General features: G+C 48.5%; 1 protein-coding gene across 5 annotated transcripts; it reads left to right on the top strand.

The window, feature by feature from the left end:
* The first annotated feature begins 30435 nt into the window (after positions 1 to 30435).
* Positions 30436 to 67033, top strand: LOC133362426 (signal-regulatory protein beta-2-like). Of its 5 annotated transcripts, none has more exons than XM_061581368.1 (9): positions 30436 to 30526; positions 31299 to 31362; positions 41181 to 41350; positions 41759 to 41957; positions 42996 to 43138; positions 45975 to 46173; positions 59752 to 59929; positions 61776 to 61843; positions 66191 to 67033. In XM_061581368.1, the coding sequence occupies exons 2-9, from the start codon at positions 31323 to 31325 to the stop codon at positions 66271 to 66273; spliced, it is 1080 nt and encodes a 359-aa protein (XP_061437352.1). In that variant the 5' UTR covers positions 30436 to 30526; positions 31299 to 31322; the 3' UTR covers positions 66274 to 67033. The 5 variants fall into 5 exon arrangements, with proteins under 5 accessions (XP_061437352.1, XP_061437353.1, XP_061437350.1 ...); XM_061581369.1 differs by having other exon boundaries at positions 31296 to 31362; positions 66194 to 67033; XM_061581366.1 differs by having other exon boundaries at positions 31296 to 31362.
* Positions 67034 to 67842: the final 809 nt, after the last annotated feature.

The raw sequence follows: 67842 nt of genomic DNA, 5'->3' as shown, positions 1-67842 counted from the left end.
TACCACCACAGTCAGTTTGCACTGCTGTTATCATACGCCACAGCACCACCACAGTCAGTTTTGCACTGCGTTATCATAGCAGGAACCACCACAGTCAGTTTCCACTGCTGTAATCATAGCAGGCACCACCATAGTTGGTATGCACCGCTGTAGTGGAAGCAGGTACCGCCACGGTCAGTATGCACTGCTGTAGAGAAAGCAGCTTCCACCACAGGAGGTATGCACTGCTGTAGTGAAAGCAGGTAACACCACAGTCGGTATGCACTGCTGTTATCACAGCAGGTGCCACCACAGTCAGTATCCACTGCTGTAATCATAGCAGGCACCACCATAGTTGGTATGCACCACTGTAGTGGAAGCAGGTACCGCCACGGTCAGTATGCACTGCTGTAGAGAAAGCAGCTTCCACCACAGGAGGTATGCACTGCTGTAGTGAAAGCAGGTACCACCACAGTATGCACTGCTGTAATCATAGCAGGTACCACCACAGTCAGTTGCACTGCTGTTATCATAGCAGGAACCACCACAGTCGGTATCCACTGCTGTAATCATAGCAGGCTCCACCACAGTCATTTGGCATTGCTGTAATCATAGCAGGTACCACCACAATTGGTATGCACTGCTGTGGTGATAGCAGGTATCACAACAGTCGGTATGCACGGCTGTAGTGATAGCAGGTACCACCATAGTCGTAATGCACTGCTGTAGTGAAAGCAGGTACCACCACAGTTGGTATGCACTGCTGTAGTGAAAGCAGGTAGCACCACAGTCCTGTATGCTCTGCTGTAGTTATAGCAGGTACCACCACAGTCAGTATGCGCTACTGTAGTGATAGCAGGTACCACCACAGTCGGTATGTCCTGCTATAGTTTAACCAGGTACCACCACAGTCGGTATGCGCTATTGTAGTGAAAGCCGGTAACACCACAGTCAGTATGCACTGCTGTAGTAATAGCAGGTACCACCAATGTCGGTATGCACTGCTGTAGTGATCGCAGGATCCACCACAGTCGTTATGCAATGCTGTAGTTAAAGCACATACCACCACAGTCGGTATGCACTGCTATAGTATAACAGGATACTACCACAGTCAGTATGCACTGCTGGAGTGGGCCCCGGGGGATCCCAGGACACCCTACAGCCCCCTCCTTCTCCGGGGCTAGGGATATTGCGACTGCCCCTGCTGGACTGTGTCAGCCCCTACAGGTAAGTGTACACAGTCCGTCTACGACTCTACGTCGCTACACACACCCCATACATGCCCTTACACATGTGTAGTACCCCAGTAATTACCCTGCAATCAGGTAATTTGTATGGGGTAAGGTTAAAGGGTAGGTTAAAGGTAGGCTCGTTGTTTTTACCTTTTACCTTAACTTGCCGAGGCCTACACGGGAACATTGGAATGCAGTGCACTACCCGCTGGCGCCCACCACGTAGCTCCATAGCAGCCTATAGCAATATGTTTATGCGTGACTAGCTGTACTACCCGGCTTCGCCCGGGACTTGTATCTACCACGGCCGGCCGCCTTTGTCTCCCCAGTGGCGATGTTAATACGCTACAGCAGTTACTCGTTTGAGGCAGAGTCGACCTAGGGGAGGTTCAAATAATCGTCACCGGTGGTGGCCGTGAGCGGGAATCGAACTGGGTTTGCCGTGTTGGTAGCGCAGCGTAGCGTTAAGCACTACACCCACCGCTCCTCACACACCACACACGCACACACACAGACACACACAGACACACACACAGACACACACACACAGACACAGGCAGCACGCTAAGCACTACACTACCGTTCCCCCTACACAACACACGCGCGCGCGTCCATAGGTACACATACACGCGCTTGCTGCAGACACACACGACTTTCAGGGTGCGTACGGCAGTAAACGACTGAAATAATAAAGCGGCAATGCTGTGTAAGGAACGCCTTAGACCCGCATTACACATTTGTGTAATGCGAGCGTAAACACACAAACACACACGAACACATACACAATACACACACACATACATGCAGACACACAGACAGACACATAACACACATACATACACACACATACAAACACAGAAACACATACACACATACATAGACACACACATACACATCCACAGACGTACATACACCATACATACAGGCACGCAGACATACACAAAACACATACAAAAAAACCCACATACATACACACACATACATACACACAAACACATGCACACACATACATACACACATGCATACAGACACACAGACATACACATAAACACATACACACATACACATGACCCGGCTTCGCCCGGGACTTGGATCCACCACGCCCGGCCGCCTTTGTCCCCAGTGCCGATGTTAATACGCAACACCAGTTACTCGTTTGAGGCTGAGTCGACCTAGGGGAGGTTCAAATAATCGTCACCGGTGGTGGCCGTGAGCGGGAATCGAACTCGGTTCGCCGGGTTGGTAGCGCAGCGTAGCGTTAAGCACTACACCCACCGCTCCTCACACACCACACACGCACAGACACACACACAGACACACGCAGACACACACAGACAGACACAGACAGACACACACACACACAGACACACAGACAGCACGCTAAGCACTACACTACCGCTCCCCACACACCACACACGCACACACACACAGACACACACACAGACACACGCAGACACACACAGACAGACACACACACAGACACAGACAGCACGCTAAGCACTACACTACCGTTCCCCCTACACAACACACGCGCGCGCGTCCATAGGTACACATACACGCGCTTGCTGCAGACACACACGACTTTCAGGGTGCGTAAGGCAGTAAACGACTGAAAAATAAAGCGGCAATGCTGTGCGAGGAACGCCTTAGACCAGCAACACATTTGTGTAATGCGAGCGTAAACACACAAACACATACAAACACATACACACACATACACACAAACACATACACACATACACACACATACATACACACCATACACATACACACAAACACACACATACATGCACACAAACACATACACAATACACACACACATACATGCAGACACAGACAGACACATACACACATACATACACACATACATACACAAAAACACATACACACATACATAGACACACACATACATACACACAAACACATGCACACACGTACATACACACATACATAGAGACACGCAGACATACACATAAAGACATAAAAAAACCCACATACATACACACACACATACACACAAACACATACATACACACATACATAGAGACACACAGACATACACATAAACACAAACACACATACACATGACCCGGCTTCGCCCGGGACTTGGATCCACGATGCCCCGCCGCCTTTGTCTCCCCAGTGACGATGTTCACACACGACAGCAGTTACGCTTTTGAGGCTGAGTGGACCTAGGGGAGGGCCAGGTCCGTTTCAAATAATCGTCAGCGGTGGTGGGCGTGAGTTGGAATCGAACTGGGGTCGCTCAAGCAGCTTAATGACTGTTTGTACAAAGAACATATAAAGAATCGATTATAATAACCAGGCTACAGTCCACATTATAGACTGCCAGTACACGCAGTCAGCTTCATAAGCAGGCTAGAGTGTACATGATAGAGTGGCAGTACGCTCACCGAGCTTAATAAGCAGGCTACAGTGTACATGATAGACTGGCAGTACGCTCAGCCAGCTTAATGAGTATTTGTACAGTGAACATTAAAGTAATCGATTGTTGGCGCGTTGGGTTTAAAAGTAATATTAATAGCACACATTGTGGTGGGGGTGTAGTGAAGAGTAGGAAAAACTTTGATGAATTTACCTCAGAGTGGCGTGGTGGGTGTCGAGGCCTAGTAGCGTGCAAAGCCTGCGGCCTCGCCTAAAATTGTCGGCTTGGAAGAGGCAGGGTACGGGTGGCGTTCCTTCCCCCCCCCCTAGCGCTCCAACAATACTGTGTAATGGCTATTATTTAATTAAATACGGAGCTTATGAAAGTGGCGAAGGCGTGGCTAGCCGTTGGCAGGGGCAACCGCCGTCCAATGAAACTGCAGCCCTTGGCGAAGGCGTGGCTAGCCGTTGCCAGGTCCAATGAAAGCGGCGAAGGCGTGGCTAGCCGTTGCCAGGGGCAACCGCCGTCCAATGAAAGTGCGTATGGGCCGAAATACACACACACACACACAGACAGACAGACATGAACGATTTTATATATATAGATGGTAGTCACGATGCAAGCTGAATTTTTCCTATCTTCCGAGATCTGACGAGATTCTGGGGCATTTAAGGCGATTTGGTCATCGGCTGTGTGCCATATGCTGTATGCAAAATATACTGTTCTGTAAAAAAAACACTGATAATTGCTCACTCACCCGTGTTTATATCTGACCGGGCAAGCTCTGACTCACATTTGGCACGGATCCCAGTAAGTCGATAATCACGGTCAGGGTCGACTCAGTTCAATCAACACCATGAGCATCACCAACATAATCGTCATCACAACCATCATCATCGTCATCACAACCATCATCACAATCATCGCCATCATCTTATCATATTCAGAGCAGCACCACTTCCTCGGGACACATGTTCCCGGCATAGGCAGGTGGAATTTTTGTACAAGCTCAGGACAGTGGGAAATCAGCATCGCCCACACTCTTTTTGGAAAAAACTAACAGTCTCTTATATCAAACAATAAAGTAATAATCTAGAGCCATTTGTCAATCATCTTCTGTATGAAGGCCTCCCCGTGCCGTGTCGGTCATTGGGTTATTTGTCCTTATCTAACCACGCTGTTAAGTGCGGTCCCCAATGTAGTTGCCTAATATCATAATCGTTCCATTCATTGTTCGCTCCCCTCATCTGCCAGATGGAGTTGGGGAGCACTGCCTTTGCTTTTTCCTTATGACCATCATCAGTCACGATCTACCCACTGCTGAATGAAGGTCTCCCCATGCTGTCGACATCCCTCACGGTCTCACGGCATCGCGATGCAACAATCCATCGACCTCCGCAGTGGCCTCCCTCTTCGGCGCATTCTCTGCTTTGGCTGCAACTTCATCGTTAGTCTCGACCATCGGCCATCCCAGCGAACGTGCAAAGTTAACAGTGTGAGTCTCAGTGTGTACCTGCTCGTGCTTCTTTGCGCACTTCTCAGCTGATGTTCTAATGTCTTCGTGTTAGTCTCCACGTTTCTGATCCGTGTGCGTAGTGGGCGAGTACACTGATGTAACACTCTCTCCTTAATGCGCAACAAAAAACTCCTTCCTATTATCGTTAGTCTATTAAAAAATGTTGATCCCGATCCACCTTCAATAAACGCCTGCGTTTTCTAGTACTGGCCCTCCAGCAGCGTACGTGACATCTACATCAGCTTTTATTTAACAAATGAATATTAAAGTACATTCATTATCCCCTAGCCATTGTAGACAATGAAAAGCCGTTCGATTAAATGGAATTTTAATTCCAAGAATGCACCTCTCCGAGTCCCTTGGCGTATTTTGCCCATCCTCACGTGGGCGCTCAACGCCTCACGCAAATTTATCACGGGCTCAGTCAGCCCAGACACCGTCAAATCTCGATTCACTGTGCACCCACACGTCTGGAGAAGTCCCTGTGTTAAAACATCCGTCATTACCATTGCCTTACGGAAGCCAAACATTTGGAATGCGTCAGATATCGTAAAACAATCGGAAGCTAAGCAGAATTGGAGCCTGGACTATGCTTGGATGCAGTATAACAACGACAATAACAACCGATGTTTACCACGAAGTGGTAGTGACGTCACTACGGCGCTCGTGTCAGGCTAGGTGCAATATAAGCAGGCAGAATTAGCAGCAATAACACCACCCTCACTGACAGCAGCATGACCACCAACGCCAACAGCTGTGCCATAAGCACTATCAGCACCAGCAGTAGGAACAGTAGCAACAGCACCATCACTACCAGAGCAGCATAACTACTAACACCACAGCCACCACCACCAAAAGCAGCAGAGCAATAACCATCAGCAGCATCAACATCATCAGCACCATCAACATCATCAGCATCATCCTCAGCAGCAGCAGAAGCAGCAGCATCATCATCAGCATCATCAGCATCAACATAATCAGCATCATCATCAGAACCATCAACAGCATCAACATTATCAGCAGCACCATCATCAGCAGCAGCATCATCCGCAGCATCAACATCATCAACATCATTATCAGCCACATCATCAGCATCATCAGCAGCAGCAGTATCAACATCATTATCATCAGCAGCAGAATCGTCAGCAGCATCGTCAGCAGCAGCATCAGCAGCATCATCAACAGCAGCAGCATCAGCTCCATCATCAGCAGCAGCATGCCCCCTTCCCTCGGCCCCCCCCCTTCCCTCGGCCCCCCGTGCCGCTGCTCCGACTCGGGTTCTACTCCCCGCCCCTCAGCGCTCCCCTCCTCCCTCCTTGCCTCTCTCCCTTGCCTCTTTCATGCCTCCCCTGCCTCTCTGACTTGCGTCTTCCCCCCCCCGCGCCTTTGCCTCTCTCCCTTGCCTCTACCCCTTGCATCTCCCCCCTTTCCTCTAACCCGTGCCTCTCCCCCGCTATATAAAGGGATGGACTCCTCTCCACTCAGCGCTCCTGCTTGGGCTCAGCGTGTCTCAGAGCTTCTCTCGGTGTCCACCCTCGCTGCCGTGTTTGTGTTTCCCTCTTGGAGTTGTTAATTTTTTTCCAACAATTTCCACTGCCTGGTCGGGCCCCACAATCACCACCACCACAACAACCACCGCCACCACCACCAATGACTCCGGGAGCTGTAGAATCGTTGAGAGGGTGGCTGGTATTAGGGACGATCGTCTTGCTCCATGTGTTGTCCCACAACTCCTCACAAGGTAAGATGGGCGCCGCGGTGGCGAGATGTTAACTGCCTCGCCTGGTATACAGGAGGTCGTGGGGTTCGATCCCGACCTGACGCCTCTGTGTTTGGAGTTTGCGCGTCTCTCTCCCCATGGTCACGTGGATTTTTCTCTGGGTTTTCCCCTCCACATTTAGAATAAAGATGCGTTTTCGAGTATTTGGCTGATCTAGATTTTCACATGATAAGCCACTTCTGAAAAAGAGCTATAGTGCTCAGTGAGCCTTACCTGGTAAAATATTTTTTTAAGTTCATGAAAGTTAACAGCGACAAAGCGGAGGAAATTCATATGAGTCGAAGAATGCATCCCACCCCCTATGTGCACCACATTGCAATTAATACGTACACGTGTGCGTGTGTGCTAAGTAGTGGTGGTAGTAGTTGTTGCTAATCCGATTACGACGGATTAAAAGCCATGAGAGTATATGTGAGTGCGACAGCACTTGTGCACACACGGTTATTGCGATGGATTGGCATTGAATGTACAGCATGCAGTTTGCTTGCAGGCGTTAAAAAAAGCCTTCGAGGAGTAAATCTGGCTGTAGAACTCTGAAATAAAAAAGAAGTGTCTGGGTAAAATAATGTAATTCTTTTTCTCTCATGCTCCGTAGCCACCTTAGTGGACCGCTGTGATGAGTGGATAGCTGTGTATGACTTGCTGTGGAAATTCAGCACATATTTCCTCTTGACTTCCTAAAATAACAATGAGCCTAACATTTAATTGGGTAATGCTTTTCATAATTCACCCAAGACATGGTTAACATTGACAGCGGTGGAAAATTACATGCTTGTAAAGTTAACTATATTTTACGAATACTTTTAAACATTTGCGTTGCTACATTTTCAGTTATGTTCTCCACATTATTTGTTTACATCCGAAGTTGGATGGGTTCTCGCCTGATTGTAAACTTTCTCTATGTATCTGTGTCATTTATAGCTGGTGGCTTAAATTATTATAATTATGTTTTATTCAATCGCTTTTGCCGTCTTACTCCGTTCCTCGTTCAATCAATGGTGCAGTGGATAGAACATGCCTAATCTTGAGCACACCAATTTCTATTCGCGATGTTGTTTTATAATATAAACTCTTGTTGCCTTTTGATTATTCGCTCAATCAACCCCATCATCTATTTTGGGTAAGATAAAATGATGACCACCTTGTAGGCAGTCAGCAGTGGTTTATCACATTCATAGACCTGTCATCATAATGTGAAATTTCCACTCCTGGTTCAAGAAACAAGCAACGTCCTAAATTAATTGAACCACCGAAACGATAACTTTTATGAACTGTATAAGTCTAGGGATAAACAGTTGTAGTCCGACGGACAGACACTTGCCCACAATGGGAATGTGGAATTTCCACTACGAGCTCAGGGCGCCAGGGGAGAGTGGCACACGCTGCCTTAGATCACACATTAGCTGTGGGTGAGAGCTGTTTTCCATGCTATGTTTTATGGAGACTATAAGTTAGCTGTGTATGCGAGGGCTGTTTACACGCTGTGTGTGATAGAGGCTGTAAGCGGGCTATGTGAGGACTATGTGAGCACTGTGTGTGTGATGGGGGCTATGAGAGCTCACTCAGCCCACCTCCTTCCCCTACCCCTCCCTCTCCCCCCCCTTGCTCCTCCCCCCTTTCTTACCTATGTAATGCGAGCGTAAATGGGGTTGTTGCTGGGCTCTGGTCCAATCACACGACCCGGGGTATTGGGGGGCGGAGCCTGGTCTGCGGGGCGTGTGGGAGGGTCCACCGTTCACCTCAGCTCCAATGGGAGGCGAGGTGAATGGGGGCGGAGCCAGCGGGGTAGTATGGGAAGGCCGGATATGACGATCCGGAAGGGGAGGAGTCAGGGTCATGTGGGGGGAATGTATATAAGTGGGAGCCCGGAAGAGATCGGGGCAGTCGGGGAAGTTAAGAGGCTGAGCCACGTTGGGTGGTGAGGAAAGATCCGCGCCATGGGCCACGTGGCCGAAGGACCTCAGCACGCCGTTGGCCAGCGGTGTGCGGAGTGCGGGAATAGAGGAGCTAACGGAGGAGCGTGCGGGGCACGCGAGAGAGAGCATGCATAGCACGCGAGAGAGAGAGCATGCGTAGCACGCGAGAGAGAGCGTGTGTGGCACGCGGGAGAGAGCGTGCGCGGGGCGCGCGCGAGACGACACTGGTCCAAGAGGAGGCCAGTGGGGTGCGGAGAAGAACCTGAATAAAAGACAAACGGAGACCAGCATCGCCTGACGGAGTCAGGCGATGCTGGTGTCAGAAGTGGAACGAGATGTCAAAACATCTCAAGAAAAAGAATATACCTGCACCATCTTCAGAAGACGAAGAGGACCTTCCTCCGGCGGTGGCGGTCCCGACCATGGAAGGCGTGGGCGAAGTAGCGGCGAGCGACACGACAGGAGTACAAGATGTCGTCGGGGCGGCCGGGCCGTCTGCGTCGACGGGCGCCGAGGACGGCTGGCGACACGTGGCAGTCAGCTTGATTCGCTGCGGGCCGTTCTGCTGGATTTAGTCACCCTGGTCGTGCCAGCGACGATGCCAGATCGGCCACGCGGCGGGCCTTCAAGCGGGGAGCCTTCGGGTGGGGCCGAGCCGTCCACCATTGGGGCCTCTGCGACGCTTCCCACCCTCTCCGACACACGGCAGGACGCCGCGATCTTGGGTGTGGTCGCGGACGAACGGCGGGAAGCCGCCATCTTGTCGCCGCCGCAGCAGGAAGCCGCCATCTTGTCGCTGCCACGGCAGGAAGATGCCATCTTGTCGCCGCTGCAGGGGACGCCTGCATCGGAAGACAGCAGCTCGGGGACTCGCAGCCATCGCCTGACGACGATTAAAGAATTCTCAATTGGAGGAGATTGGAGCGCATTTGCGTGGCGTTTTGAGTCGGCCGTCCGATCCGCCAAGTGGACAGATGCGGAGGCCTTGGAAGTTCTGCCGATGCTCCTAGACGACAAGTCTTTGAAATTCTTCCGCTCCATCAAGGCCGCGAAGAAGGCGACGCTGAAAGGGGAGTTCGACGAAATGGCGGAAGCGAACGAGCCTCCGGACGACGCACACCGCAGATTCGTCCAGAGGCAATGGGCACCCGAGGAATCGCCTGTGGCTTTTCGGGGCGCTGTGCTTGAGCTGGCCATGGCTGCGTATCCAGAGACGGAGCCCGACTTGTTGGAGCCCTTGATACTGGGTAAGATGTTGGAGCTGTCCAAGGACTTGGGCATTCCGATGCCGATATGCGGCCATGAGCTGCAGACCTCACGGTTGGCAGCCAAGTGCCTCGACGCGCAGTTCAACTTGTGCCGTTGGGCACAGGTGACCGCCTGGACGGGGAGCCCGACCATGGAGGGAGGCGCCGCTGGGTGGACTCCGTCAAAGGCCGTCTTCGTGCCGGACGAGAGGGGGCCTGGCGATCTCTCTGCAGCGGCGGCCCAGTGGGTTCCTCGAGGGGGAGCGGAGTCGCGCTCCAGCCCACCGCTTAGGGATCGTCGAGACGGGGGGGGGGGGGGGGGGGGGGTGGTGAGCCGGGCGGTGGACCGACTCGTCGTGTTACCGCTGCGGGCGTCTTGGACACTTCGAGCGGGACTGTCGGAGTCGCCCTCGCCCGTCTCTTCAGCTGGAGTCCCCGGCCAAGGACGCGACATCAACGCCGGAGAGTCAACCATGTCAGGCAAGTCAGTACGCATCAGACACCCGGCAAGGCCTGTCATCTCATGCATCACCGTCGGTATGCGTTCCGGGGGCCTGTTCTAACGGGGGGAATCTAAGGGATCCGCGTCGCTCGCTGACACAGTGGCGGAAATTGGCGCGGAGGGTGGTCGCAGCCACTACTGGGTTGTCGACTGTGCCGGGTTCGATACAAGGGGTCGACGTGCGGATTTTGGTAGATTCGGGCACGTCCGCAACTATCATCTCGGACGTGATATTCCATCTCCTGTCCATTCCACCGTCGCGGGTACGACCGGTTTACGATTCATGTGTTGCGGCGAACGGAGGGAGTATGGGCATCGTTGGTCAGGTGGAGGCGCGTATTTCGGTTGGGGTGTGTCGGCTTCGGGGACGGTGTTAATCTCCAGGTCCCTCGCTGTGCCGTGTTTGTTGGGGCAAAGATGCCCATTCAGATAAGGGTTGATCAGAATTGTATTGAGTTACTGGCGGGCCAGAAGATTTTCTTTTTGCCGTCGCCGTGGGGACAGTCCGCTCCGGACCGTCAGGTGCAGGCGCTATCCGATGTTTCGGTCGACATTCCACCTGGCTCGCATATGCTTATCCCCCTGCGTTATCGGAAGCCCGTGCCTGGGGTCGAGGGGGCGGCGGGGGTGTTGTTGTCGCCGTCCAACGCGGTTACGGATGGCCTGGCACTGGTCGCGGCACGAATGATTGTTCGGCCGGGTCAGCCTCCGTTTTTACAAGTATTGAATGGAGGCGCGGACAATGTCGTCGTGCCGGCCGGAACGGTTTTGGCACATGCTACGACCCGCCTTCACGGCCCATGACGATCCGGCCCACCGGGGCCTCGTAGGGGGCGTTTAGGCCTCGACGGTGCAGGACGATCGATGGATCACCGGGTTGTGCCAAGAAAATGCGTCCTTGACTACGGAGCAGCGGGTCCGCACTTCGCGCGCTGTTGGAGAAATATCCTGATGCCTTTAGTAAAGACGATTTCGATCTGGGACGCACCAGGTTGCTCTCCCACCATATTGATACCGGGGATGCTGCTCCCATTCAGATGAATCCACATCGGTTGAGCCCGGCGGAGAGGGATCATGTACACGGCGCGGTGGATGATATGCTAGCCGCTGACATTATCTTTCCATCCAACAGCCCATGGGGCGCTCCGGTGGTCCTGATAAAGAAAAAAGGATGGTAATTACGGTTTTGTGTCGATTTTCGGAAGTTAAACAAGGTGTCGGTTGCGGACGCTTACCCCCTGCCGCGTATGGATGATTCCCTCAATGCCTTGTCTGGGGAGAATTTTTTTTCCACTCTTGACCTCTCTTCGGGGTTCTGGCAGCTCCCCCTGGACGAGTCCTCGAGGGAAAAGATGCCACCCCTGCTAGGTTCCAGAGGTTGATGAAACTCGTGTTGACCGGTCTGCAGTGGGACATGTGCTTGATATATTTGGATGATGTTATTGTGTTAGCCGTACGTTTGAGGAGCATCTTCAGAGATTGGATGCTGTTTTTGCTAGGGTGCGTTCCGCCAATTTGAAATTTAAGCCCAAGAAGTGTCACCTTTTGCAATGATCCGTGCGCTATTTGGGCCACATAGTCAGCTCTGACAGTGTGGCCACGGACCCGGAGTAAACGGCGTTTGTCCGGGACTGGACGATTCCGGCTACGGTGGGTGACGTGCATCGTTTTGTCGGGTTCGCTTCCTATTATCGCAGGTTCGTTCCAAAATTTGCCACGATCGCTAGGCCATTGCACCTCCTTACGGCAAAGAACCGGAGGTTCAGCTGGGGGCCGGCGGAGGAGGCGGCGTTTCATGGCCTACGCGATCGCTTGGCGTCAGCGCCGACGCAGGACTACCCTGATTTCAATCTGCTTTTTATTCTGGATACCGACGCTAGTGACACGGGGATTGGGGCCGTCCTATCGCAGTTTAAGGGTGGCGTCGAGCGTGTGGTGGCTTACGGGAGCTGCGTTTTATCTCCGGCGGAGACCCGCTACTGCGTTACCCGCCGGGAACTGTTGGCTATAGTGCATTTTGTCCGTCAATACCGACCGTATTTGTATGGTCGCAAATTTATTGTGCGCACTGACCACGCGGCTCTACAATATTCCCTGAAAGTTGACCAACCGTCTGGCCAATTGGTGCGATGGTTGGAAACTTTGCAGGAATTTTAGTTTGAGATTCAATATTGTAAGAGGTCGCATCACGCAAATGCGGACGCGCTCTCCCGATTGCCGCAGGGATCCCCCTGCGCCTGTGCCTCTGGCACGAATAGGTGCACGCGGGTTCCACATCTCCCGCATCCTGTCGTGTCTGCTGTGGAGATGCCCGGGGCTTCCACGTGTCCGGAACCGGCCGACGGGGTTTTGAATTTGCCGCGTTCCGTGTGGATTCGAGAGCAATTGCTCGATGATTCGCTGGGGGCCTTACGGAGTTGGGCTGCAAAGGAGAGGGGATATCCGTCGTCCGATGGGACGCGGGGAGCGGCTCTCTGTGACGGCTTGTTGATGTGGAGGGAAGGCTTGCACGATCGCTCGCGTCTTGTTGTGCCGTCGTCGTTGCGATATGAGTTGATTCGGATTCTGCACGCTGAGAAGTTGTTACATCTCAGGGTGCAGAAAACCTTGTTGACATTACAGCGGGATTATTTTTGGCATGGCATGACGACTGATGTCGTCGGGCATATTCGGGCGTGCTCCGACTGTGCCCGGCAGAAGCCGCCTAAGCAACCGTATGTTCCCCCAGTGCAGTCGATACAAGTGTCACGGGTTAACGAGTTGGTGGCGTTGGATATTCTGGGGCCCTTTCCCCCCGTCCGCTCGGGGGAACAAATTTTTGTTGGTCAGGGTTGAATATATTCCCGCTGGCCGATGGCCTGGCCCTTGCCCGACCAGTCGGCGGCATCTATCACGGAGGCATTTCTGTTTGGATATGTGATGGACAAGGGGGCGCCGGAAAGGTTGCTTACAGACCAAGGGCGAAGTTTTTCTTCCAACCTATTGTGGGATGTGTGCGACGCACTGGGGACTAAGAAGGTTCGGGACGTTTCCCCACCATCCACAAACTGATGGGATGGTTGAATGGTTGAACCAGACCCTGTCGGCCAGCTCTGTCATACGGTTAGCGAGAAGCAGGCCGATTGGGATTTGCATATCCCTGGGGTGCTCTCCACTTACCGGATGGCGCCGCATGCGTCAACAGGGTACTCACCCTTCTTTTTGATGTACGGCCGTGAGAATGTGCCGCCAGCGGAAGTGCAACTTGGCACGCGGGCGAGGGGTCCTGTTAAGCCCCTCCCCGAGTATATTCGTGACGCCGCTCGATGCGTGGCGGAGGTGCGGGAGGCGGCCCGATTGGCTACGGCCAGGACCCAGGCCCGGAACGAACGTTGCGCCCGGCGCTCTCATTGTGGGTCCCCCTGGCGAGTGGGGGACATGGCCTGGCTCCACTGCCCACAGGTACCGGTGGGGACCTCCCCTAAGTTGCACAAATCCTGGCAGGGGCCGGTTGTGCTTATTGAGGTCCCTAGCCCGCAGTCCACGCGCGTTCGGGTCGGATCGCGGCGTTGGTACGTTCACACGTCCCGATTGAAACCCTACGTGGCCCCGCGAGTGGATGCGTCATCTCCTAACGTTGCCTTGCCGGTGTCTGTCACGTCCAATGCGCCACTGACTTTGCCTGTTCAACCTGCAAGCGCGCCTGTCATGCCTCCTGTAGACGGGCCCGCTCTGATCCTGCCAGACAAAGGGATTCCTGCACCGGGTGGGCCTACCATGGCAACAGGGACATTTGGCCCTGCTGCCCCTCCAACCCCGCCGCGGTTGCAGTTGCAGGGGGCCCTGACTATGGACCTCTCTTGGGAACGGGGTGCTGGGACGGACAGGCCTCCACCAGCGGCGGATGGTTCCGCTCCTAAAACCCTGTCGGGACTGTGACCTTTGAGGGCGCCGCCTCTCGTGAAGGACAGGCCGGCGACCCGCACTCGTTCCAAATCCCTTCCTTTTCGTTAATTGTGTTGTTGTTATACTCTCCGTTGTGTCTGGTGATTCCTGATTGTGATGCTGTCGCTCGCATTATTTTGTCCTATTGCAGCCGGGATGGCTGGCTTTTCATCGGGGGGGGGGGGGGGGGGGGTCATGTAATGCGAGCGTAAATGGGGTTGTTGCTGGGCTCTGGTCCAATCACATGGCCCGGGGTATTGGGGGGGCGGAGCCTGGTCTGCGGGGCGTGGGGAATGGGCCACCGTTCACCTCGGCTCCAATGGGAGGCGAGGTGAATGGGGGCGGAGCCAGCGGGGTAGTATGGGAAGGCCGGATCTGAGATCCGGAAGGGGAGGAGTCAGGGTCACATGGGGGGAATGTATATAAGTGGGAGCCCAGAAGAGATCGGGGCAGTCGGGGAAGTTAAGAGGCTGAGCCACGTTGGGTGGTGAGGAAAGATCCGCGCCATCGGCCACGTGGCCGAAGGACCTCAGCACGCCGTCGGCCAGCGTGTGCGGAGTGCGGGAATAGAGGAGCTAACGGAGGAGCGTGCGGGGCACGCGAGAGAGAAAGTGCGTAGCACGCGAGAGAGAGAGCGTGCGTGTCACGCGAAAGGGAGCGTGCGCGGGGTGCGCGCGAGACGACACTGGTCCGAGAGGAGGCCAGTGGGGGTGCGGAGAAGAAACTGAATAAAAGACAATCGGAGACCAGCATCGCCTGACGGAGGTCTTTTATTACACCTATATAACCTCTTGCTACGGCAGCTCTCTCGCCCACTTCAGCATTTGTTCTTGCTGTGGTGTTCCCACCTGATGAGGATTGCTTGTGTTGCGATCGAAACGTCGTGATTTGTTTTATTTTATTCTACCTACGTGACTTTACCGAAAGAACCAAGGAGTATAATTATTTTTTCACAAAGCCGCGTGGACCACCAGCTGAGTGCTGGATTCATCATTGCGCCCCCTCGCCCACACCATGGGAAAACTGCATGAGTAGACGACCCTGCAGTGGGGAGGAGCATTAACACAATAGCACTTGATAAAAAAAGGTGTCAGTTTTGTTGCCAGATAAAAGGGTAAAAAAACAATTATCATATTTTTTACTGGCAAATGAGGTTCCAATGGTACAATAGCACTTAACACGTGCACTCAACACATTCTTCAATCACACTGCCAACAGTTGTGTTGTCCTTCCCCCGCACCTCCGATTAATAGGGTTGGCTATGTACAGTTCACCATACATACGTATAATTGGCGACGTTTCGGGCAATGGCCCTAACCTTCTTCATAGCACATTCAGGCAACAATGTTATCGGCGAATGTTATTGTTGTTATTGGTGCTTGTGCACCACTGCCAACGCGTCAGCAGCACCGCCAACATAATTTGTACAATCTCATATTCAGTACAGGATGGTCCAGATGTCTTGCGACTCCTAATTCATTGATCCCTAATATTTTTATTTTATACTAGCGGGAAGTACCCGGCGTTGCCCGGGTCTTAAAAATATTTCAAAACTACTCTTAAAAATCTAACAGCAGTGCGTACTGACTGTGGGGGTACCTGCTATGATTCAAATAGTGCATACTGTGGTGGTACCTGCTATGATTACAGCAGTGCATACTGACTGTGGTGGTACCTGCTATGATTAGAGCAGTGCATACCGACTGTTGGTACCTGCTATCACTACAGTAGTACATGCTGACTCTATTGCAGTATTTATCGACTCTATAGCACAAAGTACTCACCTGACAGTGGCGTGGTGAGGCCTAGTCCCGTGCAGAGCCTCCGGCCTCGCCTAGATTGTCCAGCCGACCGAGGTGGCACCATAGCAGGCTGGGGCTGGGCTGCTACCCCTGACACCCCCCCCCCCCCAGGCACGATGTCCCCGGCCGTTCTGCAGTAATATCTACGGCCTATAGTGGTAGCATCTACCGACTGTATAGTAGTAATAACTGCACGCATCGGGGTGGGGTGGACATGAGAGCATTTAGTGAAATTTTTATAGGATTTTTAACGCGAAAGAAAATGTCCCCCTCACTTCCCACTGAAGGCGTGCGACTTGGCATGGGCTGGCCCCCCACCAAAGGCGCGTGAGTTGGTATGGTCGTGCAAGCGTCATAAATAAAAGGGAATCGCACAAAAATAGCACTAAATCGCTAATTAATCTAATTTAAAGTTGACGGATGTAAAAAGGAATAGCGCTTGCTCACCGCGGGGCTTACGGCGTGGTACCTCGCTATTTTTTTTCACGTAAACTCCACCGTTGGATAGCCAAGCGCGCAACCACACACAAACCCCGCCACAAACAAACCCCACCACAAACCCACACACAACCCCGCCACAAACCCACACACAACTTTTTACTTTTATATATATAGATTGCTTACATTACATACCCATTGGTGTACAAATATTAAAATTTAGAGAATTAAATGTGGGTCACAAGACATGTGACCACCCTGGACTTAGCGCCCCCCAGTGGTCGTAGCGAGGGTTGGGGCCCAGTGGGGGCGAGACGGGGTGGAGGCGGCCACCACAGGTGCTCCGTCATTATCGGTGTCCGAAGTATTTTGACTGGAGGCGGGAAGGAGGAAGGGGGGATGGCACCCTAGGTACCAATGTGTCTGGTTCCTCTCCAAGAGGTAATGAAATCGTGACCCACGCAGAAAGGTAACGTTTAATTTGTTTTGTATTAATGACATTAATACAACAAAATACATTCTGGATTTAGGATTCATATAGCGTCTAAAATCAATCGCACTGCACAGGAATGGTAGGGCAGGCATCATGATAGTCGTGGAGGGCAGCAGATGTTAGGCTTTGTTTTTGTTTTTGAATGTAATCATCATCTACATCGAATGGTATTCATTAATGCACCAATGGGTTTTCTGATGCAACGTGAATCCCGGTTGGGTTTTATTTACAAAGCAAGGAATAACAAAAGCAATGGGCTGGGTTGACTTTGTTGACCCACATCAACGGTGATTGGCCTTTTCCCACCGACGCCATTACTGCCTATTTATTTATAGCATTGTGTTCCAGCCGAGAGAGGCAGTCTATTCAGTGATGGACTACTCAGTGTTTCCCAAGGGGGTTCTTATTTCAAATACGCACGCGCATGGCACCGTTCGGAATAGAACTTGCATTGGTTTTTTTCCTGGAAGTTGGGAATTCTATCTCGAGTCATAATGAAAACGCACACACTCAGCGCGCACACACAGTACCCGCCGTCATCTCGCCGGCGCTATTTTTAACGGGGGTGACCCCCGCAGAGACGCTCGCATTTGATGAGCGACTGGCACATCTCAGGCTCCGATCCAGATGAACGGTGCCCAAAATAATTAGTTGGGGCAAGCGACCTTGTTTGGCACCAATGGCCAACAGCCGCCCATACCAACAAGCCTATGCCCCTCGTCCTGCCCTGGTCAAATCACCTAGCATGCCCTTGTGGCTAGCAGACCTGGACATTGGCATTCATCACCCCATATACGCAAGGATAGAATAGAACGTGGCACGTCCCCTATCTTATCAGGTTCTCGGAAGCTTAAGCAGAGTTGAACCTGGATGATGCTTTGATTGGCGACCACTGCACAACAGGTTAATGTGGAGCGGCAGGACTTCGTGGTCGCGGAAGAAGGCAGTACAGCAATATACACGTTGTAATTATTTCTATACATCTACGTTACATGCTACTTGCCTTCATGGACTCCCTCTACCTAGCGTGGTTAATTAAATGTTTTCAAATCATTCCCATGATCCGTACAGGCCTCCGGAAGCCCTCATCTCCTGCAGTGTGTTGACAAACAGAGCTGTCTCTCTGCTAGTCTCTAGGGGGACGGTGACAAGTTGGGAAGAAGTGGTGGAAATTTCATATTGCTATGGCACAAAGTGGTACCTGGCCATTTTATTCACATATACCCCACCGTTGGAGAGCCAAGTGCGCGATCACACACAAACCCACACACAAACCCCGCCACAAACCCACACATACATTTTAACTTTTATATATAGAATAAGGCTACCACCACGCTGAGTACAACTGCTGAATTTCTTATATTCACTCGCTGACAGTCCATTGTCAATCAACTGCTTGATTAAGGCCTCCCCACGTCTAAGTTCTAGGGGTTGGTAGTGAGCGACCTAGTATGAGCTCAGATATCCCTTGCCACTAATGTTAGCCATGGCTGGGAATCAAACTCAGGTCGCCCGGTTCATAGTGCAGTGCGCTCACAGCTGCGCCACCGCCCACCCCAAATTATAGAATTAGTGCTAAGAAATTAAAGCGAAATAATGTATATTTTGTATAAGTGAGCCAGTGGAATAAATTCCACATTACTATGGTCGAGAGCTAATACATCCAGAGCATAAGCGGCACTGAGATTAAAGTGATAAACGTCAGCGTCTGGTTTCGATAGGCAAGTATTTTTGGAATTACCACAGTCTCTGGATTATAAGATGCAATCTTGCCCCTTATAATTTAAAGGACATTTGGGGTGCATTTTATCGTCTAGTCGGGTGCGTGTGAGACCAGATGCATATCATAACTTTTATTGACACGGCGCAAAAGTTTTAGGGTTTGCTTACTTTCCGGGGCGTCTTATAATCCAGAGAGAACGACAGTAATCCTGGACATGGGTGTACAAAGTTTTATGGGCTGATGCCTTGAGATGTAGAACACTAATAAGTGAGTCTGTGATTCTAGCCGTGGTTATATAAAATTCCAGTCTGCATTTCAGAATCATATCCATTCACATGCAAATTAAATTCATTACACGTTCCATGTCTCAATTATTGGCAAAAGTGAAAAGCCTGTATCGGGGGGGGGGGGGGGGTGGGGGGGCTTTGAATACTGCACAAAAAATCTCTGCACTGTATGACCTGAATTTCTTATGGCAAAATAGGCAAATCTGGAACAAATAATAATTTACATCAGAGAGGCCTTATTGAATCTCAACTCTTCTTTAAGAATTAAACAATTGTGTGATGCTGCTGGCGTTGGCAGTTGATGCACAAGCATAATTAACCAACAACAACAAACTCAACACATTTATCAATAACACTGCGGCCTAAAAAGTTAAAAATGTGTAAAAGGCGACATTTTGGAAAATGTGCCTTCTTCATGGCACATACATTCGAGAGGTCAGAGTTGAAGAGTGCACTCCTTAAGACATTCAACCTCATGAGATTTTCAGATACTGTATATATTTGTAATGTTTTTTGATGACCAGTTTTTTTAATTGGCACGTGAATATTTACTAATAATAGCTCTTGGGTAACAAACCCTCAGCATCTCCTTTTGTGTGATGGGAAAGGGCTGTAATGGGACGTCTAGTTTTGGCGATCGACCCAGTAGCTTAACGAGATGCTATGTGGAGAAATAAAGTTCCTTCCCCAACAGATGTCATTAGGCAGATCACACAAAAGGGAATAAAACTCAAATATCCACACATACTGATTCACAAAACCGTTGGTGTACCCTTTTAACTCCCGGCCACTGTGCAGTGAACGACTGATTTGGATATTCACAAATCTCTGAGAACCAACAACCCGTTGCCTCCAAGCGTTAGATTTTGAGAAGTTTGGCCGTTACTATTTTTACACCAAAACATCCGGTAAATACATCGCAAACAGAGGGGGGTATTTTCGTGTCAAAATGAAAATTCCATAAATTCACAAATACCAAATCAGCATGGAGACGTTAATTATAGATATTCTTCTGAGAACAGGTAAGATGAACAATGGCTTAGATACAGTGACTATTAAACTAAGTCGATGGACACATGTCATGGCTAAAAGTGAGAATGCAGTGGACCAATCCGGTGGACATGAGTTGAATATCTTTGGTGCATTTTGTGTGAACGTGGGGACCCACTGAGTGTGTGCGCGTGTGTGATGCCGTGTGTCATTGTCTTTGATGTTGTGGAGTGTGCTACGAATTCGGCGACCCGGGTTCGATTCCTGCTCATGGTCAACACCAGTGACGATTATCTGAACCGGTCCTGAGCCTCCTCTAGGTTGACTCGGCCTCAAATGAGTACCTGGTGCGGTGTGAACATCGCCACTGGGGATACAAAGGCGGCCCGGCTTGGTGCTGGCCACACACTCCCTCGTGTGCCGTGCCGGCCTTCATAGGTGCTCCTTGCTAACAGCACTTGCCCCAACAATCTGTTTAGGCTAAACGGGGAATATTTGTCTTTTATGTGTGTGACGCTGCGTGTGTGTGACGCGTGAGTGACGCCCCGTGTGTGTGTGACGACGCGTGTGTGTGGCGCGTGAGTGACGCTGCGTGTGTGTGACGACGCGTGTGTGTGGCGCTTGTATGGCGCGTGAGTGACGCTGCGTGTGTGTGTGTAACGTCGTGCAGCAGGTAACTGCTGGCTGCAGCAGACACGCGCCGGGCGGTGCAAGGAGCTGTTGCGTGCGGGCGTGTCGCGGGACGAGTGTTGCCGCGCTAGCGGGCCCGGCGCCGGCTTCACGGCGGGCGACCCCTCCTCGGCCACGCTCTTCCGCTGGCTCGCGCTCACCGGCGGGGCGCCCAACTGCACGCCCTGCAGAGGTGGGGCGAGGGTGGGGGGGCTGCAGCGACGGGCAGTGTCTGAATCACACGCGTGTTTCTCATGTGTAATTTCACCGTGTAGTCGGTAATTGGTTGTCTTCAATTACGTAGCAAAAATTAATTTGAAATGTTGTACTGTGTCTGCATCACACTGAGGTTAGTAATTTGTAATTTACATGCAATTTGGTAGTGGAAGGTGGCAGCCTTGGTAGGAATGCGTCCAGGGATGTACCTCTCCCTGTGGCCGTGGCTTCTGAACACTCCGGCCTTCGAGCGACCTGGAAAATGTTAAGTGACGAATTAATGTGGGAATACCACTCCCTGCCCGCGCGGCCTCTGCCTCGTTAATGGAAGACGCGACCAAAATAAACAATTGCTCTTACCCAGTCGGTGCCCAATCAAACAGCCCTTGCAGCTGCATGCCTAGGCCGTGCAACCCAGGCTGCCTGACATGAGTTCGAAGCTCTGGTAAATAGACAAAGGTCATTAAAAGTTATGAGCGCGGTATTATGGGAATCTCGTGACGTTACTCAGTCCCTCCAGAAAAACGCGGAGTTTTTTGGTGATTGTTGCGGGCAAAAATCGTTGATTATGCGGCACGTTTTCTTAAAAAATGCGATGGAATATGCGGGATATTTATGCAATTTTTTGCGATTAAATTGCGGGAACTTGCAAAAACTGCGGTTTGATGAAAAAGAGAAAAAAAAGTGATTCCCCCAACACCCTATTCACTAGGCTACTACTTTAATGTAAAGAGTCATTTCTTATTACTTCCTATGATAAGCAAGCATACTACATCACAGAAAGTGCTGGGAATATTTAAGTTCTCATCTTGTTTTATTTCAGACCTTAACAAACAGATGGCTCAAACTTACAAAACATTGAGTCGAACAAGTTCTGTAGCTTTACAAAATGAATATGCTACAACTTCTGTAAAAATGAATAAATAAAATATTAAAAAATAAAATGTATGCTTCCTGTTTTACAGAGGTAGCTATACAAAACAGACATCTTCTGTTAAAATAAGTGTTTTCAGTGCACAGTAACGTAAGCAATACAGTAACAGTACAGTCTTACAGTAATGTAAATTTACATACTACTAACAAAAAAGTGCAATCTTACAACTGTAAAGTTGCATAAACTCCTGAATAAAAATAACTACGTAGCATCTAACACTGGCCAATCATTCACCATCCTCATCCTCCATCCCCTCTCCCTCAGTGTCCATCTCCTCCCCCTCCACCATCTCCTCCCTCTCAAATGCTCCACTGCGGACTCGTTGGTTATGGTAAAGGAAGACCAAGGCTTTGAGGTGTTGGTTGGTAGTTGATCTTCTTCGGTTAGACAACACTAGTTTGTAGATGCTGTTGCTGCGTTCAGCATCAGCTGAGTTTGAGACAGCATCTTTGTACCGCTTGGCCAAGGAACTCAGCACAGGAAGTCTCTCCTGTAGGCCATCCCAAAACACATCCAAATCCACCACGCCGAATGGTGCAGCTCTGAGTGCTGCTGGACCAAGAGTCTTGAAGTAAGAATCAAATTCATCACCCTGCACTTCAGTGAAACCTGGAATGGCCTTGTAGCTTGCTACGGAGTCATCTAGGAATGCAATGTGGCGAGGGTCAAACACCCTAACCTCCTGGAGAAACTCAATGGCCGGCTGCCCATGTGACATGTACTTGGTGAGCTTTTCTTCAGCGTTTTCATTTGCCTGACCAACTGTGCAGAGGATCTGTGTCTTTGTGGTGTAAGGTAAGTTAAACCCTTCAAAGTATTCGGCACACGCCTCATACTGCAGCTCTTTGTTGGCAGCAAAGACCACCTGCAGATCCTGCAGATAAGTGAAGATCTTTGTGGTCACAGGACGTCTGCTCTGGAAGATATCGAGAAGACTTAGGAAGCGTTTGCACTTGTCAGCCATGATGTTGATCTGGACATTCAGGGACTGAGCTAGGTCTTGGTCTTGAAGCATCTCGTGGAGTCTCTCCACAGACTGTGGAGCACTTCTGCTACACACCTATAAAAACACAAATAGAAAGAAAGGAATTAGGTCAAACATACAATATGTTCAATGCAATAAATTTTTTTACTTTGATCTTACTAAACTATTCATGTTTGTATGTGCAAAGGGGGTTAACTGATGAAGAAAAGGAAGTGTTAATTGTATTGAGGAATTATGTGAAGGAAGTTTTTACCTCGATTTCCATATCTATGAACTCCTTGTACAGTCCAAAGTGCTGTGCGTGGTACTGCACTGCAGAGAACCAGGAGTTCCAGCGTGTTGCACAGGGGTTTGGAGGCATGACCGCCTTTTTTCTAGGCAGCTTGTTTGACAAGAAGCAGAGGTATCTTCTCTTACGTGATCCAGCATTGAAGAACATCTGGGAGAAACTTAGCATGAAGCTGTTCAACTGAACAAAAGGTTTGCAGAAGGCATTGCCAATGAGATTCATTATGTGTGCCATGCATGTGATGTGTATCGAGTTGGGGAACAACAACTGCAGAGCTGCTGTGAATGCCTTCTTCATGTAGGCTGCATTATCAGTGTCGAACACAATCACATCCTCGTTGTTAATGCTGTATTCTTGAAGGCACCTTACGACAGACATGGATACAGTGGAATGATTGCATTGCTCAAGGAAAACAGTATCTGCAAGGTAGGCCAAGATCCTCCCAGAATGATCTTTCTCAAGTGGTGCAAGGAGGATATTCAGGACACATCTCCCCTCGACATCTGGAGTCTCATCAAATATCACAGCAAGAGGTTTTCTGGCAAGAAGTGTCTTCAGCTCCTCTTTTTCCTTCTCATATACTGCTCCCAAGTACATATCTTGAAGCTGGTGAAACCCTGGAATGGCGCCGCCATTGATGACTTTCTCATTCAGAAATTTCCTCAGTGCAGGGTGGTCAGTCTTAGACAGTGGTATGTTGATGGCAGTGCAGGTGGCAACCCAGGTTTCACAAATCTACAAACAGAAAAATACTTTTTTATCATTGGGCTGTATTACACACACACACACAAAGTCCAGTGTAACCTACAGAAAACTGCTGTATAAAACTGAATCATTTACAGTAAGCCTTTCACAGAACAGTAGTGTTTCTGCAAATAAAACATAATTCTTTCATGCCAAAATCAATCATCTTGCATGGGAAATTACATAACTGTTAGTCTATCTAACCCTAACGTTAACTTACATCCACACACAACATACTTGGAAATCTCATTCACACACACCTCTCTCTGTTTCAATTTAACTATCAGCCTTTTCATAATTTTACAAGCTTTAATCTAATAGGCTACTGACCTTGATTCTTTCAGCCCTAGAACCTGTTTTGGAAGTTGACGCCTCGGTGTAGGTGAGCTGCTTCATCTTGGCTGATTCCGCTGCTGCTTTAACCATCCTCGAATGTTTGTCGGTTGCAAAGTGACTGTCCAGCGTCGACTTCCGCCTGTGGTCCAACACGCAGTTGCACGGAGTGCAAAATAATTTGCCCCCACTGTCATGTAACACACTGGGAAACTGCTTTGCGCAGTCTTTTGCGCTTATGTTTGTTGGCAAATGAGAAAGATTTGCGGGCTTCATCATGGTTTCATTGGCATCGCGGGGTTTGCAGCTTTTCAATGATGCGCGTAATGAGTGACGTCACTTCATAACGTTCCCATGGCAACAGGGGAAATGGCTGCGCTTGTGTGAAGTAAACGCAACATTTTTCAACTTTCTGCTAAGATATATGTGACTTTTTGCAACGAAAATGCGGGGATTATGAAATCATGCAAGCCCGCATATTTTGCGCGCGAAAATCTTCAATTTATGCGGCGAAAGTGCGGCGTATTTGAAAAAACGCGCCCCCCGCATAAATATGCGGACTTTGGCTGATTTTGCATGGAATCATGCGATCGCATAATCGCGTTTTTCTGGAGGGACTGTATGGTGCAGTGTGAGTCTGTGGGCAGTGTAAGTCTATGGGCAGTGTGAGTCTATGGGCGGTGTTGAGTCTATGGTGCAGTGTGAGTCTGTGGGCAGTGTGAGTCTATGGGCAGTGTGAGTCTATGGGCAGTGTGAGTCTATGGTGCAGTGTGAGTCTATGGGCAGTGTGAGTCTGTGGGCAGTGTGAGTCTATGGTGCAGTGTGAGTCTATGGGCAGTGTGAGTCTATGGGCAGTGTGAGTCTATGGTGCAGTGTGAGTCTATGGTGCAGTGTGAGTCTATGGGCAGTGTGAGTCTGTGGGCAGTGTGAGTCTATGGTGCAGTGTGAGTCTATGGTGCAGTGTGAGTCTATGGGCAGTGTGAGTCTATGGGCAGTGTGAATCTATGGTGCAGTGTGAGTCTATGGTGCAGTGTGAGTCTATGGGCAGTGTGAGTCTATGGGCAGTGTGAGTCTGTGGGCAGTGTGAGTCTATGGGCAGTGTGAGTCTATGGGCGGTGTTGAGTCTATGGTGCAGTGTGAGTCTGTGGGCAGTGTGAGTCTATGGGCAGTGTGAGTCTATGGGCAGTGTGAGTCTATGGTGCAGTGTGAGTCTATGGGCAGTGTGAGTCTGTGGGCAGTGTGAGTCTATGGTGCAGTGTGAGTCTATGGTGCAGTGTGAGTCTATGGGCAGTGTGAGTCTATGGGCAGTGTGAGTCTATGGTGCAGTGTGAGTCTATGGTGCAGTGTGAGTCTATGGGCAGTGTGAGTCTGTGGGCAGTGTGAGTCTATGGTGCAGTGTGAGTCTATGGTGCAGTGTGAGTCTATGGGCAGTGTGAGTCTATGGGCAGTGTGAGTCTATGGGCGGTGTTGAGTCTATGGTGCAGTGTGAGTCTGTGGGCAGTGTGAGTCTATGGGCAGTGTGAGTCTATGGGCAGTGTGAGTCTATGGTGCAGTGTGAGTCTATGGGCAGTGTGAGTCTGTGGGCAGTGTGAGTCTATGGTGCAGTGTGAGTCTATGGGCAGTGTGAGTCTATGGGCAGTGTGAGTCTATGGTGCAGTGTGAGTCTATGGTGCAGTGTGAGTCTATGGGCAGTGTGAGTCTGTGGGCAGTGTGAGTCTATGGTGCAGTGTGAGTCTATGGTGCAGTGTGAGTCTATGGGCAGTGTGAGTCTATGGGCAGTGTGAATCTATGGTGCAGTGTGAGTCTATGGTGCAGTGTGAGTCTATGGGCAGTGTGAGTCTATGGGCAGTGTGAGTCTGTGGGCAGTGTGAGTCTATGGGCAGTGTGAGTCTATGGGCGGTGTTGAGTCTATGGTGCAGTGTGAGTCTGTGGGCAGTGTGAGTCTATGGGCAGTGTGAGTCTATGGGCAGTGTGAGTCTATGGTGCAGTGTGAGTCTATGGGCAGTGTGAGTCTGTGGGCAGTGTGAGTCTATGGTGCAGTGTGAGTCTATGGTGCAGTGTGAGTCTATGGGCAGTGTGAGTCTATGGGCAGTGTGAGTCTATGGTGCAGTGTGAGTCTATGGTGCAGTGTGAGTCTATGGGCAGTGTGAGTCTGTGGGCAGTGTGAGTCTATGGTGCAGTGTGAGTCTATGGTGCAGTGTGAGTCTATGGGCAGTGTGAGTCTATGGGCAGTGTGAATCTATGGTGCAGTGTGAGTCTATGGTGCAGTGTGAGTCTATGGGCAGTGTGAGTCTATGGGCAGTGTGAGTCTATGGGCAGTGTGAATCTATGGGCAGTGTGAATCTATGGTGCAGTGTTGAGTCTATGGGCAGTGTGAGTCTATGGGCAGTGTGAGTCTATGGGCAGTGTGAGTCTATGGTGCAGTGTGAGTCTATGGGCAGTGTGAGTCTATGGGCAGTGTGAGTCTATGGGCAGTGTGAGTCTGTGGGCAGCGCTAGTCAATGGGCAGCGTTAGTCTATGGGCAGCGTTAGTCTATGGGCAGCGTTGAGTCTATGGGCAGCGTTAGTCAATGGGCAGCGTTAGTCAATGGGCAGCGTTGAGTCAATGGGCAGCGCTGAGTCAATGGGCAGCGTTGAGTCAATGGGCAGCGTTGAGTCTATGGGCAGCGTTGAGTCTATGGGCAGCGTTGAGTCTATGGGCAGCGCTAGTCTATGGGCAGCGCTAGTCTATGGGCAGCGCTAGTCTATGGGCAGTACGTATGTACGTTGAACTTCTTTCTCACCATACGTAGCCAATAGGCGGCTCAAGCCGCGCTGTGGTGATGGGTTCGTGGTCCTTCATAGCGCTGCGAACCCCTGACGACCCGAGTTCGATTCCTGGCTCACGGCCACTGAACCGGTCCTGGGACCCTCCCCTAGGTCGGCTCGGCCTCAAGTGAGTCACCTTGTGTAGTCGTGTGTCGTAAGACAAAGGCGGCCGGGCGTGGTTGCTGAACTACCTCGCTGTGTGCCGTTCTGGCCTTCATAGAGACTTGCGACTAGCAGCCACTAATCCTTGCCCCAACGATCTGTTGAGGCTACACGGGAGATACTCTTAGATTTTTCGGTAAAGTCACGTAGGTAAACAATGAAATTTAAATTAATATAAACATATTTTATTTTAATTAATTTAATTTTTTCACCTACGTGACTTTACCGAAAAAACTAAGGGTATGAATCATTGCAGTCACGAAAGCTTCAAATCTAGAATACACGGGAGATCTTGCACCTGTGGTTCTTGATGCCGGTCGTGAGCGTTTGCACTCAGTGCCCGATCATCTTGGGAGCAACAGCCGCATTTGCTACGGGCCCCACGCTAAAGGCGTTCAAGCCACCAATTCCGGCTCAGTGAATCTGCACTTGCTCCATTACTAGAGTACTATACCGCCTTCGACTTTTATGAACGGCTGGGTGTTTAGGGTCAGCGATTTGTTGTATTATCCGGCTGTATAGCAAATTTTTTTTTTTACTTTACTGTGCAAGTTAAACATGTATGTGTTTTTTTATATTTACGTGTTTTTTTATTTATTTAGGGCCCCTTTATAACATACGCTTCAGGCCCCGCACTAGCTTCATCCCGCACGGTCTACATTAGATTGTTGTTGTCACTACTTTATCACTAAAGTAGTAATACGTCTTTCTCGGGGCGCACGCCGCGCGGCTTACAGTTTCAATCCACTGCTGGATGGAGCTCGCTCCCCCCCCCCCCAAGCTCAGTGCACTTGTCCCATCAGCCTGTGAGTTGGCTCTCACGGGGGCGCCTTTGTGAAAATTCGGTCACAGTTCCTATGATCACTGTTTCATTGCTTTCATGGCTTTATTTTGGTGATTTCGAAAAGTGTATTGGTTTAGCCATGTTTGTTTGTTGTAGTACAGAGTTAGACTGATGGCCTTAATCTAAGTTGTCTTGTGGTTGTTGTTGTTGTTTGACTTGCATCCCACTGGGATTTTTGCACACAGCGTTGGTGTACGGTTTTTTTCTGCAACATTTTGCTGTCTTTTCTTGGATTTTCTGTTTGCACTTAGTCACATATTCACTTTAAGATGTTTTTTGTTCATGTTTTTGTTTTTTGTTTGTTGCGGATGCACCCGATTCAAGAGCCGAATGCCTCACAGGGCTATAGCTAATAAATGAACTTGAACTTGTGAGTGGTGGCACAGTGGTTAGCGCGCACTGCTGCTGCTGCTGCTACGAACCCCGGGGCAACCGAAGTTTGATTCCCGCTAATGGCCAATGCAGGTGTCGAATTAATCTATGTGTGTGTTTCTCTGGCTCCCACATTATTTAACATCTATTTTGACCACGTAGTTCGTGAAGCCTTCAATAGCTGTACCAGAGGAATTTACATCTGGTACAGATATAATGGGAGGCTGATCGATGCCCAGGTGCGGTCAAGGGATGGCTCCCTATTGGTCAACCATGTTATGTATGCCGATGATCTGGTAATTGCTGCTCACTCAGATGAGGAGTTGGAGGCGCTATTGCTGAACCTGGAGCTTGTTACAAAGAGGTGGGGCCTTACCATCAACCCCACCAAAACTAAGCACCTGCCTGGGTATTTTGTACCATCAGACACTCCACCTCCACAACTCCCAATTGGTGATAGGGAAGTTGTGGAGAGAGTGGAGAGTTTTTCATACCTGGGCAGTGTGCTCATGACCGGCTCCGGTTTAATAGCAGAGGTCTCACTCCGAATCAGTCGAGTGGCATTATCTTTTCATCGGTTGCATAACGCTGTGTGGAAGCTACCTGGTCTGTCGCTCCGCTTGCGAAACGTAGATCCCCTAATGGAACATCTTCGCCAGTTAGAAACATTTAGGCTGGCCTGGTTTAACCAGACTGAATTGTGTGAGGAGCTCACAAATCCTTGAAAGATCTGGACAAAGTCCAATCGGTGAGCTCCTCTGGCAGGCAATGGTCCATTGACTGGGTCATGTAGCCCGCATGCCCAGCCACTGCATGCCTCTAAACAGCTTTTGTTCGGCCGGATCGAGGGGTCTAAATGGGCGCGGTACGGGCGAGAAAAGAGATGGAGTGATGTGCTACAGGAGGAGTGGACTTGCCAATGACTGTTACCAGCGGTGTCAAGATCGGCCTCTGTGGAGGATGCTCGTGAAGGACGCTAATGGGCAGTTGGAGGCATTTGCCCTCCAACAACAACGGAGGGCGGAGGAGCGACGCTCACAACAACGAGCGGAGTGCCGGGTGGCTAAAGAACAGCAAGTTGGCACAGTAGGGGGCACAGGTGGTGCATCAGCCAGTCATCTCAGTCAGTCGACCCGTGGCACCTGGATCTGCCCCATGACCTCCTGCCAGCGGGTGTTCAACACTTCGTGGCCTCATCGTGCACATGGCCTGGCACAAGCATTGTGGTGACGTCACGGCCACTTAGTGGCGAATGGCGGTTGTTGTTGTGTGTATGTGTGTGTTTGTTTGTGTGTGTATGTGTGGGGAGCGGTAGTGTAGCGGTTAGCGCGCTGCGCTATGAACCCGGCGACCTGGGTTCGATTCCCGCTCACGGTCGACACCGGTGACGATTATCTGAACCTGTCCCGGGTCTCCCCTAGGTCGACTCAGCCTCAAAGGAGTACCTGGTGTGGTGTGTAAACATCGCCACTGGGGAGACAAAGGCGGCTGGGCGTGGTGTTGGCCACCCACCCCCTCGTGTACCGTTCCGGCCTTCATAGGTGCTCGCTAACAGCACTTGCCCCTACAGTCTGTTAAGGCTATTTGGGGGATATTTGTCTTTGTGTGTGTGTGTGTACGTTTATTTTTTTGCACCATTCTTAGCTAAACCGTGTTAATCCGTGGGTCTTTGTAGTGCCTCTGGGTGTGTCTATGGGCCTGGGTGTCTATGGGTCTCTGCGTATTTGTGTAGGTATGTTGAATTTCTTTGGCACCGTACGTAGCCAACCGGGCTAACCTGTGGGTCTCTATGGGTGTCTCTAAGTGTCTCTGTGGGTCTCTGTATATGTATGTACGCATGTTGAACTTCTTTCACACCTTTCTTAGGCAAACCGTGCGTGCTAATGGGAGGTGCGGGGGAAGGACAACAAACTCAACACAAGAAGTCGTTCTAAAGAAATGAGTTTGCAATCGAGGTAATTTAAAAGTGCACAGCTCCAGCGGCTTCCTAATGTCAGAAGGAAGAGCGTTCCAGACGACTGCAGAAGCGCGGTGCAGTGACCATCTTTGTTCGATGGTTAGCCAAAAGCCGCTGCTGCCAGGATGACCGGAGTTTACGTGGTGATGGTTTATGCTCTTTAACGAGCTCACCACGGTTTTGTTGTTCATTTGTGGCGAGCACTTTGTGTGTGTAATGAGTGCGACTTCAATGTATTCGTTTGGTACCCAGAAGCCAATGCAGCTTGGCGAGTACTGACTGGACACGGTATTGGATCTTCTGCGGGAACTAAACAAATATTGGTTGTCACTGTCACACGACGAACATCACTCCCAATATAGACCACTGAGGGGGGAGATAATTGCTGCCCTCCACGATGGGAGACAGAGAGAGCTCATTGCAAAACATTCCTGTGGTAACTCTGTGGTCTCCGCTTCCGCAGGTCCATTCTAGAATAATAATAACGCCACGAAGGGCCTGGAGGCACTGCCTCTGTGAGAGTTCCCCAATAGATTCTGCCTCTCATGCTGCGATGGTGATTTAGCACAACATGGAGAGAGAAAATGTAAACATTGGCAGGAAAATAAAAGACATGACTACGAACCTACAATGGGTAGCATGGCCATAGGAAACATTTAAATTAAGGACGTCTCAATGTTATCAAGGAAAATGTAAACCTCAACGTGGTGTGACCTGGTAAGAAGAAAGGTGCATTTTACTGACACATTTCGTCTTGTTTCTCACAGCAGCAGCAACATCGTCAGTTGTCTACGATGGTTACGAATCGGTCTCCACTGGTGGCAGTATTTGTAGGTAAGTACTGGACAACTCTTCAGCATCATAATATTTATTTACATTTATTGGAGGAATCCGATAAGCTATGAAGCTCCTTTTCACAGATAGTCCAGTAAGGGCACGGGGACAGAACGTTACAACAACAGACACTAAACAAAAACACGATAGGAGTGCAAAATATAGGAAAGGTAAACAAATCAATTAAAACTAAAAAACATCATTATTTTAATTTACCAGGCAAAGGCCACTGAGCTATGTGGCTCTTTTTCAGAAGCGACTTGGCTATCACAAATGACAGCTCTAACGAAGTGGCTTATCACGTGGACATTTATAGCAGCCAAATACTCTAAACGCGTGACGTTGATTCTAAATGTGGAGGGAAAAAGCAGATGACCCCGAGAAAAATCCACGCGACACCATGGGGATAGAGAGACATGCAACAGCAGCATGCTTCGGGGTCGCGATCGAACTCACGATCTCCTATATTACCAGGCGAGGCAGTTAACTTCTTCCCACCACTGCGCCCCCAACTGCTATCTTCACATCAACCCCACAGTTATTCATGGAATGGCTCAACGACAACTTCAACAATGCTGATTTGAGCCTTCGTGACTGCAGGAATCCATACTCTTTGGTTCTTTCGGTAAAGTCACGTGGGTAGAAAATAAAATAAATCTCGACGTTTTGGGCGCAACACAAGCGTCCATCATCAGTTGGGAAAGCACGTGGTCTGCTGCTGAGGCAGACTGCTTTAAAAGGTTTGAAATGGGTGTAGCTCAAGGGTTATAAAGAAGTGGCCGGGGTTAGTGATGTTAATGTGAGAAATTAGCATGTAACTGTAAGATAGGAGGAGAGCGGCCTCCTAAACGAAGGCACGGAAGTGGCTATGTTAATGTGAGGGATTAGCATGATGTTAATGTGAGAGATTAGAGGGCACGGAAGTGGCTATGTGAATGTGAGAGATTAGCATGATGTTAATGTGAGAAATCAGAGGGCACGGAAGTGGCTATGTTAATGTGAGAGATTAGCATGATGTTAATGTGAGAGATTAGAGGGCACGGAAGTGGCTATGTTAATGTGAGAGATTAGCATGATGTTAATGTGAGGGATTAGCATGATGTTAATGTGAGAGATTAGCATGATGTTAATGTGAGAAGTTAGAGGGCACGGAAGTGGCTATGTTAATGTGAGGGATTAGCATGATGTTAATGTGAGAGATTAGCATGATGTTAATGTGAGAGATTAGCATGATGTTAATGTGAGAAATCAGAGGGCACGGAAGTGAGAAGAATAGCGGCCTCCTCGACGAGGGAGTGCAACCCAACGGGTGCAATGCAACGGCCATGTGAGCATGAGAGATCTAAGAGAGAGGCATAGAGAGAGACACACAGAGAGTCGAAATAACAGCTGACATATGCAGGTTGGATGGAAACATCACAGTCAGTTAATACTTTACCTGGTTAATAGCGTCCTTCCAATGATTGCTCAGTTTGTACCCATCTTCTCGGTTGTGTTTATATATCTGGATGGCTTCATGAACACATCTCTGAAGGTAGCCGGTAGGTTTGCAGAGTACCTCCGTCTTGGAAAATCTATTTCGTGTGAGCCCAAAGCGTTAAAACAATGATCGGCAACGGCAGAGGTATTGGTCCTACCGTGTTTCAAATCCACCTTGTGTTCACGGACGCGGTCCGACACATGTCAACGAGAGAGATACACATGGAGAGAGAGAGACACACACAGAGAGAGACACAGAGAGAGACACATACACAGAGGGACAACCCACAGAGAGAGCCACACAGAGAGAGACACAGAGAGAGAGACACACAAAGAGACACACACAGAGAGACACACACACAGAGAGAGACACATACACACAGAGACACAAAAAGAGAGAGAACACACATAGAGGCACACACAGAGAGACACAAACACAGAGAGAGACACATACACACAGAGACACAAAAAGAGAGAGAAACACACATAGAGACACACACACAGAGACACAAACAACAACAACCGCCATTCGCCACTAAGTGGCGGTGACGTCACCACGACGCTTGTGCCAGGCCATGTGCACCTTGAGGCCACGTGAAGTGTCGAACGTCCGCTGGCAGGTGGTCACGGGGCAGACCCAGCAGGTGCTACGGGTCGACTGACCGAGATGACCGAGATGACTGGCTGATGCACCACCTGTGCCCCCTACTGTGCCAACTTGCTCTGCTTTAGCCACCCGGCGCTCCGCTCATTGTTGTGAGCGTCGCTCCTCCGCCCTCCGTTGTTGCTGGAGGGCGACTGCCTCCAACTGCCCAGTAGCGTCCTTCACGAGCCTCCTCCACAGAGGCCGATCTTGACACCGCTGGTACCAGTCATCGGCAAGTCCACTCAGCTCCACGTCCTCCTGTACCACATCACTCCATCTCTTCTCTAGCCCGTGCCGCGCCCGCTTAGTCCCCTCGATCCGGCCCAACAAAAGCTATTTCGGCATGCGGTGGCTGGGCATGTGGGCTACATGACCCAGCCAACACAGCCTTGCCTGCCGAAGGAGCTCACCAATGGGACTTTGCCCAGATCTTTCAGGGATTTGTGAGCTCCTCACACAATCCAGCCTGGTTAAACCCAGGATGGATCGTAGGCAGGCCAGCCTAAATGTTTCCAACTGGTGAAGATGCTCCACTAGGGGGGTCCACGTTTCGCAAGCGTAGAGAAGGGAGGGAATGACTGTGGCACATAGAGAGAGAGACATACACCCAGAGAGACATGCATAGAGAGAGACACACAGATAGATAGAGAGAGACACACAGAGACACAACACAGAGGGACACACACTTCACCATTCCACGTGAAGTAAGTGTCATCAAAGTTGCAACATCAGGATTCAGTCCATGTTGGACCAAGTCTTCAATGATTGTAATGGTGTCAAGTGCAGGTATCTTGGTGAACAGAGAGACTACATCGAAACTGACAAGCAAATCATCTGGAGACAGTGAGATGTCCTTGATTAGAGAAAGCAAGTGAGCTGAGTTAAGTACAGCTGAGGTGGTCTTGCCAGTGAATGGAAGCAGGGTCTCACATAGACATCGTGCCAGTTTGTAGGTGTGTGAGTTAAGGGTGGAAACGATGGGACAGAGCGGGGTACCTTCTTTGTGGATTTTTGGAAGGCCCTAAAATCTGGGTGGTCTAGCAGCAGAAGGTTTTAGAGAGAGCAGATTGGTTGGTTTGCTAAAAGAAGTCGAGTTAGTGATGGTGTTGTTGGTTTTCGTAACCAGTCGGTTGGTAGGATCTCTATTGATTTTGGTATAGCTACCATCCTTAAGAAGTTCCTGAATTTTATTCTTGTATGTGGCTTTATCTATGATGACAGTGGCATTGCCCTTGTTGGCTGAGAGGATGGCAATATTATCTCTCGATTTAAAGCTTTCGTGACTGCAGGGATTCGTCTTCTTGGTTCTTTCGGTAAAGTCACGTAGAATGGAAAGAATAAAAAAAAAGCCATCAGATTCACCATGGAAGTCGAAAAAGATGGCAAGCTACCCTTACTTACTAACAGTAAGTAACTTTTGTTGCCAGATAAAAAGATAAAAAAATAATTATCATATTCTTGACTGGCAAATGAGGTTCCAATGGTGTAAATGCTTACCCCGAGCTCTCATACTCTGATGGTGCATTGTCTTTGAGTTGTGCGCCTTTTGGCGTCATCTGGTCCAACCCATGTGAGACTAGGCTCTAAGGAAAGCTGTCTCGGGTGTGGACCAATCAACTTCAAGGACAGTGCACATACATTATCAGAGTTATGTGTTTTGTTTGCATTATGACTGCAGGTATTGTGGTCTATGTAAACATGACTCCTTGTAAAAAAGGTGTCAGTTTTGTTGCCAGATAGAAGGGTACAAAAACAATTATAATATTATCTCTCTTTTTTAATTGAGCGAGTTCAAAACGCTCGTCCTTGCTGATTTTGCAAACAGGTTTCTTAGCGTTTTTGAGGATAGCAGCGATTTCAGATCTTGCTACGTTTGCCGGGATGTGTCCTAAGCCTTTGAGGGCGACATCGACCTGGGCAATGAAATCATCCACTGGGATGTGTTTGGGGGTGACTGCGAAATTCAACCCTTTCGCTAATACCTATTTTAGGCTGTCGGAAAATTGGCTGTTACTCTGATTGATAACAATCTTGTCAACATCTAATTTTGTGGATCTGGCTTCTTAGGAAGTTGAATTTAGCAATCAAGTTAACTTTACATTTGGTTGACATTGAAGCGGCAGAATACACTATCATGTTATCTACACGGTCCCAATTAGATGTGGACATTTTTATGTCAATGCCAAGTAAGATTGTAAGAGAGTCTTATCTAAATTATCAAGTTCAAATCGGAGCAGTCTTCTCTGAGATTAGGGCTAGGCTAGCCCTGAACAAGATCTGTTCAGCATTAGAAGTGACAGCTGTAAATGTGAGTGTAAAGGCGATCGGTATTACCTGTTCAGAAAGGTGAGAGACTGGATCAGGTGAGCCTTCTTGTCGCGCAGTTTGTTAACAGCTCTAACAGTTGTGAGGAAACCCTCCCCGTAGAGACGGTTCAATCTTGATTTGAAGCTTTTGTGGCTGCAGGAATCCATACTCTTTGGTTCTCTGTGTTGAGTCTCTGTGTGTGTCTCTGTGTGTGGCTCTGATTGTGTCTCTCTATGTGTGTTTCTCTCTCTCTCTGTGTCTCTGTGTTTGTGTGTCTCTCTCTGTGGGGGTTGTCTTTCTGTGTGTGTTTCTGTGTGTGTCTCTGTGTGTGTCTTTGCGTGTGGGGAGCGGTAGTGTAGCGGTTAGGGGGCTGCGCTATGAACCTGGCGACACGGGTTCGATTCCCGCTCACGGCCAACACCAGTGACGATTATCTGAACCGGTCCTGGGCCTCCCCTAGGTCAACTCAGCCTGAAATTATGCTGGCCACCCACCCCCTTCGTGTACCGTTCCGGCCTTCATAGGTGCTCGCTAACAGCACTTGCCCCTACAGTCTGTTAAGGCTATACGGGGGATCTTTGTCTTTGTGTGTCTCCCTCTATGTGGATGTCTCTCTCTGTTTGTGGGATGTGCCTTTCTGTGTGTGTCTCTCTCTCTCTGTGTCTCTCTCTGTCTCTCTCTGTGTCTCTCTCTCTCCATGTGTATCTCTCTCGTTGACATCCTGGTCTCTCCTCGTAGTTGCTCTTGCGGGTTTTTGTTCCTGTTGCCCGGCTCTCTGACATTGACATGCTAATCTTCTCATTGGCACTGCCCCCCGGTTGCTGGAGCCGTCTCACATTGACATGCTAATCTCCTACATTTACATACAAATTACATCTCTAGCTCCGCCCACTTACCCTTGGGTTGAGCCCACCTAAAGCCGATATAACCTCTTGTTGTAGCAGTTATTTATCCTGCCTCAGCAGTTCTCCTGCTGTGCTTGTCTCACCTGATGACAGTTGCTTGTGTTGCAATTGAAACGTTGTGATCTATTAATTTTCTATCTACGTGACTTTACCGAAAGAACCAGAGAGTATAGTAATACACAGTTTTCCTACCTAGTACAGAGTTTGCCTAGCAGTTGTGTAGCTACTACACATTGTGCATAGCTAGTACACTGTGTGTCTAGCTACTAGTGCACAGTTTGTCACATAACCCATAAAAAAAAGTAATTACCCATCGCCATAATTTGTGCTGATGTGTTTTCAAAATGCCCTGGCCGATTTTTAGTTCATTAACTCCGATTAACCCTCTTGGGGCAGTAGTTCTCAAAAGTTGTGGTCCCAAGAGCTACCATCACCAAGTGGTAAGCGGCTCTTACTCCAGGAGGTCCGTAGGGGCTGCCATGCAAATGTAGAATCAGAATGAGAATATTTAATTATATTGAAAGAGGAATCTGATGCGCTGTTAAGCTCTTTTTGATTACAGTCCGAGTAAAGGTCACAGATCAAGGTGGGGGAGATTGCCTATCAAGGTGGGGGAGATTGCCTATTAAGGTGAGGGAGATTGCCTATCAAGGTGAGGGAGATTGCCTATCAAGGTGAGGGAGATTGCCTATCAAGGTGAGGGAGATTGCCTATCAAGGTGGGGGAGATTGCCTATCAAGGTGGGGGAGATTGCCTATCAAGGTGGGGGAGATTGCCTATCAAGGTGAGGGAGATTGCCTATCAAGGTGGGGGAGATTGCCTATCAAGGTGGGGGAGATTGCCTATCAAGGTGGGGGAGATTGCCTATCAAGGTGGGGGAGATTGCCTATCAAGGTGGGGGAGATTGCCTATCAAGGTGGGGGAGATTGCCTATCAAGGTGGGGGAGATTGCCTATCAAGGTGAGGGAGATTGCCTATCAAGGTGGGGGAGATTGCCTATCAAGGTGGGGGAGATTGCCTATCAAGGTGGGGGAGATTGCCTATCAAGGCGGAGGAGATTGTGCAAGCCAAATGAGTTAGAAAGAGGGGTGGGGGGGGGGACTCCATAGAAGCTGAAGTCTCCAGCTTCCATGGAGTCCATAAACTAGTTTAGTTCCAAGAACTAGGGCTGATGCACACGCGGATCCCGTTATTACCTCATGCTGCTCCTCCCTGCCCATTTAGTTGCCCCCCGTGTCCTTGAAGTGAGTAGGTACTGCTCTGCAGAGCGTAGTGTATACTTGCTAGTCATATGAGAGATCAGTCAGGTCCGCAGGTACATTGGTCCAAGATCATTCAGAGCGTTATAGACCAGAATGGCTAACATATACTGGATGTGATAGCCTACTGGAAGCCAGTGCAGATCGTGGACAGTGGGAGTAATATGCTCAAAGTGGGCTTCATGCCTCAATTCTGCCGCTGTATTTTGCACTAACTGAAGCCGCCTTAACAAGACACATAGTAGCCCTGCATAAAGGACATTACCCTAATCAAGACGAGTTAATATGAATGCATGAGTTAACAACACAAGGTCATGCGCTGACAGGAAAGGGCGCAAACCTCAGAGCCGCCACCTGTGGATGCATGTTTAGGCTGAGGTCAAATAAAACTCTTAGGTTGCGTACCTTGGGCAAGGCACTAAGCTGAACCCGATCAATAAGCGAAAGTTCAATCTCGCACTGGGCCAGCCTGAATCGACCATCAGAAGCAATGATTATTAGCTCGGTCTTGTCATGATTTAACTGTAGCCAATTTTGTTCCAGTCATGTTGCTACCTCGGACAGACATTCAGAGAGTGCTGAGACACGCAACCCAGATTTGTCAGTAAGCGAGACATAGATCTGTGTGTCATCAGCATACTGGTGGCAACATAGGTCATGCCTCCAGATAATATCCCCCAGCGCCTGAACATACAAGTTGAAAAGCAGTGGGGACAGAATAGACCTCTGCTGGACTCCAAAATGGATGGGCCCTTCAAGTGACATAATGGGACCCATGGACATTCTGGGATCTACCTGAGAAGAAAGAGGCAATCCACTTTAAGGCAGTTCCACCAATTCCTGCCATGGTTCTCAGGTGCTGTAGTAGAACTGCATGGACAATTGTGTCGAAAGTTGCTGAGAGATCAAGCTCGACAAGGGCAGATATCTGTCCCCTATCCATTGACTGAAGAAGGTCATCACCCACACAACCGAGGGCCATATTTGTGCTGTGACTTAAAAGCCAGACTGAGCAATAATAAAACTAAAACTACCAGACTCAAGGCATTGTTCCAACTGGGGTTAGATCACCCTCTCAAACATCTTTTTTAAGAAATGTGATGTTGAAAATTGGGCTTTGTTTTGCAAATACATCAACATCCAGTCCCGGCTTCTTCAGAAGTGGTCGCATGAGGGCCTATTTAAGGAACACAAGGACTTTTCGATTTAAAGCTTTCGTGACTGCAGGGATTCATCTTCTTGGTTCTTTCGGTAAAGTCACGTAGAAGGAAAATAATAAAATTATAAAAATAAAACATAATAAAATAATTCTCACGACGTTTCAACATATTTCGTTGCTTCCTCTTATTTTCCTTCTACGTGACTACTGAAAGAACCAAGAAGATGAATACAAGGACCTCGCCGTTCGAAAGGGAGGAATTGACCATTGATGTATGCATTGAGGCTGCTGTCTCCAATGACTCCCTTAGGAGCCACTAAGGGCAGGGATTTAAATCACAGGTGGGTCAATTCAACCCGGAAGCAAGTTGCAAGAAAAATCCGTGATCTGGTCCCGTCTGTAAAAGATGTGGTTCCAGACATGCAGTACCCTGGCGTCTACAAACTAAGTTGCCTCTGTGGTAGAAGTTACATTAGAGAAACCAAACGACATGTCTCGGACCGCATCCATGAACATAAAGCAGACTTGAAACACGGTAGAACGAACACCTCACCCGTGGCAGATCACTGTTACAATTCAGTGGGCTCACATGACATTGACTTCTCCAAGACAGAGGTTCTCTGCAAGCCATCTGGCTATCATGAGAGATTCGTTCATGAGGCGATCCACATATACAAACACAGAGACAATTTCAACCGAGAAGATGGACTCTGGCTCAGCAATCATTGGAAGGACGTGATAAACCATTTTGGGTCTTATCTGATTATGTTCACGTTTACGGTGACTTTCAGACCGCAGTCCACTCACTGGCATTGACTATATATCTTGTATTCTTCTCAGGGAATGGAGTCTTTGCTCCGCTGCAAGTCTCCTACCACCACTCTGCCATTGACATATTTCGTTGCTTCCTCTTAGTACCTTTAACGCGACGGTCAATGGTAGAGTGTATAGCAGATTGTATAATAATAAATAGTATAAAAGTGTAATGTTTAATATAATGTATAAGGTCATATATAGTATCGTAATTGTATAGTGAATATACAGCAGTGTGGTATACAGTAGGGTGTGTAGAATAATACATAGTGTAATATTACAATGTATAGTCTAGTGTGTATAGTGTATAGTAACGCAGTGTATAATTCAATGTTGGGTTTGTCTATGGCAGTGTATAGTACGGGGTATATCCGTGTGATGTAAGAAAAAAGTTTAGCTGGAGGCATATTATATTTTTTGCGACATAGAAGTGTAATGTATGACTTACTGTTAGTAGCTCAGCTTATTGGAGGGTATATTGAGTATATTGATGATATTGGATGTAGTTTATGTTTTAGTTTTTTTACGTGGTGGTTTGGCTGCTGCAGCTCATTACTATTAAAATATCCCTCCCTTTATTACTGCTAATCCTACTTCCTCCCTTTATAACTGTTAATCCTCCATAATACACAAGCATAATATGACTTTGAGACCTCCCCATCACCTACACATTCCACAAGTAGTGACTAATCCCATATCTGCATTTTCCATAAATATGCTAAATTCCTCTGTTGATATGTAAATTCATTTGTCAAGGCGCTCTCCTCTTCTAACCCAGCTTATATATACGCTGTTAAGCTTGGTGGTGTTCATTCGGGACGCTGTCTTTCCGACAGACCTGTTCTTAACCTGAGGAGGCTGCTTGCGTTGTGCCCGAAACGTCGTGAGAATTTCATTTTATTATGTTTTAATTTTATTATTTTATTATTTCCCTTCTATGTGACTTTACCGAAAGAACAAAGAAGATGAATCCCTGCAGTCACGAAAGCTTGAAATAGTAGAAGTATAGTAGTATAGTGTATAGGAGTTCATAGTGTAGTGTATAATAGTGCCGTGTATAGTGTAGTGTGTTGAACGTATTTCGCACTGTGCGTAGCCACCCGTGCTAATCAGAGGTGCGGGGGAAGGGCAACAAATGAAACAAAAGAACAAGAAGCAGTTTTAAAGAAATCAGTTTTCAATCTGGAATCTGTCGCTAACCTCGGAACAATTCTCATTGTCTCTTTTTCACTCGTTGCTTGCGTTTTCAGTGTCTGTGTTCACAGGACCTGCCCACTTTGCCGCTCTGAACGTGAGGACGGATTCCGAGGTTCAAATCACAGAGGGATCCGTGGCCCTGCTCTTCTGCTCCTTTGACTGCAGCCCCAACAGTGACAAGGCCACGACTGTAGAGTGGTCTCGAGTGTCTGACGGCTCAAAGGTGATGGGGTTTCCTTTCCTTAAATGTAAACTTAAACTATAAAAAATATCTATATTTTACCGCTGAGTTTGCAGAAGTGACTTGGCCACAAATGATAGCTCAATGACGCGGCTTATCATCACGTGACAATTTAAAGCAGGCAAATACTCTAAATATTGGGGAGAGATAGAACACACAACCTCCAAGATCAAACCGGAGGGAGGTAAAGGAGAGGGACTGCTTAATGTACAGGGGCAGTGTTGAGTCCACGAGATGCAGTGGTGTGTCTATGGGGCAGTTCTGCTTAATGTGTTGATTCCAGTGGAGGGGTGCACTACTCATCCTTTTAGTGAACGATCATCTTTCAAACATAAGTCACTTATAACAACGTGTGCACACGCATTGCGGATGATCCCCTAAACCTCGCAGATCTTGGTTAAGAATGGCAACTACTTCAAACCTCACCCGCGGATGGAGTGGGCTGGTGATGAGTCCAACTGCGATGCCACCATTCGCATCAATGACGCGGAGACCAGGGACTCCGACAGCTACCGGTGCAAGGTGATTCGCCAGCCCTCCAACGACCAGGGCTTCAGTGTGGTCAGACTGAGAGTCTCCGAGACTAGAGGTGAGACAGGCGGATGGACGCACCCGCAATGGCTCGAGTTGTTTGGTCTTTTCGTTTGAACGTGGCCGTTGGATTTGTTGTATGAGCAGCAAATAGAATGGACACCGGTGCTGTTTGGAGACATACACACGTATGTAGAAAGGATGGACAACGGGTAAATTTTAAGTGGGGTGGTGTTGTTGTTCAGAAAAATGGAAAGAACCGGTGAGAAAGGAGGACTCTTAACAGAGAATGGCTTAAACTTGATCTGGAGCTTTCGTGACTGCAGGAATAACTTTTTGGTTCTTTCGGTAAGGGCACGTATTATTTAATTGACTTCCTTTCTATGTGACTTTACCGAAAGAACCAAAAAGTAGAGAATGGCTTAACGACGACATTCGGAGATTGGTGCCAGGAAGATGTGGCCACTACTTGAGCCATATTGGCACTACAAAACAGAGGAAAGTAGAAACAAATGACTAAATGTGCAATGAACACACACCTACTACGGGCTATCTGCCCATGGCTCCTATGGTGTTTCTCTCCACATTTAGAATCAACGTTACCAGTTTTAGAGTATTTGGCTGCTATGCATTTATGCGTGATAGTCAAAGTCACTTCTGAAAAATACCTACATAGCTCAGTGGGGCCTTAAACCTCATAAAATGTAAATACAATTTTTACTAAACTTTCGTGACTGCAGGAATTCATATTCTTTGGTTCTTTTGGTAAAGTCACGTAGATAGAAAATAAATATAAAAACATTAAAAAACACATCGCAACACAAGCGGTCATCATCACGCGGAAAGAAAAGGGGGGAAGGGTAAGCCTCTAAATGCAACTGTTTATTTTAATTTTATGTTATATCTACGTGACTTTACCAAAAGAACCAAATAATAAAAATGTTAATTTTTGGTTTGCATTAGTGGATTCATAAAGGCCGTGTCACAATACTCAGGCAATGCCACCGGGCACCTGGGTTCGAATCCAGGTTTCATCCTTGCCTGGACCATGCAATGAGTGTGTGGTTGTTTCAATTTTCATCAAATTTATCCATAGATCTGGTAGTCCGTGCCCCTGGGGAAGTTACGGCGGTGCAAGGAGACACTGCCTTCCTGCCATGCTCCTACTTCTGTGGCGTCAAGGGCAATAACGACACGCTGGTGGAGTGGTACAAGACCATAAACGGAGAAAAGAAAAAGGTCAGTGTTGGCGAGTGGTGCATTGCAAGCAGCGCGTTCCTCCCGTTCCCCCCACGGGTGAAGACATCTCTCTGGAGGCATGGCTGGATTCCTTTATTGTAACGAGGTTATCTTCTGTGCTGCTTGAAGCGAGTAGTCCCTCCGCCATGCAAGAGCAATCACCTACGATTAGATATGGTTGGCTACATACAGCATGAAAGAAGTTCACTACAAGACAAAGGTACCCGTATAGTCTTAATTAGCAGCGAGCGATCGAGCGACTCGCAAGTGGTGATAAACAAAACAATTAAAAACTCAGAAAGGTGGAGGGAAAGCATGTAGGTTATTTTCTGTTTTTATTCCTTCCCTCCCCCTTCCTCCCACCATCTGCCCTTTCTCCAATTTCCTTCACCCCTTGCTGACCATAATTTTCCTCATGAGGTTGGGGTTTTACTTCCACCTCAACCTACCTCAGCCATGATAACCTCGACTATCACTCCCTGTGTAATGAGTTCTTGGAGAAGCTCGTAGAGGCAACGCGTTTATTTATAACGCACAACAGTAACACTCCTCTTATACAGCCTAGGAACACAGCCTCCGACTAGCGTGCCTAACATCGGCTACGCTCTCAGGTCCACTGGCTATGATTTACCTAGGCGAGGCTATCTGACCCAACCTAGCCAAGGTACGGGTCCCAACCGCTGGCTTCCTCAGACCCGGCCCTTACAAGGACATCAGGCCGGGAGTCCCAAGGTCTCACCACTGGCCCACACAAAGCCCCGGCCCTTACAAGGACAGCTGAGACCGTACAATGTGTAATGCGAGCGTATGTGAGGTTTCGCCGCCCCAGCCCCTAAGCCAACCAGGCGCCACGAACCATCGGGGGCAGGGTCTAAGTGCGGAGCCCGCGGGCGTTAAGGGAGGGGTATTATCTGGAAAGTTCTTAAGGGGTGTGGCGAAGGGCGGAGTCTGGGTGACGTGGGAAGGGGATATAAGGGGGAGCCGGAAGGGGCTCGGGGTCAGTTGGTGAGAGCTGGAAGCTGGGCCACGTCAGGAGTCTCCGCGAGTCATCGGCCACGTGGCGACGCGGAGACGGCTCCCAGCGCGCCGTCTGCCAGCGGTGCGCGGGAGCGGGGGAAGTGCGAGAGCGGCGCGGGAGCGGGACGTCAGTTCTGCGACACAGGCGCTTGTCGTCGACCCGTTTTTATTACGAATGTGTAATAAAAGACTCCGTCAGGCACTGCTGGTCTCCGTTGGTCTTTTATTTAGGTTCTTTCTCCGCACCCCGCTGGTCTCCTCCGCAGACCAGCGTCGTCTCGCGCGCCCCCCGCACGCGCTCCCTCGTCAGCTCCTCCACTCTTCCTCACACCCCGCTGGTCCTGACAAGGGACCAGCGTCTCCTCTCGCGTGCCGCGCACGCTCCTCCGTTAGCTCCTCCACTCCCGCACTCCGCACACCGCCGGCCGACGGCGTGCTGAAGGTCCTTCGGCCATGTGGCCGATGGCGCGGATCTCCTCTCACCACCCAACGTGGCTCAGCCTCTTTACTCCGCAACTCCCCCGATTTCTTCCGAGCTCCCACCTATATCCTCTCCCCCACGTGACCCTGACTCCTCCCCTTCCGGATCGTCAGATCTGGCCTTCCCATACTGCCCTGCTGGCTCCGCCCCCATTCACCTCGCCTCCCATTGGAGCCGAGGTGAACGGTGGCCCCTCCCACACGCCCCGCAGACCAGGCTCCGCCCCCCAATACCCCGGGCCGTGTGATTGGACCAGAGCCCAGCAACAACCCCATTTACGCTCGCATTACAAATGTATGATGACGTCAAAGCCCCAATCCACAAATACGAGAGAAACATCAAAGCAATATTCTACACTCCTCCTGACGCAGTTATCTTGCTTCACCACCCAAATGTGATATTTTAGTTGCTTTGTATCTATATCAGCCATCCGAAAGAATAAGATTTAAATACATTAAAAAATATTTAAAAAGATAAATATGAACCTGTTACTTCGAGTAATAACCAAAATAATGTACAAATATCTTTCAATACGTGATTAGTAGCACGATTCATGTACAGTTTACCATCGATTATCTGGTGCGTCATTATCCGGCTTCCAACATTATCAGGCGATCCCGGACCGATCCGACGAAATCGGCAAAACTGCTGCAAAGGTGCGGCAATCGGCACGTGTGCGTGACGAAAAATAAAAGTAGCTATTCTTGATTTCAGTGTCAAATATTATGTACAGTACATTGTACACTCCATCCAACTTAATGAAAATACTGCACGTATATATATACAGTATTCACGACTAATAACTACAGTAATTAAACCATAAAACGCACACGGTGCTATCTGGGAAAAAATTGCTGTGTAATTCGTCGTTCGCCGGAGCACCCAGTCTAAAGGCTGCATCAGTCGGGCGATTGTCAAAAACATGGTTGTGATGAAACAAGAGCGTAGCACTACGTACATCATCTCATGCAGAGTCGTCGAGATTGCAGTGGTAAGTACAGTACAGCAACTACAGTAACTTTCTTTTCCAGAATTTGTTTTTCCCTATTTCTATATATTTACTTTTCCCAATTTCTTATAATAAACACTTTTAAAACACTTAAAAATATACACAACACCTAATACATAATATTTACAATAAAGTGCAAAAATAAGCTCTATAAAATAAACTTATTTGGTCATTATCCGGTGTTTTTGAAATTCCAGCACCCCCTTCCCCCCCTGAATCTACCAGATAATCTACCGTATTGTCATTTTTTTTGTCGTGACTGATTTAAATTATCGTTGACGCGTGATGGTTAACTAAGACATTGTTGCTCTATGCTTTTGTGCTTCCAGATATATAAGATCGAACTCCGGAGCTTGAATGAACCGCGGGTGATGTGGATGGGAGACGAGTCCAAGTGTGACGCGTCCATCTTTATGCGCAACATCCAGAACGACGACTCTGGTCCCTACCGCTGTGAGGTGACACTTCTCTCCTATTTCAAACAAGGCAGCAAGACTCTACAGCTGAGAGTACAAGAAGCAGCACCGGGTCTGTATCGCATCCTCCAACATAATATTTGAACGTATTGGCAGTTACACCGTTAGTGTGCGGTAAAAAAAAAATTCACAATAAAAATGTTTTTCCCGCGATTCGCAACCACAGTCAGAAAATCTTCCTGGGTGGTGGTGTGAGTCGAAATCAGTTTCTCGTGATTTTGAAGCGGTCAGAAGATGAGTGTTTATGAGCAGGCTGTACAAGAAGCTTATTCACAGTCTGTTGTGATATAGCAGCAACCCAGCATGATGACGACTGGCTGGCTCCATGTTCTAAAGGCAGCAGTCTGATTCTGTCACCTGAAGACGGTCGCTTGTTGTTGCGATCGAAACGTCGTGATCTGTTATTTTTTCTACCTACGTGACTTTACCGAAAGAACCAAAGAGTATGCGAATGAATTTTTTTAGCAATTGTGTGCGTTGTTAGGGGCAACTCCTGTCAGCGTTTCGCGTATGCGCAATTGTGTGCTGTCCCACGCCGGGCGGCAAAACTATATAAATAAATAAAAACACATCGCACTAAATTGTTAATTAAACTACTTTAAAGTTTACGGACGGGAAAACGGCATAGCGTTGGCTCACCACGGGGCTTACGGCGTGGTACCTGGCAAATTATTTTTTAACGTGAACCCCACCATTTCAGAGCCAAATCCCTCGCAAGCGCGTGAACACAATCAGACAAAAAATGCCTTTTATAGGTTAGAGCAGGGGTCAGGAACCTTTTTGACTGGGAGAGCCATAAAAGCCAAATATTTATAAATATATTTCATTGAGAGCGATATAGTATTTTTAACGTATAATAAATTAAATATGTCTTACTTTTAATGCGACGTCTGGTGCTGCATGGTTTTGCTGATGGCCTTGTAGTCTGGTTCATACGTGATGAGGTTGAGCTTCATGCAGGCGTGACCCGTGAAATTTATCTTCAAAACTAATTTCTGTTCACTTTAAAATGACACAGTATTATTAAACAATATCACAAGTATTTTAGAAACAGTTCCAAACAGATTTTTTAAAATTATTTTTTCAACTCAAAATTGTCTGGGAGCCATATGCCGTCACTGGAAGAGCCATATATGGCTCGCGAGCCATAGGTTCCCGACCGCTGGGTTAGAAGATGTGTTGTCAATCCCGCCACCACCAGACACAGACAATTAGTGAGAGTCTATCATGGAACCTTTTTTGCCAGTATCAAAGTATGAAAAATAAGAAAATGTTTTCCCATTTTTGGCAGTAATAAAACAGGAGGTGTTAAAATGTTCAACCACCGACTTGATACCTTTTTCAAGGAATGAAGTTACTGCATTCATCACGCACAGTACTTGTGGTGAACATGCAAACAAACATGGCTCTGATGATATATGCATTGTCTTTGAAACTGATTGTCCTACACCATAGACAGCCTTCGTCATGGCACGAGATAGAGGTGCCACGGTGGCTAGGAGATGGTAACTTCCTCGCCTGGTATACAGGAGATCGTTGGTTCGATCCCGACCGTAAAGCCTGCTGTAATTTTGAAGTTTGTGTATCTCTGTCCATGGTTGCGTGGATTTTTCTCTGGGTCCACCAGTTTTTCCCTCCACATTTAGAATCAAAACGAGTTTAGAGAATTAGCTTGCTATAAATGTCCTCATTATAACCCACTTTGTTGAGCTTTCCTTTGTGGCCAGGTTGCTTCTGAAATAGAGCTAAATGGCTCAGTGAGCCTTACCTGGTAAAATATAAACAAAAAGTCCAGTTTCGTTTTAGAAATGACGCTTGACATGAAACTGCAAAAATCATCTTCAGGGCGAAATTCAGGAAGTATTTTTTTTCAACAGCAATCAACATGCTGAATGCTAGTATATGTTACAATTTAATGTATTTGGCTATAGCAGGTGACAAGAGTCTGACAACACAAATATTCATAGATCATTACGTGGCCACAACCCAAAAATCAATAATGAATCTCACAAACATTTTTTACATGTCAATGATCAGATTTGTTAGCGTATGTCTGTATGTATTTTTTACTTAATTTTCACCGTACGGAGCCAACCATGCTAATCAGATGTGCAGGGAAGGATGACAAATTGAACACAACAACGAGCAGTTTTGGCAGCATTCATGATGTGGCTTGAAATACCAAAACCAGGGCTGGGAGCACGGGAGCAAAACTACCAAGAGGTCAGCAACTACGGAATTCAATTTGCGACTCTCAGCAACAAGGCGTTACCAGTTATTGTGAATATTATTGCCTAAACTGTAAAGGGCCCAAACCATAAGTATACTCTTTGTTTCTTTCGGTAAAGTCACGTAAGTATAAAATAAAATAAATTTAATCACGACGTTTCAATTGCATCACAAGCAATCATCATCAGGTGGGAAAACCACAGCAAGAACATTTTTTGCTGAAGTGGGAGAGAGTTGCCGTGGTAAGAGGTAATATAGGTAAGAAAGGGGGAGGAGCAAGGGGGGAGAGGGAGGGGTGGGGGTGTGGGGTAGGGGGAGGGAGAGTGCTGCGTGGTGTAGTAGTACTCGGCAGGTATGATGGACGACAACCAATACAAAGCAGTTAGGGTTTTACCTGGTTAATAACATCCTTCCAATGATTGCTCAATTTGTATCCATCTTATCGGTTGAAGTTACGTCTATGTTTATATATCTGGATAGCTTAATGAACAAACCTTTGATAGTTGCCCGAAGGTTTGCAAAGTACATTGATCTCGGAAAAAAAAACAATATAATGCGAGCCCACAGCGTTATAACTATCGTCAGCCATGGCAGAGGTATTGGTTCTGCCGTGTTTCAGATCTGCCTTGTTCTTGCGAACATGGTCCAAGACATGTCATTTCGTTTGCCCAATGTAACTGCTACCGCAGGTACAACTCAGTTTGTAGACTCCAGGATATTGCATGTCAGGAATGACATCCTTCACAGATGGGATTAGATCATGGATTTTGTGTGCTGTATTGAATCAGACCTGGATCTTGTGTTTGTGTAAGATTTTGGAAATCTTTTTGGTAACACCTGCTATGTATGGTAACGTGATGGTTTTGATCGGCATCTCAGGGGGTTGTTTCTCCATGGTTGGAGAAACAGCTTTGCGAATAATGATGTCCAAGTACCCATTCATCTTGAGGACCAGGTGTACATGCTCCAGTTCACTGGCTAGGTGGTGTTGGTCAGAAATGCAGTGGGCTTTATGGTGTAGTGTTTTGATGAGGGAATTCTTCTGTGCCAGGTGGTGGTGGGAATCAGGTTTCAGATAGGAATCTGTGTGGGTGGATTTCCTGTAGACAGAGTGTCCCAACGAGCCGTCAGGTCTCTTCTCAAACAAAACATCCAGGAATGGTAGCTTACCATCCTTCTCCACTTCCATGGTGAATTTGATGGATGGGTGTATGGAATTAATGTGGTTGAGAAATTAGTTTAATGCTGGCAGGCCATGTGGCCAAATGACGAAAGTGTCATCTACATAATAATATGGTTGTTCCCCGTTTTTCTGGCAACAAAACTGAAACTTTTTTACAAGGATTCATGTCTGCATTAACCACAATACTTGCAGTCAAAATGAAAAAAAAAACACACTGATAATATATGCATTGTCCTTGAAACTGATGGGTCCACACCAGAGACAGCTTTCTTTAGAGCGTCGTCTCAATTGGTGCTAGACCAGATGACGCCAAAAGGCGTACAGCTCAAAGACAATGCACTATCAAAGTAATGAGGGATCGGGGTAAGCATCTACATCATTAGACCTCCTTTGCCAGTACCAAAATATAATAATAGGGTTGTTTTCACTGAGCTTCAGTCACATGTCTATTTGGAAGCATCTGAGCGGCTCAAGCCTGCGTTGGGCCACGTTGAAAGCCAAGTCGGAGCGGAGCCGCGACTAAGAAATTAGCAATCATGATTTGAAGCTTTCGTAATTGCAGGAACCCATACTCTTTGGTTCTTTCGGTAAAGTCACATAGATAGAAAATGAATAGATCACGACGTTTCTATCACAACACAAGCAATACATTGGGGAAACGAAACGACATGTCTCAGACAGCGTTCGCAAAAACAAGGTAGATCTGATTCTAGATTTGAAGCTTTCGTGACTGCAAAGATTCATACTCTTAGTTATTTCGGTAAAGTCATGTAGGTAAAAAATTATAAAAATTAATAAAAGTAATAATAGAAATAAAATAAAATCACGACGTTTCGGAGGCAACACAAGTCTCCGTCATCAGGTGGGACCGTCACAGCTAAATTTATTGTATCAAGTGAGGCAAAATTCCAAGAGACGAGCCCTTAAATACAAGTTAAGGGGGGAGGGGCTTATCTGAATGTGGTAGCCAGGGAATGGAACGTGGGGGTGGTGGGCGGGGCTACAAGAGAAATTGGCGAACGTCGACCTGTGCAAGAGAACAATCGGTGTACCTCGACCTAAACAGGTGTTGGCTGAGAATCCAAATACAAAAAAGTGGTACTGTTAAACGCTGGGGATGTCAACACTTGGTAAAGTAGAAAAGTACCTGTCAAATAAGATGGTACAAATATGTGTAGTTAAATCTTTTTTTACATGGTTTATAACATCTTTCCAATGATTACTCAGTTTGTACCCATCATCACGGTTGAAGTTATGTCTGTGTTTGTATATCTGGATGGCTCGTGTACAAACCTTTGATGGTAGCCAGAAGGTTTGCAGAGTACCTTGGTGTCAGAAAAGAGGCTCTCATGATATTGTCAGACCTATATAAGACCTTGTTTCAGTAGCTTTCTCTCTCACCTGAAGACGATTGCTTGTGTTGCGATCGAAACATCGTGATCTATTAATTTTCTATCGACGTGACTTTTCCGAAAGAACCAAAGAGTAAGAAAATAGCCTTTAAACCCTTTGCCATTGCGTGTACGTTATAAATTTCTCTGCCGATTCCATTCCGGTGATGTGCGTACATGTACGGAAGTAAAAAAGGCCAGAGGAGGGCGTGTGGGATTAGTATTCGGCAGCGGAATGTGATGCATTGGGGGCCCTCACGGCCACAAGCGGTGCTCCGAATCAACAGATAAACAAGTAAAAAAATGTTAAAAGAATCATAAATTTTTTTTTAATTACCTGCGGCCTACCATGGACCAAGCCCGATTCTTGCACCTAGCTACCATCATATCAATAGAGCATCACAAAGTTGTCTGATCCACTAAACCCTGTGAGGAAATCCTGGAACCAATGGGACCAGCATAACAGCAAGACGCATAAGAATAGGTTTTATCCTTTTCTGGCCATAAAAAAAGTCTGGCACGGGTGAGACTAGGCCACAAAGAAGGCTGTCTCTGGTGTAGTGTCCCATTCACCGCTGAATCTCGGAAACACGCAAAGTGGTTCTCAGCGTTAATTTTATTCAGAGAGGCATAGTAGTGCACCTGCTGTTTATATAAAGACATTGTTAAATAAGGATAGGTTTTACCCTTTCTGACAATACAACAGGAGTTGTTAAGATGTTCAAACACCAAATAGATACCTTTTTCCAAGGCATCAAAGTTTGCATTATCCAAACATACCTGTGGCAAAACATGCAAAGAAAACCACGCTATGATAATGTAGCATTGTTTTAGAAACTGATTGGCCTATACCCGAGACAGCCTTCTGTATAGACTTTGTCTCACCACCAGTTTTTGTAGACCAGAGAATGCAAAAAGGCAAACAGTAGTCCTAAGACAATGCCAAGTATCAGACCATGTATAGCTCGAGTCAAGCAGTTATATCTATGCTTTTTGCCAGTATCAAAATGATGAAAAATAAGAACTGCTTTTTTACTCTTCTCTGGCACTAAACCAGGAAGTTGCATGAAGATGTTCAAACACCAAATAGATGTCTGGTATTACAAGGCATCATGTCTGCATTAACCACATCTACTTTTGACAAAACATGCAAACAAACATACTCTGAATATATAAGCATTGGCATAATTATATGCAAAAGATCCCATAGATATGACTTCTCTATCATAGATATAAGTGTTCCGATATTGCATTGTCTTTGTTCGCCTTTTGGCATTCTCTGGTCTACTAACACTGGTGATAGAGACAAGGCCATAATGAAGTCTGTCTCTAATGTAGGTTAATTCAAAGGCAATGCATATGTAGTGAGTCCAACTGAGTCACAGACGTTGTCTTGGGAGCAACACTATTTATTACATCAATTCAACATAACATAACATAACCTACACTCGCGTGTTGAACTAGACACGGTTCATTATCCTGGTCCGGACCACGAGTTGGGTCCCTGACTGTGTTGCTAGAGGCTTCTTCAACCCCACGTGGATCTTCTTCACCAAAAACTCGAAGATCCCCGAGCCACTCACGGGGCCCCTGTTATATTGGCCTGAGCTGGGGCTGGCTCCGCCCCACGCCCCGCCCACCTTTTCCATCTCTCTGGCCCTTTCCGGAAGGCTTCCAAGAGCTCCTCTATACCACGTGACCACCCAGCGGCCCCTGTTCACCGGTGGCCCCCCTCCAATATCATCCGGTCACGTGTCAGCAGGTCAACCGGCATATCATGCCCCAACATAACCCTGGCTGACTGACACTCTCTCTTGCCCGTACCGCACACTGTACATGGTGCCTCTGCACTGACCAGCGCTCACCTAAGTCCCGCTAGGGCTGGTACTACGCCCAGTAACCAGGCTGCAGATGATGACAACAGATTATCCGCCGTGGCCTCGCAAGTCCGGCACCACACAGTGACATTCCCAGTCACTACATCACCCCCCCCCCCCCCCATAGCATCCAGCCGTCCCGGCTGGCAACTCCCCCGTAAGCAAACAACCGACGTACATATATACAGAACAACAAGCAAGTGTGCTCCAACAATAACAGAACAGCACAATAAATTACCCAATTGTACAATATATACACCGAGAAATAAAACCCACACACAGCAGCGAAAAATTAACAACCCAACAATTACGTCATACGAGATCCCCACAATCAACATCTCCCACCCAGAACGTGTAACAACACCCGCCGGGCACATTATACGCAGCCCTTAAGCTGATCCTCGATGTCGGCCAATAAAAATCCAATTTAAGAGCGGCCAGTGTCTTTTGCACTTCGAGATGTTACAATCGTTTATGCACAGTGGTAGGCACAATAATAGCATAACGGCGCAATCCTCCATCCCAATACATGAGCAGCCCGCCCCGCAGGACAAACGAGGCGACACTTCGCAGAGCCGTGCCACTAGCGGTCTCTCTGACACGCCGGCGCAACTTAAGGAGAGACGTGTCCTCCGCCTGCAGGCATCCCCACACCTCGTAGTCCATCGTGTCCATGGCAGACTCAACGAGAGGGGAGGGGTAGGTCGATTCGGCTGGTCGACAATGACTTGAACCCGAAAAACAAGTAGACTTCCTGCCCGCAGGCAATCGCAACAGGGTGTCGATGTTCGTATGGCGAGAACCTTTACGATACGTAACTTGGAACAAATAATCCTGCAGGATTGCAAGTCAGCGTGACAATTGACCTGAGGGCTTATCCACATGCAGTGCATACTGGAGCGCCACGTGGTCGGAACGCACCTCAAAATGTCTCCCATATAAGTACGGCCAATATTGTTGCACAAAAACCACTATGGCCAATAGTTCCCAGGGCGTTACGCAGTACCACTGCTCGGCAGGAGACAGCACCCTGCTACCATACGCGACCATGTGCTGCACGCCATTTACAACCTGGGATAACACTGCATCAATGCCAGTATTACTGGCGTCTATGTCCAACACAAATGGCAACGAAAAGTCGGGATAACGCAGGGGAGGGGCGTTAACCAGCCCATCATGAATGGAGTGGAACGCAGCTTCCTCTTCCTCCCCCTAATTAATTAGCCCTTCGCTGTCAATGCATGGAGAGGTTTCACAATAGATGCGAAACCCACGGCAAATCGGCGATAGTAAGAGGCAAAGCAGATAAAACTGCGCACCTCGCTAGCCGAGGTGAGGGTCGGCCACGTCCGAATGCAAGCAGTTTTTTCCAGAGCTGTTGCGATGCCCGATTTGCTAACTATATGGCCCAAGTATTGAACCGATTTTTGGAGTAGGTAACACATCTTGGGCTTGAATTTCAGGTCGGCCGCATGCACCTTAACAAAAAAGCCCACAGGCGATACAAATGATCATCAAACGTACGACCGAAAACAATTTACACCGTCCAAATATATTAGGCACGAATCCCACTGGAAGCCCACTAAAACCAACTCCATTAGATGCTGAAAGGTGCACGGTGCAGAGTGGAGCCCCAACGGAAGCCAGTTAAACTCAAACAACCCTTGTGGTGTTCTAAAAGCCGTCTTTGGCCTTGAAGCCTCGTCAAGTGACAGCTGCCAAAAGCCCACCAAAGTGTCCAACGGATTGTCCATACGAGGCAAGAGGTATGCATCTGAAACAGAAACCTTGTTAAGTTTGCGGAAATCAACACAAAACCGCAAACTACCGTCATGCTTTATAACAAGTACGATTGGAGCACCCCATGGACTGGTGGATGGCGAGATTATATCTGTGGCCAACACCTCATCAACCGCCACCTGAACATATTCCTTTTCAGCCGGGCTCAGGCGGTAAGGATTCTGCCGAATGGGGACGGTGTTTCCAGATTCAATATGGTGGCTCAAAATGGACGTGCGAGCGACATAAAATTTACTGAGAGCGCTCCGGCAGGAGCGCTCTCAGCTTCCCCATTTGTCCCGCAGATTAATCGCCGCATTCAGAGCACAGTCCATTCATCCAGCCCTCATCTCATCCACATCCTGAGGTCTGTGAGCCCGAACGCCGACCCCGACATTTACCACAACATCCTTTTCTGGACACGCCAGGGATGCATGCGCAATCACGGAACCCTCCTGAATGACCGTTCGTGTCTGACCTAGCATTAAGGACTTGTATGAATGGTTCCTGGTCCCGGGACACCAGCGTCTGAGTCGCGACGAGTGACATCCCCCGACTGAGCTTATTTGAGGGACCAAACACAATACCATCCCCCTAAGCGTGCACATCGAGCGGTTAACGCAATCGAAGGGGCACCAACATTTGCGTTCCGGTCGGAATCCGCACTGATCGGCATGCAAGCGCTTGCACCATGGCGTTAGCAGAATACATGTGGGTCGGAGACGAGAGAAATGCCATGCGCTGTCCTGACGGCAATTCCAAAAAGCCCTGGTCGATACAAATCTTCAGGGGCATTTTGCCGAGGAAATCAGTCCCCTGTAAGCACGGAACAGCTAGGGCCATAGAAACCAAAACATGGCGTGACAATGTGACATCGGCAATGCACAACTCAACAGTTATCCGACCGATTATCCCCAACGATCCGCTGTTGGCGGTGAAACACGGAGCATCCACTGGCTCAAACCCGACACTGGGGGGACAAAATATTGTAAATGAGGTCGGAAATAATGGTTGAAGACGCGCCGGTGTCAACTAGCATGCGAATTTTAACTCCCTCAATGAACCCAAGCACAGCCGACACCCCCACAGCCGCCATAACCACTCGATGTGCCAGCTCTGACCACTGATCCGGTCGGAGCGGCCACGCGTCGCGAACATCTGTCGACTCCCCCCGAACCCGCGCGCAACACTGATGCAGATCGGACCCCCGTTTTGCATCGATGGGTGAAGTGAACCCCAGGGCCAAGTGTGGGGTGTGCCGCAACTCGCCTTAGGAAGGCAGGGAGTCGTAGGAAGGTGGACGTCCCGGGGGCCGCCATCGAGGATCCCGGCAGCCCGATTGGACCTGCCCCGGCAGGCCGCAGTTGTAGCAGGCGACCTGTCCACTGCTGGACTGGGATGATGCAGACCTTGCCTGCCACCAGTCATCCCGCCGCCAATTGCCATCACCCCAACAAATGCCGCTGTGCTGGTGCAGCGAGCATGCAGGAGCAGGCTCCTCGTCTGTGTGGGCCCCGGGATCCGTGGAAGACGCAGAGCACACGCCACCCTGTCATGTTGCAGGGTCTGCTGCGCCTGTATGCACCTTGCGATCTTGAGCAAAGACACCTCTCCGTCCTCAGTGGGGAGCACAGTATGGAGGTCTTTGAGTCCCAACATCTTCTCAAGGACCAAGGCGTCAAGGCTGTCGTGATCCATTTTCGGGAACGCGGCCTTCACCAGCACCAAGAGCGGACTGCGGAAAGCGAGAGCCGACTCACCATCCCCTTTGCGTCTTACGGTGAACTTCTGGTGGGTGATCAGCGGAGGCTCTAAAACAGCGGCCATCTGGTCAAACGCCTGCGTGAGGGTGGACCTCTCTGACGGTGGATTGGCGAGGAACGCTGCCAAGGTGTCATCATCGAGGGCGGCGGGCAGCGCTTTCCCTCCTGCCAAGACGGCATTGGTGAGGAATCACCGCTTAAACGCCACCCAGTCTCCGCTGGCGGCAAAAAATTATTTAATGAAGGGCAGTCGACGGCAGAGCGGCTGGATATCAATCGACGAGGACGTCCCTGCTTCAAGCTTGGCGAGCTTAGCGCTCTGCATGGTGGCAAATTGGCGCCCGCGAGCACAGGCAGCGTTGACGGCGTTCCTGCCTTCTGTGAAATGGCGGCCAAGTCGCCCCGTTCAGACAGCTCCACCACTCCCTCCTTTGCCGTCAGGACAGGGAACGCATCTCGACGAGGATCGAGAATGCTGCTTGAAGGAGGTCAGCAAGACGACTGTGTGCGTCCCTGACGAGCGCCTACAATGAAGGTGAGGCGCCGCGCGCCCTGACTGTGCTCTGCTCCGCTGGCAGCGCCTCCGCTTCTTCTTCGACAGCAATGGGCGGAATCAGCTCCTCGTCGTCTTCGTCATCCATTGCCCCGTACATGAACTTTGCGACGAGTATATATGACTTGTCAAACGCTAGCTACAGCTTAGCAAGTTGGCCACTTCCAACACCAGTTGTAGTTAGTCCAACTGAGTCGCAGACGTTGTCTTGGGAGCAACACTATTTATTACATCAACTCAACACAACATAACATAACCTACACTTGGGTGTTGAACGCCCATCTAACCACACTACGGCAGAACAAGGCATGGTCCCGCTATGCCGGTCCGGACCACGTGCTGGGTCCCGGACCGCGTGGCTAGAGGCTTCTTCACCCCGACGTGGATCTTTTTCACCCCGACGTGGATCTTCTTCAACAACAACCCGAAGAACCCCGAGCCCCAAACGGGTCCCCGTTATATCGGCCCAGGCTGGGGCTGGCTCCGCTCCACGCCCCGCCCACCTTCTAGATCTTTTGAGCTTTTTCCCGAAGGCTCCCAAGAGCTGCTCTATACCACATGATCGCCTAGCGGCCCCCATCCACCGGTGGCCCCCCTTCAATATCATCTGGTCACGTGTCAGCAGGTCAGCGTATCATGCCCCAACGTAACCCTGGCTGGCTGACTCTCTCGCTCGAGCCCGCACCGCACACTGTACGCGGTGCCTCCACGCTAACCAGCGCTCACCCAAGCCCCGCTTGGGCTGGTACTACGCCCAGCAGCAACCGGGCCACACATAATGACAATACAACATCCGCCGTGGCCTCGCAAGCCCGGCACCACACAGTGACATTCAAAGTCACTACACATACATTATTATCAAAGCATGTTTTTTTTGCATATTTTTCCATAAATATGCGTGGTTAATGCAGACTTGATTTCTTGCAAAAGGTATCTATTTGGTGTTTGAAGACCTGTTATTTTTTTGCCTAAAAGGGAAAAACCTATTGTTATATTTAATAATTTTTGATAACTGCCAAAAAAGTCCCATGTATGTCAACATCATTATTTGTCTAGCAGCTCAACCACCATTCGGATTGTCACATATGCCCCACCTATGCAGGTTTACTGCAAATGCGAGGCCTTGACTGGTTCTGTGTGAACTTCTTTCACATGGTACAGAGCTAACCATGCTCTGTATGTATGTTGAACTTATTTCACACCGTACGTAGCTAACTGTGTTAGGTACGTATGTATGTTTAACTTTATTCGCACCATACATAACCAACCGTGCTATGCACGTTTGCATGTTGAACTTCTTTCGCATAGTACGTAACCAACCTTTCTGTGTACGTATATTGAACTTATTTTGCACCTTACGTAATCAAGCTGCTTTTTGTAATTAGTTTGTTGTCCTCCCGCTTCTCCAATTAGTATGGTTGTCTATGTAGAGTGTGAAAGAAGTTCAACATGCATTACTATTATTAATTAAATCCTAAGGCCTTTTTATTCATCCAGGTGTATGCTGATAAATAGGACGGCGCATTTTGGACATTTGACTGATTGGTCTAAATGAGTCGTAACCTTATGACACTCCTGTGAAGGTGTCCTGGCTTAGTTGAGAAGTTACGATTTAAAAATAAACTATTTATAATTTACCAGGTAAGACCCTACTGAGCCTTGTAGCTCTTTTTTTCGGAAGCAACCATGGCGATCACAAATGATGGCTCAACGAAAGTGGCTTCTCACGTGGAATTGTATAGCAGCCAAAAACTTTAAAATGTTAACTACCTCGCCTGCTATACAGGAGGTCGTGGGTTAGATCCAGACCCTTATGCCTGCTGTATATTTGGAGTTTGCGTGTCTCTTTCCCGTGGCCATGTGCATTTTGCTCCTGGTCATCCGGGTTTTCCCTCTACATTTATAATCAACGTCACGAGTTTAGAGTATTTGACTGCTTTGAAGTCCCACGATAAGCTCCTTTATTTGTGGCCAGGTGCGTTCTGAAAAATAGATATACAGCTCAGTTGCCGCGACTTGGTAAACAATTTAAGTTCAGTTTTTATAGTTTAGAGTTGCAATTAGCATGAATGACACTACAGAAAATGTAATTATTAGATGTCACTTGCCACTGATGTTAGCCATGGTAGGCAATTGAACTCGCGGCAGCACATAGGTGTGAACCACGTGTTTGTGTGAACCACGTGTATGTGCGTGTACATGTTGCGAATACGGGAGTGTGCGTGTGGTGTCTTCTGTTTGTGAATTCAAATTCAGAGGAGGAAGTTGCTCAGCGGTTAGCGCTACGCTGAGCTCCAGAGCCGTTGGCTGGAGTTCAATTCCCACTTCCGACCAACACCAGTGACAATTATTTAACCCGGTCATGGGCCTCCCCTAGGTTGACTGAGCCTCAAATAAATACATGGTGCAATGTGTAAATATCGACTCTGGGAGACAAAGGCGGCCGGGCATGGTGCTGGCCACCCACTCCTTCGTATGCCATGCCGGCCTTTATAGGTGCTCGCTAACAGCACTTTCCTCAACAGTCTGTTAAGGCTATACGGGGGATTTTGTAGCAGTTAGCACGCTGTGCTACGAATCTGGCGACCCGAATTCGATTCCCTGCTCAGGACCAACACCGGTAACGATTATCTGAACCGGTCCTGGGCATTCCCTAGGTCGACTCAGCCTCAAATGAGTATCTAAACATCGCCACAGGTGGCTAGTCGTGGTGCTGGCCGTTACGGCCTTCATAGGTGCTGCTACTCGCTAATGGCACTTGCACCCAACAGTCTGTTAAAGCTATACAGGGGATCTTTGATCTTTAATCTCTGTCATGTTGTTCATGCCTGTGGATGCGTGCTCATTAAATCCAGTTCCTTCAACAATCACAACTCCGACCACAACTCCAACCACAACACCAACACCTGGAGGGCTGACTGCTGGAGGCATTGCTCTGGTCAGCATTGCTGCTGTGGTTGTAGTTGCTGCTGCAATTGGTGTTTACTTCTGCTGGAAGTCAAGAGGTGACAGACCACAAGGAGAAGACGTCGAGTGAGTGAAATGGCGTTAACTCGTTTTAATTAACGTTCTTTCCATGAGGATTAGCGATAACGGACAATTAGATTTTTTTATACATTTTGTTGCCACCCACAAAACGAGCAAAAAATGTTTCGCATGGCGAGACCAATCGATTGATCGACGTGTGTCCTGTAGCGGCAAGGTGTAGTGCTAAAACTTACATCTCAGATTTTAACACGGGTGGGCGTGGGGGGAAGGAGTCGATGAGAAAACGACGATCACTTAACAAGTTTTTTTGCCTACCGAGCAGTTTTCTCACTCGATACGCCCCGTACTGACTGCCACCTGCACTGTGATGGGCACTGTGAGTAGTGACACGTGGCTCATAGTGGCCGTGACGGAGACCCCCGGGTCGGCACCACTGAGAGCCCAAGTCTTTCGTGTCTTCATCTTTCTCGCCTTGTTCTCTCTGTCTCTTTTCCCAGGGTATTATTTTCTTACGTTTTTCCTTCATCCCGATGTATGCATGTGTGTTGAACTTATTTCTCAATGTGCGTAGCCTACCGTGCTAGCCGAAGGTGCTGTCCAACCTCCGACGATGCTAAATAAGTTCAACGTACATACATACATACTGCTTCTCCGATCAGCCTCATATCCTGAGACCAACACTCTTATCAGATTTTTCACAGAGCAGTGCGACCCTTCATGCTAAAGAATGATGCTAGAGAACTCAAGACTGCTGTGGTGGTGAGATGTTCACTACCTCGCCTGGTATGCAGGTCATGGGTTCGATCTCAACCCTGACGCATGTTATATATTTGGAATTTGCTTATCTCTCTCATCATCACGGTGGCCAGGATATGTTATTTCCCTCGCCTGCTATACAGGAGGTCGTGAGCTTGATCCCGACCCTGATGCCTGCTGCTGTATATTTGGAGTCTGTGTGTCTTTCTCTGTCTCTCCCCGTGGTCAAGTTGATTTTTCTCCGGGTCCTCTGGTTTTCCCCCCACATTTATAATCAACGTGGTTTAGAGTATTTGGCAGCTCTACATTTCCACGTAATGATAAGCTACTTCGTGGAGCTATAATTTGTGATGGCCAGATGACGTCTGAAAAATATCTACATATCTCGGTAGAACTTACCTGGTACAATACAAAATAATGTAATTTTAACATCTATGTAAGCGGGTAGCACCATGGCCACCTTTTTCAGATCCCATTAATCGACCTTTGGCCCACACAGCAGAGATCGTTACTTGAGATTAAGTGGAGAACCAAATTCAATAACCGTGGTTTCTTGTGCAATCATTTGGTGGCCGGAGCTGAGACCATCAACTCGTGGCCGCTTTTGGCTGGCCATCGAACAAAGTTCAATTCGTCGTGCGCTTTTGAATGATTTATACATTACACTACGATATAGGACACCACTATAGACTCCACTACTATACACTACACTATACACTACACTATACACTCCACTACTATACACTACTGTACAGTATGCTACTATACGCTACACTCATACAGTACACTACCATACACTACACCATGCCCTACAATTTTGACTAGCTATTGCACAAAGAAGGTTAATGCATCGCACGCTTTTAGATGAGCTTCTGCGTCTGTCTGGAATGCTCTTCCTTCCGATATTAGCAAGCCACTGAGCTTTGCACTTTAAAATCATCTAGATTGAAAACGAATTTCTTTAGAAATGCTTTTTGTGTTTAGTTTGTTGTCCTTCCCCCGTACACTTCTCATTAGCACGCATGGTTGTCTATACACGGTGCAAAATAACTTCAACATACATACGGTGACACAGGCTACATGTTGGTGAGGGTGAGGATGTGTGATGGACGCGCGTCCAATGCTTTCTCAACAGGGATCACGAACTGCAGCCAATGGCACCAGCTGAAGGAGGCGGCGCAGCTGAGAGAGAGGAAGAGAGAGGTACGAAGCAGGAGCCACACTCAGACTCACTCATTCACCGACACGGAGCAGTGCTCGGCTTCCTTGTGTGAAGGTGGTGTGTTTGTGCGGTGTGTCATAAACATCACCACTGGGGATTCCAAGGCGGCTGGGCGTGGTGATGGCCGCCAACCGCATCATGTGTCGTGCCAACCTTCATAGGCACTCGCTAACAGCACTTGCCCCTCCAGTCTGTTGAGGGTATACGGGGGATCTTTGTCTTTGTTTGTAGTGCAGGGGAGTGCTGGTGTAGTTGTTAATATAACATTTAATAATAATAAAAAATGTGTTCACTACTATTATTACACTATTAGTATTAGTATACTACTAGTATAATACTAATGAAATCAGTATACTCTTCGTTCTTTCGTTCATTTCTCAGTCCACTTGTCCTGGTGAGGGTTACAGTGGAAACATATTTAGTAGGGCAGTCCAGACCTCCCTTTCTCTGGCAACATACTCTAGCTCTTCCTGGGGAATTCCCAGACATTCCCAGGCCAGCTGGGCGACATAGTCCTGCCAACATGTCCTGGGCTGGCCCTGGGGTCTTCTCCAAGTGGGATGTGCCCAGTAAAGTTGCAGGGGGAGTCTACCGGGGGGCATCGTGACCAGGTACCCAAACCACCTCAACTGGCTGCTCTCGATCCGCAGGAGCAGCCGCTCGACTCCGAGGCTCTCCTGGATTACCTCCTCACCCGATCATGGAGAGTGAGCCCGGCGACCCTGCAGAGAAACCTCATTTTGGCCCCTTGTACCCACAATCTCATCCTTTCGGTCATTACCCAAAGCTCATGACCATAGGTGAGAGTGGAAATGTAGATTGACTTGTAAACTGCGAGCTTTGTTCGAAAACTCAGCTCCCACTTCACTACCATGGAACGGTACAGTGCCCGCAACACTGCGGACTCCGCACCAATCCGTCGGCCGATCTCCCGCTCCCACTTACCATCACTCACTAAAGAGACCCAGAGGTAATTAAACTCCTTCTCTAACGGAAGCTGTTCCCCCCTCACTTGGAGAGAACAATCCACCGTCTCCCAGGAGTAAACCATTACCTCAGGTTTGGAGGTGCTGATCCTCGTCCCAGCCGCTTCACACTCGGCATAAAACTGTTCAAGAAGCATGCTGGAGATGACAGACTGACGAGTCAAAGAGGACAACGTCATATGCAAATAGCAGTGACGCCACCTCCATCCCCCCTTACTGGATAATCTCTTTTTTTTACGATCAGTGGAAACCAGAAGATGCACGGTGTAGTCGGCACTTTGCTTCGTTCATCATTTCGTAATTTTTTTTTACATTTTTAAACTTTGCTTTATGTAAACCCCCACCTCTCGCTCACTCTCTCGCTCTCTCTCTCTCGATCACTCTCTCTCTCGATCACTCTCTCGCTCTCTCTCGTTCTGCACGCAGCCCTTCTCGCAGTCCGACGGCCTCCGCTCTCAGTTGCGCGTTGACATCCTGTCCATGAACACGAACAGGAGTGGAAACAAGATGTACCCTCGGCAGAGTCCAACACCCACAGTGAACGACTTTTCATTGAACACCAATCATACAGACATAGCTCTACTCCAAGAATAGAGTGACCAGATAGAGCACAAAAGCAGCACTGGTACATCATACTCCCACAGCACTTCTCACAAACCATTGCAGGAGACCCAGTCATATGCTTTATCCAAGTCTACAAAGCACAGGTAGACTGAAAAAGCGTACTCCCATGACCCCCCAAATATATGTGAGAGGGAAAAGAGTTGGTCCATTGTTCCATGACCATGACGGAATCCACATTGTCCTCCTAAATCTGAGGGCCAACCACTGGGCGGGGCCTCCTCTCCATCACTCTGGTTTAAGCTTTACCTGGGACGCTGAGGAGTGTAATTCCTCTGTAGTTGGAGCGCACCCTCTGGTCCCCTTTTAAAAAAAAAGAAACCACGACCCCAGTTTTCTAATCCAGAGGTACTGTACCCGCCTTCCATGCAACATTGATGAGGCGTGTTAACCACGACACCCCTACACTGCCCAGCGCTTTCAACAACTCTCGTCGAATCTCGTCCACCCCAGCAGCTTTGCCGCTATGAAGGCCCTTGACCGTCGCAGCGACTTCAGCATCCGTGATGGATCTGACCCCCCCAGCTGTTTCCAGGGCTGCCTCCTGAGCGGAGCGCATGTCCACCAGGTTGAAGAGCTCCTCAGTTTTCCTTCCACCTCTCGACTATCTTCTTAGTTGAGGTCAGGATTATGCCACCCTTACTGAAAACAGCCTGGGCCACGTCCCATCGACCCCTCCTAGAATATGTTTGAGACTATCCGGGAGTCCCTCTCCATGGCCTTTCCAAACTCTTCCCAAGGCCCGAGCTTTCACTTCAGTGACCACTGGTGTCCACCAGCGGGTTCTAGGATTGCCGCCATGACAGGCACCAACTGCCTTCAGGGCACAGCTTTTCGCAGCTGCATCCACAATCGAGGTCCTGAACATCGTCCATTGGGAATCAATGTCCCCGACCTTCCCACGAGTTCAGAAGAATTTCTCCTGGAGGTGGAAGGTGAATTTTTTTGCACTGGGTCTTCCGCCAGATATTCCCAGAAAACCTGTACTGTTCGTTTGGGCCTTCCACGTCTATCTGGTCAGTGCCCCAAGCGTCGGATCCAACTTACCACCAAGTGGTGATCAGTTGACAGCTCTGCCCCTCTCTTCAGCTGAGTGTCCAGAATATACGGCCTTGGGTCCGATGATACATCTATGAAGTTAATCATTGACATTTGGCCCAAGGTTCTCTGGTACCAAGTACACTTATGAACATCCTTGGGTTCGAACATGGTGTTGTTATTGACATTCCGTGACTTGCACACAATTCCAATAACATCTCACCTTTTGGGTTCAAATCAGGGGGGCCAATCCTCACAATCACGCCTCTCCAGGTATCGCCATCATTTCCCACGTGAACAATGAAGTCGCCCAGTTAGACTATGGAGTCGGTAGGTGGCACAAAACATATACATCATGGTATAAACGTAATGTCAGTAATATCAGGGATTTTCCCGTCTCTCAATGAAACAAGTAGTAAAATGTACCGCAAATATTGTATTCACTAATACATTTGTAGTGCTGAACTTTACGCGGACAACGTCTTTCTTTTCTGTCATCACTTTATTTTACCAAACTCAGCACATTTCGTCACCATTCTCCAGCGCGTTCTCTGCTCGCTCGCCACGCTCCGCCGACCTTGCTTGCTCCGATCCTCCCTCTCTCTCTCCGTTTCTCCCGACTCCCCTCTCGGCTTCTCCATCTCACTCCGGCCGTCGCTCTCTCTCGGCTTCACCGTCTCACTCCGTCTCTCTCGTTCCCGTTCCACTGCTAGCCTATCCGTCCTCTCGTCACCTCTTCTTCCACTGCTCCACCGCTACCCTATTCTACCTCTCATATCTTACTTGTCTCCGTCTCTACTGCTACCCTATACTTCTTCTATTCTGCTGCTACTCTATACTTCTTCTTCTACTCCACATCTACCCTACACTTTTTCTTGTATCTTCTTCTTCTGCTCCTTTCGTCTCCGTCCAGCTCCCAGCACAACTGCCCATCTCTCTCTGACGCTCCCGTATTTATCCCGTCCCTATTAATTTCCAATTAATTAACTGGCGTCCCCCCCCCCCGACGCCCCGCGCCCCCGGCCCCCGCCGCCACCTGTTCCCATTCCCAGACTTACAGGCGCAACCTTGTCCCTGACAACAACAACCGGCCAATCACTGCCCTGCATCCATCATTGCCTAACGGGCCGTCTCCGTCTCACTCGTTGTCCCCCAGCAACAGCAGCATGTCCCGATACGACTCCACTGTTCCCAACCTGCACGTGCTTACACTACACATTGTTTGTAACAATTAGGTGATGTAGAAGTCTGGCAGAGGTAATTTCAACCATTTTTACTTAACACTCTATTACTAAACTAAACTATTCCAGGTAAGCTCAACGAAGTGGCACATCACGTGGAAATATTTTGTAGCAAAATGCTGATCATTTCTTGTCAGTGGGCAAACGTACAAAATCAGCAGGGGATCAAATACTTTTTTCCCTCACTGTATATTGAACTTCTTTCACAGCGTACTTAACTAACGGTGCTAATCGGACTTGCAGGGGAAGGACACAAATCTAACTGCAAGTTGTACTGCATGTTTGTAGTTCGGTGTTATGTCTGACGTTTCACTTCATGCTAAAGGAAGTGATCTTTAAGTGTATGGGTACATGGCTGCACGTAGGTTGGGCCGAGATTTGTATGCAATTGTATATGCCTTGCAAAGATCCTTACATCCCACCGTTGTTTCTCTGTGTGAAGCAGATCGAGCCCCAGGACAAAGAGAAAATGGACATTTGACAGTGGGTGACATCGTTTTGAACGATGACTTTTCAGAAGCCTGAGCAGGCAGGCCTCAGGAGCTCATGATGAGAAAGTGGATTGAACAACAACGTCACTTATATAACTCACACGATCACTCCAAAGATAAGTAGTAACAACCTTAGCCTCAATACCTTTTTTGGAAATGAACCTATTTAAGTGAACCTCATCAATGCAGTATGAAACATGGTCATGTTGGGAAAATGGCTTTTCATTCCATCATGTCCTTGCTATGAGGTGGGCGGATATTGTGTTCTTCATATTATGGATAGAAAACCATAATGCAAACTCAGGTGATCCTTGCAGTGGCGGGTTCTTGTTAGCCATCGAACTAAGGTGGTCACTGTGTAGTGACATAAGAAGGGAGGGGCTGCTGGGGGCTCTGGGACCCTGGGCGGGCCAGGCGCTTAAGCCTCTTGGCGCCAAGCGCTGGGTTCCCAGGTAGGGCAGACGCTTAAGCCTCTTGGCGCCAGGCGTTTGGTTCCCGGGTGGCCCAGGCGCTTAAGCCACTTGGCGCCGCCAAAGGGGGGGGGCTGTGTGTGCTCTGTGGGATATCTGGTGGTGCACACGGCCCCACCCCTCGTTGGGGACTAGGCATAAAAAAGGGAGCTCCCTGGACGATCAGGGCCAGTCGTAGCTCAAGACCCAAGACCCAAGACCAGCCATCTGAGGACCCTGGGATGTTGTGAGAGCCAGTGGTGGGACTCTGGAACTCCCGACTCTACGACCTTGTGAGGGCGAGTTCCAGAGCGTAGCCAGAGTAGTGTACCTTGGCTGTGTACCTAGGCTGTGTACCTGGGAGTTGTTACAGAGTAGTTTGACTGTTGGACTGTTGGATTGTAATAAAGAAGTTACCTCTACAAGTGTCTCCGGAACCCGTTACAACTGCATCATGCACTTCAGATGCACTTCGGAAGCCACCGGACCTATGCACTTTTAGGTCTAAATTGAAAAACTCATTAAAATAGCTTTTTGTATTTAGTTTGTTATCCTTCCCCGGCACACTTCCAATTTACGTGGTTGGCTACGTACGGTGCCAAAGAAGTTCAATATTCATAATACATTATACATTACTATATACTACACTATACACTACCGTATACATTAAAATACACTGCATTATACACCACTATACACTACATCACTATACACTACACCACTATACACTACACCACTATACTAATTAGAAAACTCAAGAAATTATTCTGGAAATGAATCGAGGAACCGTCCGACCGAGTCTCGAGGGGCATGAGTGAAGTCTGCCTTTGGAACATGGAGCCCACCAATCGCCATCAGGACTGGGTGCTGCTATAGGGCAACAGACTGTGAAGCTTCATGTTCAGCTGCTCATAACGTTTGTCTTCCGACCACTTCGACATCACTTGAACTGATTTTGATGCACCACCACCCCTTCGCATCAGATTGTGCTGAAGATATAAAAAAACAATTACATTTTGAAGCAGTGGATGTTATATTGAATTATATCATCTCTCCTCTGTATGGTAAGGACTGTTACCCCCGTGTGTGGATTTTCTCCAGGTGCTATATGAAAACTCAATCTTATTAGTAATTACATGTGTTGGAGGCATTAA

Source organism: Lethenteron reissneri, unplaced genomic scaffold (assembly GCF_015708825.2).
Source record: "Lethenteron reissneri isolate LAM-NWPU_2019-01 unplaced genomic scaffold, ASM1570882v1 scaffold_147, whole genome shotgun sequence".
Classification (NCBI taxonomy): Eukaryota; Metazoa; Chordata; class Hyperoartia; order Petromyzontiformes; family Petromyzontidae; genus Lethenteron; species Lethenteron reissneri.
This window is presented reverse-complemented; position numbering and strand designations above follow the sequence as displayed.

Coding starts and splice junctions, on each gene's coding strand:
- LOC133362426 (XM_061581368.1), top strand. CDS start 31,323: ATGGTTACGAATCGGTCTCCACTGGTGGCAGTATTTGTAG. Junction 41,351..41,758: donor GAGTGTCTGACGGCTCAAAG/GTGATGGGGTTT, acceptor TAAACCTCGCAG/ATCTTGGTTAAGAATGGCAA. Junction 43,139..45,974: donor TAAACGGAGAAAAGAAAAAG/GTCAGTGTTGGC, acceptor TTGTGCTTCCAG/ATATATAAGATCGAACTCCG.